Source organism: Salvelinus sp. IW2-2015, unplaced genomic scaffold (genome assembly GCF_002910315.2).
Source record: "Salvelinus sp. IW2-2015 unplaced genomic scaffold, ASM291031v2 Un_scaffold560, whole genome shotgun sequence".
Lineage (NCBI taxonomy): Eukaryota > Metazoa > Chordata > Actinopteri > Salmoniformes > Salmonidae > Salvelinus > Salvelinus sp. IW2-2015.
The window spans coordinates 179,889-250,946 of record NW_019942573.1 but is presented as its reverse complement, the minus strand read 5'-3'; the positions used below and the strand labels follow the sequence as shown (position 1 = coordinate 250,946).

General features: G+C 42.7%; 1 protein-coding gene across 1 annotated transcript; it reads right to left on the bottom strand.

Annotated features, from left to right (window-relative positions):
- Positions 1 to 10,513: 10,513 nt before the first annotated feature.
- LOC112068539 (sal-like protein 3) lies at positions 10,514 to 44,010 on the bottom strand. Its single transcript, XM_024135692.2, is given in 5 exon segments — positions 10,514 to 10,545; positions 10,548 to 10,902; positions 11,092 to 11,435; positions 11,646 to 14,585; positions 43,929 to 44,010. Coding segments are annotated over 5 exon segments (3,753 nt in total).
- Positions 44,011 to 71,058: the final 27,048 nt, after the last annotated feature.

Below are 71,058 nucleotides of genomic sequence, written 5' to 3'. Positions count from 1 at the left end.
CTATTAAATCTGGCATGTAATCTAATGCAGTTCGCACCATGCACTGCACACATTTTCCCCATAATGTCAAGTAAGCAGTAGAGAATTGAATGGTGTTTCTAGGCAGATCTGAGCCATATAAAGCTTGAAACCGGGGGTGCGCTCTTTCAACGTTCTCACATGGCGCAAGACAACCTTCAGCATGGCCATTCTAGAAAAGCTCTCGTTATAGGCCTTATATATACATCCGCTCTGATTTTAGTCGATATAGTGTTAAAGACATCATAGTATGTAGTTATTTTAAATACGAGTGATATCAGTTTATATCAAGTATATCTGCGAATGTTTCGGATATATTCTTTGTGCTGCGTTATGAAGAGTTGGGGCACGTTCTGGCGCCACATAGCTAAGTTCGCTGCTAATTCCTAAGTTGAAGACGACAATCTTACAACCCGAAGCAACGATGATTCGGACAAAAGACACTTTGCACAGCATTCTGATGGAAGCTTCATCAAAAGTAAAGAACTATTTATGATGTTAATTCGTGTTCTGTTGAAAAAAGGGTGTAAAAACTATTATTTCCGTTAGGGTGCGTCGTTAGGTGTCGTCAGGTGCGTCGTTAGGGTGCGTCAGGGTTGCGTCAGGGTGCGTCAGGGTGCGTCGTTAGGGTCGTCAGGGTGCTCTGTGTCGTCAGGCGTGCGTCTGTTAGGGTGCGTCAGGTGCGTCGTTAGGTGCGTCAGGGTTGCTCGCTGTCGTTAGGCGTGCGTTGTCTGGTGCTTAGGGGCAAGCGTCGTCTAGGGTGCGTCAGGTGCGTCGTCTTAGGGTGCGTCAGGGTGCGTCGTATTAGCGTGCGGTCAGGGAGCGTCGTTAGGCGTGCGTCAGGTGCGTCCTGTCGTTAGGTGCGTTGTTAGGAGTGCTGTCAGGGTGCGTCGTTAGGGTGCGTTCAGGCAAATCTCTCCTTTTGGGATCCCGGATCCGGGTTTGTGACTCGTTAGAGGTTTTAACCAACAACAAAAAAAAACGACAAAAAAAGTTAATAATTAAAGAGCATCAGTAAAATAACAATAGTGAGGCTATATACAGGGGATACCGGTACAGAGATTGTGCGGGGGCACCAGTTAGTCGAGTTGATATATACATGTACTGTAGGTAGCGATATTAAAGTGACAATGCATAGATAGAGTAGCAGCAAATAGTCTGGGTAGACATTTGATTAGATGTTCAGTAGTCTTATGGCTTGGGGGTGGAATCTGTTTAGAAGCCTCTTGGACCTAGACTTGGTGCTCTGGTACCGCTTGCCGTGCGGTTGCAGAGAGAAGTGTAGCTGTGGCTCCCAACCTAGGAATGCTGAATCCCACGAAGTGAAAATGAAAACCTTCTCCATGGTTAAAGGGTATGTGTTCGCCCCTGAAAAAAGGGAAGGGGGGACATTAAAGTCCATAAGTAACACTAATTGCAGAACACAATACTCTAAGTGAAATTTAATGGGATTTAATTTATCTATTACATTCTTAGGGGGCCCATGGAAGAATAAGGCTATAAAATGCTGTCCCACAGTTGTGAGAGTGATTAGGTGATATTTTACTGATGTGGGCCATGTTACTTCAATGATCATGGTTTTGCATCTAACCTTCCACCTCCTGAAGCCAGTCCCTCCAGAAACAAATGACTATTTTCTCTATTGCTCTTTGATTGGTACCAGGTGGGTAGCGCTCTGCTTTGAAGAGGGAAGCTATGTCTTTGGCCAAAGAGGATTCTCAGCGTAGATGAAAATCTCTCTGAAGAGGCTTGCGTGTCTATTCATGTAAGGCAGGAGACCTAGACACTCCAGACCCTCTTTGAATCGATAAAGTAAAAAAAGTCAATGATTTTGCCCTGCAGAATTTAACTAAACTTGAGATTCCTTAGATATATGGAAACTCACTGCTCAAGAGCATCCTGTATCCTGCTTTCTAAGTAGAACTTTGCTGCTGACTGGCATCCCTCTCAATGTATGAATGTATTGCACTGGACCCAACATGACCGCTTCCTGTGCCTCGTCAACAGTTTGTGCTAACTGGATCTTAGATTGTTTATTGAACTGTGTTTTGGGACAAATTAGTAAAAAACAATAAACTGATTATCACTACCCTTAAAAAAGATTGACTGCCAACAAAAGGAAACCAAATCCACGTGGAAAAGTATTCATGAACTAACTTACAACCCAATTTTTTTTCAAACTTAGGGCAAATTAACAGTAACATAACATCAATCACAGTATAAAGTTACTTACCATCTCCAACTTCACTCTGAAGTCATATTCCGCAATTTCTTTCAGTTCTGGCACAGGAGCTTGTAGGCCACACACTTGCCTGTATAGCCTCTCTGAAAAGATGTGGCTCTACACCCCCATGTACCAGACAAACAGCAATCATTCGGCCCACCTGCTTGTACAGTCGTGGCCAAAAGTTATGAGAATGACACAAATATTAATTTCCACAAAGTTTGCTGCTTCAGTGTCTTTAGATATTTTTGTCAGATGTTACTATGGAATACTGAAGTATAATTACAAGCATTTCATAAGTGTCAAAGGCTTTTATTGACAATTACATGAAGGTGATGCAAAGAGTCAATATTTGCTGTGTTGACCCTTCTTTTTCAAGGCCTCTGCAATTTGCGCTGGCATGCTGTCAATTAACTTCTGGGCCACATCCTGACTGATGGCAGCCCATTCTTGCATAATCAATGCTTGGAGTTTATCAGAATGTGTGGGGTTTTGTTTGTCCACCCGCCTCTTGAGGATTGACCACACGTTCTCAATGGGATTAAAGTCTGGGGAGTTTCCTGGCCATGGACCCAAAATATCGATGTTTTGTTCCCCGAGCCATTTAGTTATCATTTTTGCCTTATGGCAAGGTGCTCCATCATGCTGGAAAAGGCATTGTTCGTCACCAAACTGTGCCTGGATGGTTGGGAGAAGTTGCTCTCGGAGGATGTGTTGGTACCATTCTTTATTCATGGCTGTGTTCTTCGGCAAAATTGTGAGTGAGCCCACTCCCTTGGCTGAGAAGCAACCCCACACATGAATGGTCTCAGGATGCTTTACTGTTGGCATGACACAGAACTGATGGTAGCTCTCACCTTGTCTTCTCCAGACAAGCTTTTTGCCGGATGCCCCAAACAATCGGAAAGGGGATTCATCAGAGAAAATGACTTTAACCCAGTCCTCAGCAGTCCAATCCCTGTACCTTTTGCAGAATATCAGTCTGTCCCTGATGTTTTTCCTGGAGAGAAGTGGCTTCTTTGCTGCCCTTCTTGACAGCAGGCCATCCTCCCTAAAGTCTTCGCATCACTGTGCATGCAGATGCACTCACACCTGCCTGCTGCCATTCCTGAGCAAGCTCTGTACTGGTGGTGCCCCGATCCCGCAGCTGAATCAACTTTAGGAGACGGTCCTGGCGCTTGCTGGACTTTCTTGTGCGCCCTGAAGCCTTCTTCACAACAATTGAACCGCTCTCCTTAGGTGCAGTCTTACTGGCAGCAATATCCTTGCCTGTGAAGCCCTTTTTGTGCAAAGCAATGATGACGGCACATGTTTCCTTGCAGGCAACCATGGTTGACAGAGGAATACCAATGATTCTAAGCACCACCCTCCTTTTGAAGCTTCCAGTCTGTTATTCGAACTCAATCAGCATGACAGAGTGATCTCCAGCACTGTTCTCGTCAACACTCACACCTGTGTTAACGAAAGAATTACTGACATGATGTCAGCTGGTCCTTTTGTGGCATGGCTGAAATGCAGTGGATATGTTTTTTGGGGATTCAGTTCATTTGCTTTGCAAAGAGGGACTTTGCAATTAATTGCAATTCATCTGATCACTCTTCATAATATTCTGGAGTATATGCAAATTGCCATCATACAAACTGAGGCAGCAGACTTTGTGAAAATAAATATTTGTGTCATTCTCAAAACTTTTGGCCAAGACTGTATACGCCATCATAGAGTGCTGTCACACAGAAGACAAACAGTAAATAAAGGACACATTACATACAAAAATCAAATGTCTTACTCAAGTCATATACTATATTGCCATAAACAAACGTGTCTTTGTTGGTGTAAAAGTGTAACTCACCTTGAGAGTTGCAAGAAAGGCATATTTTTCCAATCAGGTCCCTCAAATATTGCAGAGGAATGGATGGCACTCAACATTCTCTTGAGAGACCACCCTCATCAGCTGCCCCTTTTCCGTCAGCATCCCTAAAAACCATGTCTATTTTTGCCTCCGGATTAAAGCGGGCTCTCTTAAAGCCTCTCATTGCACAATCATAAACGTTTTCCCTCATCACGTTAATTTGGTTGGCATCTCATTAACTTCAGCAGTGTTTGGAGGTCAAAACTAAAAAAAGAGACATTCAGAATAAAAAAGCTCAGATCCTTCCCACAATTCATCTGTAATAACAATACATTGAATTATTTACAGGGATTACTTACTCATTGTCATCACCAACATCAACAGAAGAGTGTGGTGAAGGTGGACGATAAGCCTCAGGGAATGGTGGAGGGGATGCCACAGGAAGTTGTATAGGTGGAGGGGGGGGCACAAGAAGTGGTGCAGAAGATGGGGGGCCACAGGAATAGGTGCTGCCACAAGTGTAGCCTCGTTTGTAAAAGTAGTCTGTAAAAGGTCATTTAAGGGTTATACATTTCAAAAACATGGAGAAGGCAATAAAGCTGTCAAACATAATGTGATTGCGTTCTGAAAATGATTTACAGAAAAAAATGTAGCCGCATGCATCACTCACTATAGAATGTAATCAATGTGTAGGTCAAGTTGACATTTTAAGGATGCATGTAGCTCTTTTTTTATAATATTTTCAATATGTATTACATTCAACAAGCAGACAGTGTTGTTTTTTCCTCCATGGTCTGTCCTAACTGGAGGGAACACCATATCTGGAGACAGCATTCATGAAGCAAACCATTACAGTACTGCAGTGATTGTTGCTGGAAGCACGGAGAAACAACAAGACGGCTGTACCCATCAATGCCACCATGTATGACTATCCTCCACCTAAATCAGAATATACAGCACTGGTTGTTACAAAAGCTGAAGACACATTAAATATACAAACATCACCATCCTCCTTTACCACTTAAATGCTGCATCAGGTTCCTCGACTATATAACAAAGCAGTAGACCAAATATTAAATTAACATCCAAAATGTGGAACAATGTTGATGAACAGTCTACCGCGGATCACAACTATAAGTACTTCCGTTAGCCCTCTAAAGGCTACAACAAGGGTTTGTTCTAGACTGTTTCCTGCAGCGGAAGATGTGTGATCACAATATCTACTTCAATTGGAAAAATAACCACGTTTATCTTGATGAGTCAAGAGGACAGACTCTCCTGTTGTTCACACTTAGGCACAAATACTTTGCTCCGACTGTTTTTGCCTCCGTATGTCCTCAATATAAGCCTGTTTGTTAATTTCATGATGTAGATATTCTATCAATCACAGAAGTAGCAGAAACACAATAAAACAATTATTATCCACATGAGTGACATATGGTATCAAGGGCCATTGCTTACTGAACTGTTAGTTGGTGATGAAAAATGAGATGTGCAATGTACAACTTCTCACCAGTGATATAGACAATTGTGTCTATCACAAAGATACATCTACCTTATCAGTCTGTGGTTTCCATCAAGATGCCATAACGAGTTTGGTCCAGCAACATGGTATGACCTTCRATGCAGCCTCTGCGACATGTCTCTGAGGGCAGGCGCCCTCGGGTTAACACGAAGCATACTGTCCCTCACTCTGCGTCTCTGCACCCAGAGCCCTTAATTGTGATTGAACAGCCTCCAGTCCACGTTTGTCGTTCCCAGCCACCAAGTCCTTAATCTTTTCATCCAGAGCCAAGTCTGACATGTCAGAATATAACTGTGCATGTGACAGATTGAAGTGTCTGAGAAAAAAAGTAACAATGGACAGGGATGAGGTAATGCATATCATCATAATCATTTTAAAGTCTTGTCTAAATTGTTTGATTGGTAAGAAACTGGAAACCATGTGTCTAAAGTTTGTAGTTTATAGCATTACTCCCATGCACAACTGACCTTAAACAACGTTTGACTGTCGATCGGGACACATGTAGAATATCTGCCAAACACTTTTAAATAATAGTAACTGTCACAAATTACGGCCAGGTAATGTTTTTATAATATTGGATTTTAATGCCAAGACATAAATAGAAATGTTGACCAAGAACGAATAGAATGGGCAGCAGGAGAAAAACAAACAACATTAAACCCAACCACACCCAACATCTATCAGCCTCCCGCTAGCCCACTCAAGGCTCCTCTGCATGGTCTCCATTCTGCAAGACGACAGTTTTATAAAAAATAGAGACCATGAATGGGACTGCGATTCCTGTTCAAACAGTGCCATAGTACTAACGTTAACGTTCCTGGTTTATGTCTGAAGTTGTTAATTTCTACATCATAGGCTTAGATGAAATATTCATAGTTCAAAAGTAGTATCTGTGCTGTTGGAAAGCTGATATGTTGTAGATATTAGCTACGTTTTTACAGAGTTGTCCTAGATCAAATGAGCTTTGTGAGCTTAGTCAATGTTTTCATGCTAATCACGAGCTAGCGCGGCTAAGGCTAGGTAGCACTGAAAAGTAAGTAATAACAGTATTTAAAAAGAATCAACCTTGTTAACTATAAGAGATTAGCGTCAATTCAATCTGGTATCAGGACAAAATGTGATTATGAGTCACCGAATATACTTTAAGTATTTTTATTAAACTCAAGCGATAAATGGTAAATGTAATTTTCGTATATATGGGTTCACTGTACCACCACGCAGGGTATAACAGGGAACTGGCAGGATGCAAGTAAACAGCTGTTCTTATACTGTGACAGACGTAGTTCCAACCCGTCTGTTGGCCTATCACAGTAGAGGCTGAGCGTGGTTTAAACTTTGCTCAGCCTATCGCCGGCGCTCAGACTGGTCCCAGCCTCTTGGCGCTCCTTGGTGTCCGGCGCTGTTGCTGTGTAGATTACGCTCCCACACCCCAGAGACTGAGGTCAGATAGCTCTGTAACATTGTCTGAGCTATTTGCACCTGCATACAAAGCATACTGTTCTCGCTCAAGGTTAACCACAGCTTCTCAGCACACTATCTGGGGCACAATGTTACTTTCAGCACACACACACAGACACCCAGGCGCCCAGGCTAACAGTTGCTAATATTATATCACATGTGATATAGCATTGGGTTATAGTGCAATAAACACAAATCCTAACATAACGTGGACTGAAGGGCATCAAGTCCAGGATTATCGGAGAGCAGAAGCTGAGTGCAGCCATTTAGGGTGTGTTTGGAGCGGATATGGAAGTTCCTTCTCGCCATTTTCAATTGTGGTGTTGTTGCATCAAACTGACTGTACACCGATTTAACTTCTTATGGCTGCAGGGGCAGTATTGAGTAGCTTGGATGAAAGGTGCACAGAGGTGCCCAGAGTAAACGGCCTGCTCCTCAGTCATAGTTGCTAATATATGCATATTATTAATAGTATTGGAAAGAAAACACTCTGAAGTTTCTAAAACTGTTTGAAATATGTCTGTGAGTATAACATGACTCATATGGCAGGCAAAAACCTGAGAAGTTCCACTTCCTGTTTGGATTTTTTCTGAGGCTGCTAGATTTTCAACCAAGCTCCCATTGAAATTACAGCGAGATATGGGTGAGTTTTCACTTCCTACGGCTTCCACTKGATGTCAACAGTCAATAGAACTTTGTCTGATGACTCTAATGAGAAGGGGGGCCGAAGGAGACAGGAATGATTCACCACTGCCATGAGGTGACCACGCATTGAACACGCGCGTTCACGTGAGAGGCAGCTCCGTTCCATCGCTCAACTGAAGTCAATGTAATTCTCCGGTTGGAACGTTATTCAAGATGTATGTTAACAACATTCTAAAGATTGATTCAGTACATCGTTTGACATGTTTCTACTGACTGTTACGGAACTTTTGGAAATTTCGTCAAATTATAGTGGACGTGCTTTGTGACTTTGGAATTGTTTACCAAACGCGCTAACCAAAGTAGCTAATTGGACATAAATAACGGACATTATCGAACAAATCAAGCATTTATTGTGGACCTGGGATTCCTAGGACTGCATTCTGAAGAAGTTCATCAAAGGTAAGGAAACATTTATCATGTATTTTCTGGTTTCTGTTGACTCCAACATGGCGGCTAATTTTACTATTGTTCTGAGCTCCGTCTCAGATTATTGCATGGTTTGCTTTTTCCGTAAAGTTTTTTTGAAATGTGACACATTAAGGAGAGGTATATCTATAATTCCATGTGTATAACTTGTATTATCATCTACATTTATGATGAGTATTTCTGTTTAAACGATGTGGCTATGCAAAATCACTTGATGTTTTTGGAACTAGTGAATGTAACGCGCCAATGTAAACTCAGATTTTTTTATATAAATATGAACTTTATCAAACAAAACATACATGTATTGTGTAACATGAAGAGTGTCATCTGATGAAGATCATCAAAGGTTAGTGATTCATTTTATCTCTATTTCTGCTTTTTGTTACTGCTATCTTTCGCTGGAAAAATGGCTGTGCTTATTGTGGTTTGGTGGTGACCTAACATAATCGTTTGTAGTGCTTTCGCTGAAAAGCATATTTGAAATCGGACACTTTGGTGGGATTAACAACAGGATTACCTTTAAAATGATATAAGACACATGTATGTTTGAGGAATTTTAATTATGAGATTTCTGTTGTTTGAATTTGGCTCCCTGCAATTTCATCAAATTCATCAAAATTTTTTCATCAAAAAATCCATGTTTAATTTCTCCTTTAGTGTTCTGGGGTTTATCTCTCAAGGTCGTTTGTTGTGTTCACAGCTCTTACTTATACTCCTGCTGACCAATACCCCGGACATTACTGTTTCATATACAACAGCCAGGCCCTAAGTTCACTAGAACAGGGGCCATACTATGTCAAATGTTCAAACACATTCCACAGTTCAACGAGGTCACTACACATCAATCATCATGACAGCTTTAAGCTTTAACATAAACAGATGCACTATCAGGTTACATAAACACTCACTCGATAGCGTGAGAACGGAAGGACAGGATGTACATATATGGGCATAACCACGTGACCCATAAAATACCTCATCAACCACTTTTTGACGTGTGCCGTCTACTGTATTCTCTCTCTCAGGTTTCATAAATTCACAAATAGCGATTAATTATTCACTTACTTTTAGAAAATCTTCCTCTGATTTGTCATCCAAAGGGTCCCAGATATAACACWAAAACTGATATTTCTTATTCATTTTGGAAGTTACAAGCCTGAAACCCTGAACATAGACTGCTGACACCCTGTGGAAGCCATAGGAGTTGCATACTGTGAGCTAATTTCCAGTATGCCCTTATACTTTCCATTGTAAGACCATGGTCTCTCTCTCTTGGTTTATCTTTGGATTTTCTCCTACCATATCTACCGTGTCATATTCTCCTACATTATTTTAACATTTCTACTAACTTTAAAGTGTTTTCTTTCCAATGGTACCAATTATATTCATATCCTGGCTTCAGGGCCTGAGCAAAAGGCAGTTTACTTTGGGCATGTCATTCAGGAGGAAGAAGTTTAAATTTGAAGTGTGCAGGACCGCTTGCAGCCGTTTATTTAGCACATGTTGGACCGCCTGCAAGCACATTTGCGCGCACTTATTTGACGTGTGTAGGCGTTAATTTAGCGCCTGCACGTGTTAATGTAGCGCCTGCACCTGCTTACTTTACACATGTAGCATTAAAAAGATTGCGTTTTGACCATGTGCTTAAAGACCCAAATGGCATTCCATAGCAACGAACACTGCTTTGTTTGTTGAGAGCAGCGCGAGAGGTAAGAAACGCTTGTTTAGCTTGCGTAACTAGCTCGAACCACCATTATTTCAACATCCCCAAACTATTGAAATGTCTAAAATATCTCAAATGATATCTCCACTTTTTAAACAAAAAAAGTAACTTTGTACATTACCTGGAATGTCTTGCAGTGTTGTAAGAAGCTATTTATTTTGAGTTCTTCTGCACTGGGTTTAGTGGTATACTGTCAGCCATCTTGGCTGGACTGTACACATCATGACGTCGCTGCGAGTCCCACAACGTTGACGCCCCAGAAAAAATTATTGTGCTTTCAATGCCACGTTCAAAACAACTGGGATCTCCGGAATCTGAAATCTCCGACATCCGACTTCAGTGCGTTCAAGACAACAGTGAGCTCCGACTGGGAAAAATCGTTTTGAACGGTCATCCAACTCGGAATTCCAAGTCGGGAACTCTGCCAATTTTTTAAGCTTTGACTTTCCAACCAAAAGATCATGACGTCATGATTTTGTCTTAAATGCAACACTTTTGACTTTTACAAATAAATTAATTCATTATTCTCTACATTGTTTGTATAATATATTTATCTTATTAATCTACCATTAAAGTTATTTCAATTTATCCCTTTTTACTGTCATCAATTAACATAGAAAGTGTCGGTCAATTCTAAGGTCCATGGCTGTCTTTCCCAGACTGGTCATTGGTGGGCTACCTCCAGTGCTGACTCTGTCCATTCCTGCCGTCATGGCATGAAGCTGTGGGATCCACCCATTCTGGATCACTGAGATCTCATTGTTCTTCATGGCCAGGCCATTGGTTATAGCTGCTGCGTAGCGATTCCAGAACCCGGTGTCCATGTGCATGGCCTGTGCCGTCAGGTCCTTCTGAAACATCTCTTCTAACTTCATGGCAGCTTCCCCTCCCAACAAGGCCATGGGGTTCTCCGCCGACAGACGCCTGCCTCTTCTGGCTGGTGCATTGTTCCACATGTGAGTGCCCATGTGTACCTAAAGAGGAATGAGGGAGAGGGGATGGACAAGATGAAACAAAAATCCATTAAAATGACTCATAGCTGATAGAGCGTTTTCATCTATAAGCTGAACATATTCTGAAATTGTTTGAACAACAGGTACAGAGTCTTTAGAGTGTTTGGGTAATAAATACAGTAATTACAATCCAAAAGAAATGTGTAGTACCTTCAGGTTTCCTTTAGTTGTGAATGCCCTGCCACAGATGGAGCAGCCGAAAGGTTTCTCCCCTGTGTGGGTCCGCTCATGGATCTGTAGAGCGCTGGCTGAGGAGAAGTTCTTCCCACACGTGTGGCAGTTATGCTGCTTCGGGGTCTGTCGAGGTTGAGGTGGCCCAAGCAGAGAAGTGATTCCTTGGTTCAGCAGAGATGGAGGACTGGCAGGGACCGGGAGGCCAAATGGATGATGCAACCTTTTGTTGAAATTCATTGGTCGATGGTACCCATTCATTTCAGATTTGATCATCCTTGGCGCAATGCTGGTAACCAGGCCAGGAATGCTTTGGCTGGCACCTAAAACAGCTAGATAAAGGGATGTTTTAGAGTTTTTAATATGTTTTGGGAGTAACTGAGTGAGATCTACATTTGCTAGATAGTGAAGGGGGAAAACAACATTTTCAACCGTTGTATTGATACAGAGCATTTAAAAATGTAACACTGTTTAACATTGTTATTACACTTACTCTATACAGTTGATATTATCAGTTGATATTGTAATCTTACCACATTCTCTACTCAGGAACATCATACTGTAAGGATTCTCCTGTTTCACACACTGCCTGTTAGGTTGCATCCCTCTCAGATCCAGGGCCACTCCGTTTTCCAGTACCGGAGTTAAGGTGGGCGAATCAGATTGCTCACTCTTCACTGAGGTTGTGATCTCTTGGGACTCTCCACTGTGCTTCCCAGACAGGGATTTGCAGAGGTGGACCTCAGAGTTTTGTGCAGGTGACACTGGTACATGTATGGAGGTGGACGTTTCAGACACGTTTGGGTTGCCGGCTGTATTGTGATTCTGTCCTTCTCCCACTATAGAGGAGTGGATAGCAACGCGGCGTTCACTGTCCATAAACCCATTCATCATTGACTTTAGCCCAAAGGAGTGGTTTAGGGTGGAGTCTATGATTTTCAGTTGGTTCTCCAGTGCAGCTATGCTGGAGACAACAGCATCAGAGTTGGGAGGAGAACTAGAGACAGAGCTCAGGGGTTTGAGGGGATCTACACCCACTTCTTCTTCTTCCTCCATGGAGTTGTCATCCATGAGGGCATTGTCATAGTTACTCAGGCTGTCAAAGTTTTTCTCATGGAAGGAGAGATCAGTGTCCAGGTCCTGTAGGCCGTCCATTAAGGGTGAGTTTAAGATCTGACCCCCCATATGCATGTGAAGGTGCTGCTGTAGCACTACAGCTTTGGTGAACTTCTTCTGGCAGATGGGACATGAATGTTGAACCTGGAGAGGAGAGTTTGCTCTGTGGACACCAATGTGTGTCTTCAGGTTTCCTTTGGTGGTGAAAGCCCTGACACACACCTTACATTTAAAGGGCCTCTCCCCAGTGTGGATACAGTAGTGCATCTTCAGCATGCTCTGGCAGCTGAGCACGCGGTGACAGAGGACACACTGGTTGGGGTCTGTAATTTTCTTGTCTATGTTCTCCACCAGCTGCTGGAGCTTTGAGGTCTCTGACGTTTGCATAGAGTCCAGGAGGCCACCGAATGGAAACTTGGCTTTGAACAGGTCAGAGGCCAGGGAAAGTGGTGAGGAGTTAGAAACAGGGGAAGTTGGAGCACTGGGCTCAGGTGTGGATGTGGTCATAGTCATGGCTGTTCTTGTTGCCACAGTAACTGGACTCACCCTGGGTTTAGTCATGCAGTTTTGGGGAAGGTGCATTTCCTCTGCTTCCCCCTCCTCATTAGACTGTGGAGACTTTAAAGCCGTGGGAACACTGGTTTCATTGCCTGTAGTGTTCGGCAACAAAGACACACATTCATCTGAGTCTGGGAAGGGCCTAAAAGGAGATTTGATGGATAGTGTGACACTTAGAGAGTCACTTGAACTTCCCATAGTAGTCAGAGTGGAGGGAAGCTGAAGGCCCATAGAGGTGGGTACCATCGCTAAAACAGGTTTGCGATCCAGCCAAGTGGCTACTGGTTTTTCAGGAAGGAATGACATTCCATAGGGAATACCGGAATAATCCGGAATTGGATAAGCGTTCATCTGAACATGGGGATACTTTTCTTTGTGTCTTTGGAAGTGGACTTTCAGGTTCCCTTTAGTGGAGAAGCGATTGCCACAGATGTTGCACTTGAAGGGCCTCTCCCCAGTGTGAGAGCGCAGGTGGATCTGCAGCGAGCTGTCGCTGCAAAACACTTTGGCGCAGAACCTGCACTTATGCTTGAAAAAGGGCTCCTCAGGGCTGGGCTTGGTATTGAACATGGACACGTTGGGCAGCTTGCCATTCCAGTGGTGCTTCAACAGGGCAGAAAGGGGGTCGAGGGCATTAGTCGTGGCTGCGATGCTGGCCAAGGGGTTGGGGAAGATGACACTACTGGGGGGGCTCTGAGGTTGAAACGGCAGGCTGGATGGTGAGCTGAGGAGACTGTTGCTCTGACCCTGCATGGAAGGTGGGCAGGACAAGGTCAGTGTCTGAGTACAGCTACCGCTTGTATGTGAACCTGTGTAGGGAGGCTGTAAGAAGGAAATAGTGTTGCATGTAGTAGGGGGAGGGAAAGAGTTGTCAGAGGGAGCTGGGGTACATCTAACATCTCTCGTGTGGGCCTGTCCGTATGAAGTTTGTGAGGAGAGTGTGTCGGACCTCTCAATCACAGACACAGACACTTGTCCATTGACGGCCGAGGGTATCGTCCCATACTGTGGTAGGACAGGGGTGGCGATGAGACTTTGGGAGGGGAAAGGGTTCGGTGCCATTGATAAGTCCCTGGAGACTGGGTTTAGTGCTGTTTGTGTGGGCTGTCTGTTCATGAACATCACCTGGCTACGGATCTGCTCAATAAGCTGTAACTGGTGGACCTGTTGCTGTTGCAGAGCCAGCAGGTGCTCCAGGATCACTAGGATGGCCTCTGTGGCCGCCTTCCCTCCTGCCCCACTGCTGTGGAGGCTCTGGGAGAACTGGGCTACAGCCACCTGGATACTGTGGAGGATCTCCAGCGTTACGTTCGTTCTGGGCATGCTGCTGGTCATAGAGGAGGACTGAGATGAAGGGATGGCCAACTCGGTTCTATCTGGGCGATTCTGGGGACCAGATGACTTATGCTTGTTGTGGTGCTGCTGCTCCATCTCCATGGATTCATCTTCCATCTCTCCCATGTTCATCTCCTCTAACATATCTGTGCTGTCATTATCATTATCATTCACAGGCTCCACCAGCTCAAGGCCCCCATCCACTGACTCGATGTCTGCTGAGTCGCTGGGGGCCAGGCTAAGAAGGGCCAGACTGGGGGTTCGGGAGGATCCAGCTTGGGGTACCTCAGGTCCAGGCATCCCCTCATCTTCCTTCACAATGAGGACCTGAGCTGGGTCCTCTGTGGAGCTTCTTGGGTGCTCATACAGATCGGGCCAGGTGAAGAACTCATCACATTTTTCACACACGTGCGTTTCCCCACTGCCACTGCGACGCTCCTCCTCATCCATTCCCTCCAATTGCGCTGCATGGAAAACAGGGAGAGAAGAAAATAATTGTTTGTTAATATAATGAGGAAGACTATAACGCTTCAATTACATTAAGAGTAAACATTTTTAATGATAAACAAAATATATAGTTTTCATTCTAAATCTATTGATTAATTGGATCATAATAGACCCAGTTTCTACTAAATTCTATCTATTTTTATGCAATATCCTTTTATGCAAATGATGTGAGCTATCAATTGTGCATACTGCAACCTAATGACATTCATTGATTATTGATTTCCAACGCATTCATAGAACTCACGTGCCATGTCCGTTGAGTACAAATTGGGTCTTAGACACGCTCATTCCCTATTGTGATCAACCACTAATTTCCGCAGCAGGAATTTCAATGCTATTCCAGAACACTTGACTCTGTCAAACAAACATGTTATCATAGTCTATCAGAGCATGTCTGGATTTTTTTTAAATTATCTTTGTGAAATTGTTTACAAAATTAACTTCTGTAAACAAGTTGAAAACAAGTCTATACAATTGCAATATTTCAAAATAATATTTTACAGTTAATTAAAATTTCTACATTCTGTGAATGATTGTGATATGATATTTATAGTGTAGTAATTTAAGAAACAAAACAAGGAAAACCCTATATTTGTTCTTCATTTACTCAATTCTATAGGAACCTTTTAAATTATTAATATAGAATTCTGCTTCTATTTTGAAAGTAATACTTAGTTTAACATGTTATCAATTCTTGTGGGCTGGCTAAGGAGTATTGGTGTCTCTGAGGGGCCTTTGGCCTGGTTTGCTAACTACCTCTCTCAAAGAGTGCAGTGTATAAAGTCAGAAAATCTGCTGTCTCAGCCACTGCCTGTCATCAAGGGTGTACCCCAAGGCATGATCCTAGGCCCCACGTTCTTCTCAATTTACATCAATAACATAGTTCAGGCAGTAGGAAGCTCTCTCATCCATTTATAGGCAGATGATAGTCTTATACTTAATTGGCCCCTCCCTGGATTTTGTGTTAACTTCTTTGGGGTAGGGGGCAGTATTTTCACGTCTGGATGAAAAGCATGCCCAGAGTAAACGGCCTGCTACAAAGCCATAAAAGCTAGAATATGCATATTATTAGTATATTTGGATAGAAAACACTCTGAAGTTTCTAAAACTTTTTGAATGATGTCTGTGAGTATAACAGAACTCATATGGCAGACAAAAACCAGAGAAAAAATCCAACCAGGAAGTGGGAAATATGAGGTTGGTCGATTTTCAACTCAGCTCCAATTGAAGATACAGTGAGATATTGGTAATGTTGCACTTCCTAAGGCTTCCACTAGATGTCAACAGTCTTTAGAACCGTGTCTGATGCTTCTACTGTGAAGTGGGGCCGAAGGAGAGGGGAATGAGTAAGGTCTATCATGACCTGAACATGCGCTGACCATGCGCGTTCACGTGAGAGCGAGCTCTGTTCCATCGCACTTCTGAAGACAATGGAATTCTCCGGTTGGAACATTATTGAAGATTTATGTTAAAAACATCCTAAAGATTGATACAATACATCGTTTGACATGTTTCTACTGACTGTTACGGAACTTTTTGACAATTTGTCTGCTTTTAGTTCACGCGCTTCGTGACTTTGGATTTGTTTACCAAACGCGCTAACAAAAGTAGCTATTTGGACATAAATGATGGACATTACTGAACAAATCAAACATTTCTTGTGGGAGTCCTGGGACTGCATTACGACTATTCATGACTTTTGTTGACTGCATAATATGACGGATATATTTGTGTCTTGATTGGGCTCTGAGCGCCGACTCAGATTATTGCAGATGGTTTGCTTTTTCCGTAAAGCTTTATTGAAATCTGACACAGCGGTTGCATTAACTTCTTGCAACTATAGGGGGTGCTGTTCCGCATTAGCATTTTTTGGTCTCCAAATTAAACGGCCTATTGCTCAATTCTTGATCGTACAATATGCATATCCTTACTAATATTGGATAGAAAACACTGTCTAGTTTCTAAAACCGTTTGAATTATGTCTGTGGGTGACCCAGAACTCCCTCTACAGCAAAAATCCTGACATGACTTGCGAAGGTCTGAGAATTATCCTCTGATCTGGGTTCAGTTTTAAAGCCTGTGTATATCCTATGGCTGGAATTGAACTGCACCCGCCTTCCCCTGGATGTCAGTAACCAATGAGAAGTGGAATGGTCCTGTCTACGTAGCTGTCCGAGGTTATAAAGCCGGATGGAACGAGAGTACCTTTCTTGTCTCGTTCGTCATGGCGCCTGGCAAGAAGTCAGGATGAAATTTTGGAACGCTCAGTTATCGACCAGAGATGTATCCGTCTGTAATTTAATTAAATATAGGTGTTAGAAACAAATAACGATGTTATTTGAAAGCGATTATATCAGTTTTTTGCGAGTATAGTGCTATTTTTCTGAATTTCCTTTGTATCTAGTTGAGGATTTTGGACATGTTGTGTGCGACATAGCTAATGGTAGCAGCTAGTTCCAAAGGTGAAGAGGACGTTTTACAACAAAGCAACTATTCTTTTGAAGAAAAGACACATTGCCCAAGATACTGATGGAAGCTCGTCCAAAAGTAGGAACTATTTATGATGTTATTACGTATTTATGTGGAAAAATGTCATAGTTTTGCGCGCCACTTTTGCAGGCACTGGTCTGGCTGCAACGCACACTATATGTCTAGTAACGTTAATTTTAAAAATCTAACATAGCGATTGCATTAAGAACTAATTATCTTTCGATTGTTGTCCAACTTATATTTTTTTGTCAAGTTTATGAATAGATTTTTATAAGAATAGGCGCTAATCCAAAATGGCGCCGGCCAGAATACATGCAATGTTTGTAGTGATTACATAGTATAACCACGATTTATGTTGCTAAATATGCACATTTCGAAACAAAAGCTATATGCATTGTGTAATATGATGTTACAGGTCTGTCATCTGATGAAGTATATCAAGGTTAGTCAAATTATATATCTTTTGTTGGTTGTTACGATCGCTAACATTACAGCTGGTAAATGCGGTTGTGATTCTGGCTATTGTGGTACGCTCATATAATGCTATATTGTGTTTTCGCTGTAAAACACTTAGAAAATCTGAAATATTCTCTGGATTCACAAGATCTGTGTCTTTCGATTGCTGTAGGCTGTCATTTTCTGAAGTGTTTTAGGATGATTCTTTTGGTAATTGACGTCGGTCTCTGGGGTCTCTGTAAATTATTCCGGCTGCTTCCAACGCTATTTCAGATTGCAGCTGCAATGTAGAAGACTGTGATTTCTACCTGAAAATATGCACTTTTTTCTAACAAAAACTATCCTATACCATGAATATGTTATCAGACTGTCATCTGAAGAGTTTTTCTTGGTTAGTGTGCTATCAATATCTTAGTTTAGCCGAAATGCGGAATGCACCCTGATGGAGTAAGAAACTGATGGAGTTAGAAAAGTGGTGTATTTTGCTAATGTGTTTAGCTAATAGATTTACATATTTTGGCTTCCCTGTAAAACATTTTAAAAATCTGAAATGTGTGGCTTTATTCACAAGATCTGTATCTTTCATCTGGTGTCTTGGACTTGATTTAATGATATTTAGATGCTACTATCTACTTGGTGAAGCTATGCTAGCTATGCTAATCAGTGTTGGGGGGGGTGGGGGGGTGATCCCGGACCCGGGGTAGAGGCTCGTTAGAGGTTAAGGAGAAGTGCATCTAAAATTCCATGCATAACAGTTGTATCTTTTAGCAATGTTATTATGAGTATTCCTGTAAATTGGCTACTCTGGGCAACAAAGGATGTTTTGGAACTTCTGAACGTAAGGCGCCAATGTAAACTCAGATTTTTGGATATAAATATTACCCGAACAAAACATACATGTATTGTGTAACATGAAGTCCTATGAGTGTCATCTAATGAAGATCATCAAAGGTTAGTGATTAATTTTATCTATATTTCTGCTTTTTGTGAATCCTCTCTTTGGCTGGAAAAATGGCTGTGTTATTCTGTGAATAGGCACTCACCTAACATAATCGTTTGGTTTGCTTTCATCGTAAAGCCTTTTTGAAATCGGACACTGTGGCTGGATTTACAACAAGTGTATCTTTAAAATGGTGTAAAATACATGAATGTTTGAGGAATTTTAATTATGGTATTTCTGTTGTTTTGAATTTGGCGCCCTGCAGTTTCACTGGCTGTTGAAGAGGTGGGACGCTACCGTCTCACGTACCCTAGAGAGGTTAAACGCTCTACATCAAAGCTTTGTTAGTGTCCTACAAGCTTTCTCAAACCTTAACCTTGTTCTGAACACCTCCAAAACAAAGGTCATGTGGTTTGGTAAGAATAATTCCCCTCTCCCCACAGGTGTGATTACTACCTCTGAGGGTTTAGAGCTTGAGGTAGTCACCTCAGACAAGTACTTCGGAGTATGGCTGAACGGTACACTGTCCTTCTCTCAGCACATATCAAAGCTGTAGGCTGAAGTTAAATCTAGACTTGGTTTCCTCTATCGTAATCGCTACTCTTTCACCGCAGCTGCCAAACTAACCCTGATTCAGATGACCATCCTACCCATGCCAGATTATGGAGATGTAATTTATAGATCGGCAGGTAAGGGTGCTCTCGAGCGGCTAGATGTTCTTTACCATTCGTCCATCAGATTTGCCACCAATGCTCCTTACAGGTCACATCACTGTACTCTATATTTTTCTCTACAAACTGGTGATCTCTGTATACCCATCACAAGATCCACTGGTTGTTGCTTATTTATAAAACCCTCTTAGGCGTCACTCCCCCCTATCTGAGATATCTACTGCAGCCCTCATCCTCCACATACAACACCTGTTCTGCCAGTCACATTCTGCCAAAGGTCCCCAAAGCACACACATCCCTGGGTCGCTCATCTTTTCAGTTCGCTGCAGCGAGCTACTGGAACTGGAATTCAAACTGGACCGTTTTATCCCAATCTCTTCTTTCAAAGACTCAATCATGGACACTCTTACTGACAGTTGTGGCTGCTTTGCGTGAGGTATTGTTGTCTTTATAAGAATTTGTTCTTAACTGAGTTACCTAGTTAAATAAAAATACAAATAAAACAGCTATCATTCAAATATGTACTTGTTGGTCTGATGTTGATAATAAATAACTTCACTAATATTTACATAATCTAGCTATAAACATGTGGTGAACAAAATTGTAATTCCTGGCTGCAAATTCCTCCTTTGCACATACAAGAAAATTATATTTTTTCCTTTATATGATATTGATTTTGTACATGCAATAGGTACAGATATATTGATGTCTATTCTATAAGGAAGCATAATGCTGGGAAGTTCCAGCATAAATTAAACTTAAAGTGCATCCAAAATGCCACCCTATATAGTGCACTACATTTGACCAGTGCCCATAGGGTGCCATTTTTAACCTTTATTTTATTACACTAACACCCAAGTTGCTTTTCCTTCTTTTTCCTAAACAGTCTATAAAGTCAGGAAAAAACGGCAAAAGGGATGACTGTGCATGTCTCCTCTTCTATAGAACAAGATAGAATGTAAATATGGCATAAACTTATCTTCGAAACATGAGTGCTGTGATCTGTCCAAGGTTTTGTCTATTCTGTACATCAAATAAATGAAATAAAACAAGTTTTGTTCAAACAAGTAAACATTGTAGCAAATTATTTTTTGGGTACTTAGAACTGTCAAATAAACAATGATAGGCATATTTTTTTTTACTATTTTTGAGTGAATTCATGTAACTGATTGAAAAACTGTGTAACGTCCTGACCAGAGTTCTTATGTGTTTTGCTTGTTTAGTGTTGGTCAGGACGTGAGCTGGGTGGGAATTATATGTTGTGTGTCTAGTTCGTCTGTTTCTGTGTCCAGCCTAATATGGTTCTCAATCAGAGGCAGCTGTCAATCGTTGTCCCTGATTGAGAATCATATATAGGTGMCTTGTTTTGTGTTGGGGATTGTGGGTGGTTGTTTCCTGTCTCTGTGTTTGTGTTCTGCACCAGATAGGACTGTCTCGGTTTTCACGTTTTGTTGTTTTGTATTGTTGTAAGTGTTCACAGTTCGTTATATTAAACATGTTGAACACTAACTGCGCTGCATTTTGGTCCTCTCCTTCATCCCAGGAAGAAAGCCGTTACAAACAGGGCCATTGTGACAGCACATATGCACAGCAGCGTTCACAATGATTGTGTGTGTGTGTGTGTGTGTGTGTGTGTGTGTGTGTGTGTGTGTGTGTGAATGTCTTATACAGTTTTTTTTTTTTTTTTTTTCTTTTTTTTTTTTTTTTTTTTTTTTTTTATTTTTTTTTTTTTTTTTTTTTTTTTTTTTTTTTTTTCGGGCAAAAAAGTATTTAGTCAGCCACCATTATGCAAGTTCTCCCACTTAAAAAGATGAGAGAGGCCTGTAATTTTCATCATAGGTACACTTCAACTATGACAGACAAAATGAGAAAAAAAATCCAGAAAATCACATTGTAGGATCTTTATGAATTTATTTGCAAATTATGGTGGAAAATAAGTATTTGGTCAATAACAAAAGTTTATCTCAATACTTTGTTATATACCCTTTGTTGGCAATGACAGAGGTCCAAACGTTTTCTGTAAGTCTTCACAAGGTTTTCACACACTGTGTGGTGATTTTGCCCATTCCTCCAATGCAGATTCCTCTAGACAGTGATGTTTGGGGCTGTTGGCTGGGCAACACGGACTTTCAACTCCCTCCAAAGATTTTCTATGGGTTGAGATCTGGAGACATGGCTAGGCCACTCCAGGACCTTGAAATGCTTCTTACGAAGCCACTCCTTCGTTGCCCGGCGGTGTGTTGGATCATTGTCATGCTGAAAGACCCAGCCACGTTTCATCTTCAATGCCCTGCTGATGGAAGGAGGTTTTCACTCAAAATCTCACAATACATGGGCCCATTCATTCTTTCCTTTACACGGATCAGTCGTCCTGGTCCCTTTGCAGAAAAACAGCCCCAAAGCATGATATTCCACCCCCATGCTTCACAGTAGGTATGGTGTTCTTTGGATGCAACTCAGCATTCTTTGTCCTCCAAACACGACGAGTTGAGTTTTTACCAAAAAGTTATATTTTGGTTTCATCTGACCATATGACATTCTCCCAATCTTCTTCTGGATCATCCAAATGCTCTCTAGCAAACTTCAGACGGGCCTGGACATGTACTGGCTTAAGCAGGGGGACACGTCTCCCACTGCAGGATTTGAGTCCCTGGCGGCGTATGTGTTTACTGATGGTAGGCTTTGTTACTTTGGTCCCAGCTCTCTGCAGGTCATTCACTAGGTCCCCCCGTGTGGTTCTGGGATTTTTGCTCACCGTTCTTTGTGATCATTTTGACCCCACGGGGTGAGATCTTGCGTGGAGCCCCAGATTGAGGGAGATTATCAGTGGTCTTGTATGTCTTCCATTTCCTAATAATTGCTCCCACAGTTGATTTCTTCAAACCAAGCTGCTTACCTATTGCAGATTCAGTCTTCCCAGCCTGGTGCAGGTCTACAATTTTGTTCTGGTGTCCTTTGACAGCTCTTTGGTCTTGGCCATAGTGGAGTTTGGATGTGACTGTTTGAGGTTGTGGACAGGTGTCTTTTATACTGATAACAAGTTCAAACAGGTGCCATTAATACAGGTAACGAGTGGAGGACAGAGGAGCCTCTTAAAGAAGAAGTTACAGGTCTGTGATAGCCAGAAATCTTGCTTGTTTGTAGGTGACCAAATACTTATTTTCCACCATAATTTGCAAATAAATTCATTAAAAATCCTACAATGTGATTTTCTGGATTTTTTTTTCTCATTTTGTCTGTCATAGTTGAAGTGTACCTATGATGAAAATTACAGGCCTCTCTCATCTTTTTAAGTGGGAGAACTTGCACAATTGGTGGCTGACTAAATACTTTTTTGCCCCACTGTATACTGTGTGGAATTGTCACAACAACTGCCCTAATAATAACCGGTCAACACACTGAGGGCTTTTTTTCCAAGCTTAAAGAGCATACAAAACATTTGAATAGTGTCACGCCCTGACCGTAGAGAGCTTTTTATGTCTCTATTTTGGTTTGGTCAGGGTGTAATTTGGGTGGGCATTCTATGTTCATTTTCTATGTTTTGTATTTCTTTGTGTTTGACCGGGTGTGGTTCTCAATCAGAGGCAGCTGTCTATCGTTGTCACTGATTGAGAACCATACTTAGGTAGCTTTTACATGGTTTTTGTGGGTAGTTATTTTCTGTTTAGTGTTTTGCACCTTACAGGACTGTTTCGGTTTCATTTATTCTCTTGTTATTTTGTTATAGTGTTCTGTTCTAATAAATAAGCATGAACACTTACCACGCTGCGCTTTGGTCCGACTACTCTTCTTTAGACGACGAAAACCGTTACAAGTAGAGAGTCAGTGCCTTCAGAAAGTATTCACACCCCCTGACTTTTTCCACATTTTGTTATGTTACAAAGTGGGATTAAAATGTAATTAATTGTCTTTTATTTTGTCAACAATCTACACACAATATTCTAATGTTAAAGTGGAAAAAAATATAACATTTGTAAAAAAAATATATATGGAAAATAAAACATCTTGATTAGATAAGTATTTAACCCCCTTATCAAATAAAATGTTATGTCACATGCGCTGAATACAACAGTTGTAGACCTTACAGTGAAATGCTTACATATAAGCCCTTAACCAACAATGCTTTAAAAGAAAAATAAGTGAAGCAAAAAATAGATACTTAATTTAAAAAAAAATAAAAGTAACAAATATTTAAACAGTAGCAGTAAATTAACAATAGCGAGGATATATACAGGGGGTACCGGGGTAATTGACGTAATATGTACATGTAGGTAGAGTTAATCACCTTTGGCAGTGATTACAGATGTGAGTCTTTCTGGGTACGTTTCTAAGAGCTTTCCACACCTGGATTGTGCAACATTTACACATTATTATTTTCAAAATTCATCAAGCTTTGTCAAATTGGTTGTTGATCATTGCTAGACATTCACTGTATTCTTGTTATTAAACAACTCCAGTGTAGATTTGGACTTGTGTTTTAGGTTATTGTCCTGCTGAAAGTTGAATTAATCTCCCAGTGTCTGGTGGAAAGCAGACTGAACCAGGTTTTCCTCTAGGATTTTGACTATGCTTAGCTCCATTCGTTTATTTTTTATCATAAAAAATTCTGCAGTCCTTAACTAACTATACCCATAACATGATGCAGCCATGCTTGAAAATATGGACAGTGGTACTCAGTAATGTTAGTTAGTAATGTTAGTTTTCAGGACAAAAAGTTAGTTGCTTTGTCACTTTTCTTCATTATTACTTTAGTGCCTTGTTGCAAACAGGATGCATGTTTTGTAATATTTGTATTCTGTACAGGCTTCCTACTAATAAGGTTTGTATTGTGGAGTAAACACAATGTTGTTGATCCATCCTCAGGTTTCTCCTATCACAMCCGTTAAACTTTTTATCTGTTTTAAAGTCACCATTGGCCTCATAGGGAAATCCCTGAGCGGTTTCCTTCCTCTCCGGCAACTGAGTTCGGAAGGACATCTGTATCTTTGTAGTGACTGTGTGTATTGATTCACCATCCAAAGTGTAATGAATAGCTTCACCGTACTCAAAAATGTTTTACCTATCTACCAATAGGTGCCCTTATTTGTGAGGCATTGGAAAACCTCCCTGTTTTTTCTGGTTGAATCTTTGTTTGAAATTCACTAGTCGACTGAGGGACCTTACAGATAATTGTATGTGTGGGGTACAGAGATGAGGTAGTCATTAAAAAAGCAAATTTTTACTCCTGAAGATATTTAGACTTGCCATGACAAAGAGGTTGACTCAAGACATTTCAGCTTTTCATTTTGTATTAATTTGTAGAAATTTAGAAAAACAATTCCACTTTGACATTATGGGGTATTGTGTGTAGGCCAGTGACAAAAAATCTCAGCTGAATACATTTTAAATTCAGGCAGTAACACAACAAAATGTGGAAGAAGTTAATGGGTGTGAATACTTTCTGAAGGTACTGTAAGTGGTTGGTCTCAAGATCACCAATGTTAAGTCACTTAGCAAACAGAAGTAAGGCCATGATGCCATGACTTGCTGCTAGAGTTAGGTTTTCTTAACAGATTAAAAATAATTTTCTAATTGATAATCCATACACTCATTCTTCATGGTTAAAATAGGGAAAGTTGCTATATCAGAAAGCTACCTCAGCAAGTAAAAAATAAAAATAATTAACAATCGAGGTGGATTTATTATGGGTCTTGTGAGAAATAAATTGTTTGTTTACTGTGGAGCGTAAAATCACTCACAGCAATTGAGATTTTAAAATTAAAACAAACAGTTAGATCAGTGAGGAATCAGTTTATACAGCATTGGTTCCCTCTTGACAATGTGGCGTATATGTTTCAGAGGTCAATGGCACAGATGTACTAATTGCATTAGGATCCTGACATGCAGCATTTGCCCCTTACAGGGTGGACAAAGGTCAAGTCAGCAGACTCAATCAAAGGAAATCTCAGAGCACACCCCCTGCCTGGTGGGGGGAGGTTCACAGAAGAGCCTTGTTGGCACTCATTGCAATCCCACATACAGGTCAAGCACGAAGACCATAGAAAACAATTGCCTGATGAGTAGTTTAAAATTAAATAACTGATAAATCCTATACATTTTTGTTAGACTTTAGTGCAGCTTTTGGCATTATCGATCATAGTCTGCTGCTGGAAAACGTATGTGTTATGGCTTTATACTCCCTGCTAGATTGTGGATAAAGAGTTACCTGTCTAACAGAACACAGAGGGTGTTCTTTAATGGTAGACTCTCCAACATAATCCAGGTAGAAACAGGAATTCCCCAGGGCAGCTGTCTACAGCTACTGAAATGACTGCAATACTTTAACAAAGAGCTCGGACTCCAGAGTGGCGCAGCGGTCTAAGGCACTGCATCTCAGTGCTAGAGGCGTCACTACAGACCCTGGTTTGATTCCAGGCTGTATGACAACCGGCCATGATTGGGAGTCCAAAAGGGCGGCGCACAATTGGCCCAGCGTCGTCAGGGTTTGGCCAGGGTAGGCCATCATTGGAAATAAGAATTTGTTCTTAACTAACTTGCCAAGTTAAATAAAGGTTAAATAAAATAAAAGTTCAATTCAGAATGGGTGGCAAGGAATAAGTTTGTCCTAAATATTTCAGAGACTAAAAGCATTGTATTTGGGAAAAGTCATTCACTAAACCCTAAACCTCAACTAAATCTTGTAATAAATAATGTTGGTTAATTGAGTAAATTGAGGTGACAAAATTGCTTGGAGTAACCCTGGATTGAAAAAGGTGGTCAAAACACATTGATGCAACATTAGCTAAGATGGGGAGAAGTCTGTCCATAATAAAGCGGTCTTCTACCTTCTTAACAGCACTATCAACAAGGTTGTCCAAGTGCTAGTTTTGTAGCACTTGGACAACCATTCAGTCGTGTGGTCAGGTGCCACAAAGAGGGACTTGCAATTGCAATTGGCTCAGAACAGGTCAGCACGGCTGGCCCTTGGATGTACACAGAGAGCAAACATTAATAATAAACATTTCAATCTCTCCTGGCTCAAAGTGGAGGAGAAATTTACTTCATTGCTACACAGCTCAGACACCCATGCATACCCCACAAGACATGCCACCAGAGGTCTCTTCACAGTCCCCAAGTTCAGAACAGACTATGGGAGGCGCACAGTACTACATAGAGCCATTATCACGGATCCCCCGGAACTGTCATTACACACACCTGGCTCCTATTCCCATTGATTAGTAATTGTATAAGTGTGGCCTTTGTTCACCATTGTCCTGTCGATTATTGTTCCAATGTCCGTTGGTAATTTGTAAAATACATTTTAAAAACTATTACGCATTCCTGCGCCTGTCTCCCGACCCCATATTCCAGCGTGACAGCCATGACTACATGTGTAAGGGGTGCGTAACTGGTGGCAGGGAAGTCAGACGCAGGAGAGCAGAACTAGGTAATAGCCGGAGCAGTTTAATTGAAAAAACCAACGGCATTAAGAATAACAAACATGGGTACAAAACCCGTCGCGCACCAGAAAACATGTGCACAAGCACTTACAACAAACAATTTCACACATAGACATGGGGGGACCAGAGGGTTAAATACACAACACTTAATGAGGGAAATGAGAACCAGGTGTGTTGGAAAACAAGACAAAACAAATGGAAAATGAAAAGTGGCTCGACGATGGCTAGAAGACCGGTGATGCCGACCGCCGAACGCCGCCCGAACAAGGAGAGGAACCGACTTCGGTGCAAGTCGTGACAGAACCCTCCCCTTGACGCGCGGCTCCAGCTGCGCGCCGACACCGGCCTATAGGACGACGCGTAGGGCGAGGTGCAGGGCGATCCGGACGGAGACGGTGGAACTCCCGCAGCATTGAAGGGTCTAACACGTCCTTCACCAGAACCCAGCATCTCTCCTCCGGACCGTACCCCTCCAAGTCCACGAGGTACTGAAGGTACCTTGCCCGATGCCTCAAATCCAGTATGAATCAAACGGAGTACGCCGGAGCCCCTCGATGTCCAGAGGGGGCAGAGGAACCTCCCGGACCTCAGACTCCTGGAGCGGGCCAGCCACCACCGGCCTGAAAAGAGACACATGGAATGAGGGGTTAATACGGTAAGCTGTAACCTGTAACTCACCTCATGCAGTCTCCTCAGGACTTTAAATGGCCCCACTGACCCAGCTTCCGGCAGGGCAGGCGGAGGGGCAGGTTTCGGGTCGAGAGCCAGAGCCGGTCCGCCGGTGCAAACACCGGGGCCTCACTGCGGTGATGGTCTGCGCTGGCTTTCTGGCGCAGCACGGCGCGCTGAAGGTGAACATGAACGGCGTCCCATGTCTCCTCCGCGCGCCGGAACCAGTCGTCCACCACAGGAGCCTCGGTCTGACTCTGATGCCAAGGAGCCAGAAGCGGCTGATACCCCAGTACGCACTGGAAGGGGGAGAGGTTAGTGGAGGAGTGGCGGAGCGCCCCCCACTCCCCCGGCCGGTCCTGGAAATAAGACCTCAGAAACCTACCCACATCCTGGTTAACTCTCTCCACCTGCCCATTACTCTCGGGGTGAAAACCCGAGGTAAGGCTGATCGAGCAAGAGGAAACATAAACCCTCACGTCCTTGGCCTAAGTGGGCCACCAGTACTTCCCACTCAGACAGCGCACCGTCCGACCGATGCCTGGATGACCAGAGGAAGGTGACGTGTGGGCCCAAAAGATCAGCCGATCACGGACAGCAGACGGAATGTACAGAAGCCCAGCGAGACACTGGAGGGGAGCGGGCTCTGCACGTAACGCCTGCTCAATGTCCACGTCCAGCTCCCACACTACTGGTGCCACCAGGCCGGGAGTATGGGGGTGGGATCCATGGGCTGCTCCTCTGTGTCATACAACCGGGACAGTGCGTCTGCCTTCACGTTCTGGGAACCTGGTCTTTAAGAAAGGGTGAAAACAAAACGGGTGAAAAACATGGCCCACCTTGCCTGGCGAGGGTTCAGTGTCCTCGCTGCCCAGATGTACTCCAGATTGCGGTGGTCAATCCAGATGAGAAAAGGGTGTTTAGCCCCCTCAAGCCAATGTCACTACGCCTTCAGAGCCTTGACGACAGCCAACAGCTCCTGGTCACCCACTTCATAGTTTCGCTCCGCCGGGCTGAGCTTCCTCGAGAAGAAGGCACAGGGGCGGAGCTTCGGTGGCGTACCCGAGCGCTGAGAGAGCACGGCTCCTATCACAGCCTCGGACACGTCCACCTCCACTATGAACGCCGAAGAGGGATCCGGATGGGACAGCACGGGAGCCGAGGTAAACAGAGCCCTCAGGTGACCAACAGCCCTGTTGCTCAGCCGACCACTGCAAACGTACCGGTCCCCCCTTCAGCAGTGAGGTAATGGGAGCCGCTACCTGACCAAAACCCCGAATAAACCTCCGGTAGTAATTGGCAAACCCTAGAAACCGCTGCACCTCCTTTACCGTGGTGGGAGTTGGCCAATTACGCACGGCTGAAATGCGGTCACTCTCCATCTCCACCCCTGATGTGGATATTCGGTACCCTAGAAAGGAGACGGACTGTTGGAAGAACAGGCATTTCTCAGCCTTGACGTACAGTTCATGCTCCAACGGTCAACCAAGCACCCTGCGCACCAGGGACACATGCTCGGCGCATGTAGCGGAGCATATCAGAATGTCATTAATATACACCACTACACCCGGCCCGTGCAGGTCCCTGAAAATCTGGTCTACAAAGGCTTGGAAGACTGATGGAGCATTCATCAACCCCTACGGCATGACGAGGTACTCATAATGCCCTGAGGTCGTACTGAACACCGTCTTCCACTCGTCTCCCTCCCTGATATGCACCAGGTTGTAAGCGCTCCTGAGATCTAGTTTGGTAAGAGGTAGCGATAAGAGGTAGCGGGTAACTGCACCTCACAGTGATCTGATTTAGGCCTCGGTAGTCAATACACGGGCGCAGACCTCCCTTCTTCTTCTTCACAAAAAATAAACTCGAGGAAGCGGGTGAAGTGGAGGACCGAATGTACCCCTGACGCAGGGATTCGGAGACATATGTTTCCATAGCCGCCGTCTCCGCCTGTGACGGGATACACGTGACTCCTGGGAAGTGCAGAGTCTACCAGGAGATTTATTGCACAATCCCCCCATCGATGGGGTGGTAATTGAGTCGCCTTCTTTTTGGAGAAGGCGAGAGCCAAATCAGAATATTCGGGGGGAATGTGTACGGTGGAGACCTGGTATGGACTTTCCACCGTAGTAGCATCAACGGAAACCCCTAAACACCTCCCTCCCTGAGTACTCTCGCGACCACCCCGTGAGAGCCCTCTGTTGCCATGAAATGGGGGGGGCATGACAAGCTAACCAGGGAATGCCTAGTACCACGGGAAACGCAGGAGAGTCAATGAGGAAGAGACTGATTCTCTCCTCGTGACCCCCCTGCGTCACCATGCCCAGGGGGATGGTAGCTCCCCTAATTAACCCGGACCCTAATGGTCGACTGTCAAGAGCGTGAACTGGGAAAGGCATAACCACTAGAACAATAGGGATCCCTAACCTATGGGCGAATGCTCTGTCGATAAAATTCCCAGCCGCACCTGAATCAACGAGCGCCTTATGCTGGCAATGCGGGGAACACTCAGGAAAGTAAACATGCACAAACAGGTGAACAACAGAGGGCTCTGGATGAGAGTGGTGCATGCTCACCTGGAGCGACGCCAGAGTGCCCGGCCTGCTGCCTCGACCCCTATAGGAACCAACCCGGCACCACCAGCAGCGTGACCTCTGCGGCCACAGATGGTACACGTGAATGCCCCTCCTCCGGCCTCCCTGAGCGTAGCACCTCCCAGCTCCATAGGCACCGGAGCGGGTGACCAGCAGGTTTTCCAACCGAATGGACAGATCCACCAGCTGGTCGAAGGTGAGGGTGGTATCCCTGCAGGCCAACTCCCGACGGACATCCTCGCGCAGGCTGCAACGGTAGTGGTCGATAAGGGCCCTATCGTTCCATCCCGCTCCTGCGGCCAGGGTCTGATATTCCAGGGCGAACTCCTGGGCGCTCCTTGTCCCCTGCCTCAGGTGGAAAAGACGTTCACCCGCCGCTCTACCCTCGGGCGGGTGGTCGAAGACTGCCCATAAGCAGCGGGTGAACTCTGTGAAGTCGTCCAACGCCGTATCTCCTTCTCCCCACACGGCGTTAGCCCACTCCAGAGCTCTCCTTGAGAGACACGAGACGAGGGCGGACACCCTCTCCCTTCCCGAGGGAGCCGGGTAAATGGTGCCCAGGTATAGGTCCAGCTGTAGCAGGAAACCCTGGCACCGTGCTGCCGTCCCATCATACTCCCCGGGAAGGGCGAGACGCATCCCACTGGGACCGGGTACAGGAGGTACGAGTAGTGGTAACCCCTGTTGTGTTGGTGGAGGCGCTGGAGGGACTCTCTGTCTCTCCCAGCGGTCCAATGTCTGAACGACGCGGTCCATCGCATCGCCGAGATGTTGTAGCATCGCCGCGTGATCTCTGATGCGCTCCTCGACTCCTATAACCGGGGTACCTGCTCCTGCTGACTCCATGGTGAGGTGTGGAATTCTGTAAGGGGTGCGTAACTGGTGGCAGGGAAGTCAGATGCAGGAGATCAGGACTAGGTAGCAGTTTAATTGAAAAAAACAATGGCATAAAGAATAACAAACATGGGTACTAAACCCGTCGCGCACCAGAAAAGCACTTACAACAAACAATTCCACACAAAGACATGGGGGGGAACAGAGGGTTAAATACACAACACTTAATAAGGGAAATGAGAACCAGGTGTGTAGTAAAACAAGACAAAACAAATGGAAAATGAAAAGTGGATCGACGATGGCTAGAAGACCGGTGAAGCCGTCCGCCGAACGCCGTCCGAACAAGGAGAGGAACCGACTTCGGTGGAAGTCGTGACAACATGGAACTCTATTCCAAATCAGGTAACTGATGCAAGCAGTAGAATCAGATTTAAAAAACAGATAAAAATACACCTTATGGAACAGTAGGGGACTGTGAAGTAACACAAACATAGACATATCAAATCAAATTGTATTTGTCACTTGCGCCGAATACAACCGTTGTAGACCTTACAGTAAAATGCTTGCTTACAAGCCCTTAACCAACAATGCCGTTTTAAGAAAGTATTTACTAAAATAAACTGAAGTAAAAAAGAAAAAAGAGGAAAATAGAAAAATAACAAATAATTAAAGAGCAACAATAAAATAACAGATACGAGGCCATATACAGGGGATACCGGTACAGAGTTAATGTGCAGGGGCATATGTTAGTCGAGGTAATTAAGGTAAAATGTACATGTAGGTAAAGTGACTATGCCATAGATAATAAACAGAGAATAGCTGCTGTTTTTCCAAATAATTGTGGGGGGGGGGTAATGCAAACAGTACGGGTAGCCTTTTGATTAGCTGTTCAGGAGTCTTATGGCTTGGGGGTAGAAGCTGTTAACAAACACAAGTGAGATCTGGTCGACAGACTCCCTGGATTGTGGTGTTACGGGTATTCATGTGGGCGTATTACTATGCCTCCCGGAGTAGCTCCTACATTTGTGAGACAATACAATTTTCCGCTCGCAGCGTACGCAGCGGTACAAGAGATTATCGACTCCCTATTAGCTAAATGGATAATCAGGGAATGTAACAGTACGTACAGTTTTGAAACCAACGGGTAAATGGTGTCTTAACATTGACTAACTCAACAAGCTGGTTTCGTTGTCTCGTTGGCCAATGACACAGCTCAACCAAGAGTTGCCAAGGTGGCAAATACTTCTCCACCATCGACGTGGTGAATGGTTTCTGGACCATGACAGTCGAGCCTCGTGACCAACACAAGTTGGCTTTCCCTTTCTCGAACAAGCTCTTCACGTTCAATCGTTGCCCGTCCGGGTATGAAAATTCCCCTCAGAGTTCAACATCTTCCTGCACAAGGCGATGCCAGACGCAGACTCTAGGGGTACGTTAATCTACGTGGATGATGTTCTCATGAGAAGTGAGACTAGGTCACATCACCTCCACGAGATGGAGGTGCGGCAGGGGCTAAGTTGGCCATCGTGAAAGGACAATGGTGCAGGACCCAGGTAAACTACGTTGGGCTTCTGGTGGGTGGTGAGGGCATCCTGCCACAGTCTAACAGAATCCAAGCAGTCCACAACATCAAAACACCTACAAACCGTCATAAGGTGTGCAGTTTCTTGGGAGTATGTAATTACTCCCGTCAATTCATCAAAAACTACACTGACTTGTCAAAGCCTTTATCCGCCTTCTTCAGAAAGACATCCTGTTCGTTTGGGATGGCACCCACAACGAATCTGTGACTTCCTTTAAAAGCCTGCTTCGCGAGGCACCCTGCCTGGTATACCCCAACAAAGACAAGATGTTATTTTTGGAAATTGATTTTTCAGAGCACTGCCTTCGGGAATGTACCAAATATGACCAAGACAAGCGTGCTTACGCGAGCAAAACACTCAACCCTGCTGAACACAAGTACTCAGACTGCAAAAAAGCACTGTTGTCTGGGCGGTCAAACACTTCACCAATTATGTCAGCCGACAAAAAGGTGATCCTGGAAACATGTCACTAGCCGGTGACCTTTCTGAAAAGCCAATGAATCCGTGAGGGTGCTGTACACAACCGCAGAATAGCGGCTTGGCTTATGACGCTGCAGAGCCAAGATGTAGTAGTCAACTACGTAAAAAAAATTCAAACCTGCCTTTGAGCGGGGCTTTGGCGGTGGGTCAACGCTGTGGTGACGATGAAACCGACTTCACACCAGACTTCGCCTAGATGCAGAGAACGTGTACCGCCAACACATTCCACCTGCGGTGCATTTGAGTTGGGCCGGGGCTGACTGGACCATCCCAGGCAGTTAAGCACGCCCAGCTACACACTGCCCATATATTGGCCCAACTCCAAAAGTTCACAGTCACCCAGTCAGAACTAGCAGAGCCCATGTGAGAAAATATACACAAGCTAATAGTGTAATTATAGAATGCTAGTAGATGTATATTAAGAAGCAAAGTGACAACTGCATCGTTGTCATCAGCATTGTTGCATATGCTGCATTGACCATGCAGACTGAACGCAAGTGTCTCGTGGTCGAGGCAAAACAAATGCGTTCCTTGAGTGACGGGAGCCGGGGCTAGGTCTGTGTGGAAAGCGGCATTGAGAGAGAGAGTGGCGAGAGTGGAGAGAGATGATTCAAGTAGCGAAGTAAACTATAAAAATGGACGTTACACACTGCGTGTCACATTTAACAAACAAAACATACAAATACTGTTATAGAAGGTAAAGTAAAAACCCAAACCGGTCCGTGCATCAATACAGGTATACCGCCCAGCCCTAAGAATATCTATAGATTGAAAACGGTTCTAAATGTAGGATTTTGGTGCGACAGTACCCATGTGAAAATTGCCACACCACAGCAGGAAAACAATCCAGATTTCTATCTCAACCCTTAGCTGTTAATGTGTACTCTTTCCAAAGACGTTCACTACCTCTTGTTAGGCGTGTATATGGGAGGCGAAGTCAAGTGCAGGAGAGCGGAGTATAATAAACAGGCGCACTTTAATACCGGTCAATAAACGACAGCACATCAAACATACTAGTGCCATAAAAACACGGTCTAATACAAAAGTGCGGCGCCTGACAAAATGTCCACGTAACAATAAACAATTACACACAAAGACGTGATGGGAAACAGAGGACTAAATACATGTAGATTGATTGGGGAATGAAAACCAGGTATGTATGGAACAAGACAAAACAAATGGACATATGAGAAATGGAGCGGCGAATGCCGGTGACGTCAATCGCCGAACGCTGCCCGAACAAGGAGAGGAGCCGACTTCGGAGGAAGTCGTGACACGTCTGTCCTAGCAAATTGTTCGTCAGGGATAACACTGAGCGTATTTGTGGTCTTAAGCCTATCACCAGCGAAGAACGCTGTAGAGCTGAACTAACAATAAGGGATGGGGTCACCACCACACAAGTGGTTGTTGTAGGGAATCGATGGTTGGTTAACACCCCGTTTGCGTCCGCCACTATGACTTATGAACGCCATGACGCGTTTGCTAAGCATTCCCTTGAGCTACCACGAGCCATTCAAAACCAAATCCAGTATGAGGGACCAATGACTGTTGATCTTGGTGTACTGGATGAGGCACTTTTAGTTGATCCGACTGACTACAACCCAAAAGATTGGTCTGTCACCCGCTCTTGGACGGTGCCGGACAGTATCCTGACTGTTACCATGATCCTTAGTCTAATTTCCCTTGGTGTGTGCACCTACTACGTACACATGCGCAATTGAAGACCTAATGAGGTCTTATACTAGGATGACCTGTGGGACGGAAGTGATCCCGATTTTTGGAAAGTTGGCAATAGATCTTGAAACCCGGGGGTCCATCCACAGCAACCCCAGCCTCCTCTCCTGAATTCGCTAGGTCAGCACCGTAATGTCCCCTGTTTCCACGTGCCTTAACCTCTCTTGGGCACGTGAGACGGTAGCGTCCCACCACTTCAACAGCCAGTGAAACTGCTGGGCGCCAAATTCAAATACAGAAATACTCATTATAAAAATTCAGAAAACAAAACATATTTTACATAGGTTTAAAGATTAACTTCTTGTGAATCCAACCACGGTGTCAGATTTAAAAAATGCTTTACGGCGAAAGCATACATTACGATTATGAGAACATAGCCCACAAGACAAATCATTACATACAGTAGCCAGCCAGATAGAACAGTTACACAATTTAGAAATAGAGATAAAATTAATCCCTTACCTTTGATGGTATTCATATGTTTGCACTCAGCAGACATTCATTTACTCAATAAATGTTCCTCTTGTTCGATAAAGTCTCTTTATACCCAAAAACCTCAGTTTTGTTCGCGCGTTTCTTCAGTAATCCACAGGCTGAAACGCAGTCAAAACAGGAAGACAAAAAAATCKAAATTGTATCCGTAAAGTTCATAGAAACATGTCAAACGATGTTTATATTCAAACCTCAGTTTGTTCGATACTATTTCGATACTATTTCAACCGGACAATAACGTCGTCAATATAAAATGTAAACAAGAAACGCACTCTCTCGGTCTTGCGCAGGAAAAAGCTCTGTGAAACTTTAGGGTCCACTCATTCAGACTGCTCTTACTTCCTAATTTTTCGGAATACAAGACTGAAACACATTCTAAAGACTGTTGACATCTAGTGGAAGGCATAGAAACTGCAAGTTGAGTCCTAAGTCAAGGGATACTGTAATGGCATTGAATAGAAAACAACAAACCCCCCCAAAAAAATATTCTCAGGTTTTTGCCTGCCAAATCAGTTCTGTTAAACTCACAGACACTATTTTAACAGTTTTGGAAACTTTAGAGTGTTTTCTATCCAAATCTACCAGTTATATGCATATCATATCTTCTGGGCCCAAGAAACAGGCCGTTTAATTTAGGCATGCATTTCATCCAAAATTCCGAATGCTGCCCCCTACCCTGGAGAAGTTAACTACCCACCTTCAAGTAGGATCCCCCTAAATATGACATTAGAGACAATGCCACGATAGAGTAATTTAGCCAAGACCTTGGACGTATATAGAACATAGTCCAAGTTAGATGATTAAGGTGTCGTAGCTAAATTTTGTATATCTTTTGATTCATTTTTGTTTCATTTCCTTTGACACTTAGGAAGTGAGAGAGCCGTAAACAAGTTCCCCATACAACCACCAGTAAGTAACACAACAACGCTCATTTGGTGAAGAAACGTAATAATGTGTTGCCTGAGTGTTGTGTGTTATTAACCTCTCTGGTTCAAGTGGGACGCTAGCGTTCCACCTCGACAACAGCCAGTGAAATTGCAGGGAGCCAAATTCAAAACAACAGAAATCCCATAATTAAAATTCCTCAAACATACAAGTATTATCCACCATTTTAAAGATAAACTTCTTGTAAATCCAACCACAGTGTCCGATTTCAAAAAGGCTTTACTGCGAAAGCATACCATGCAATTATGTTAGGTCAGCACCTAGTCACAGAACCATACAGCCATTTTTCCAGCCAAAGAGAGGAGTCACAAAAAGCAGAAATAAAGATAAAATGAATCACTAACATTTGATGATCTTCATCAGATGGCACTCATAGGACTTCATGTTACACAATACATGTATGTTTTGTTCGATAAAGTTCATATTTATATCCAAAAATCTCAATTTACATTGGCGCGTTATGGTCAGAAATGCATTGTCTCAAACAAACATCCGGTGAAAGTGCAGAGAGCCACATCAAATTACAGAAATACTCATCATAAACATTGATAAACGATACAAGTGTTATTCATGGAAATAAAGATGAACTTCTCCTTAATGCAACCGCTGTGTCAGATTTCAAAAAGGCTTTACGGTGAAAGAACACTTTGCGATTATGTTAGGTCTGCACCTAGCCACAGAAACCCATACAGCCATTTTCCAGCCAGGAGAGTGTCACAAAAGTACGAAATAGCATTAAAATTAATCACTTACCTTTGATGATCTTCATCTGGTGGCACTCCCAGGTCTCCATGTTAGACAATAATTGTTCGTTTTGTTCGATAATGTCCCTCTTTATGACCAAATACCTCCTTTTTTTCGCACGTTTTGTCCAGTAATCCAGTAATAAAAGGCGCGTGCACTAATTCCAGAGGAAAGTTTTTAAAAAGTACAATAAAAGTTAGTAGAAACATGCCAAACGATGTTTAAAATCAATCCTCCGGTTGTTTTTGTCATAATTTATCAATAATATTTCAACCGGGCAAAAGCTTCGTCAATAGGAAAGGAGAAACAAGAAAAGCGCGTTCCCGATCAGGGCGCATGGCTGATGAATGGAAATTTCCACTGGCCACTGATTGAAAGTTCTGTATCTCCCTCATTTTTCAGAGTAAAAGCCTGAAACAATGCCTAAAGACTGGCCACATGTACAGGAAGACACGGAGCTCGTGAACTGGGTCCTAAGTCTTTGTATGGTGGATAGGCTTACAATGGAAAAACAGCCTTTCAAAATAATAGTACTTCCTGGTTGGATTTTCCTCGGGTTTTCGCCTGCCATATCAGTTCTGTTATACTCACAGACATTATTTTAACAGTTTTGGAAACTTTGGAGTGTTTTCTATCCAAATGTACTAATTATATGCATTTCCTATCTTCTGGGCCTGAGTAGTAGGCAGTTTAATTTGGGCACGCTTTTCATCCAAAATTCCGATTGCTGACCCTACCCTAGTGAAGTTAACGTCTGCCTAAGTTACTGCCTAGATCCACTAGCCAGGACAACCGGACGACGGGCCAGAACGCAGAGCCACAGCCGGACCTCCTCTGTCCATTGTGGTAGTGGTCTGCAGCTTGCAGACATCCTACCAGGTTAAACCACCAAGGGGGGACTGCTACGATGATCCACAGGGTACCCTTGTGACCCGAGGGTATAAAACATGTGAGTGAAGAATTTACATATCAGACTAAGTTTACTACACGCTGCAGCAAAGGTTTATGACTAGTTGTGACCCCGAAACGCAACACGAAGTTGAAGACAAAGTAAAATCTCTGAACATTCAAGTTTATGGTGGAGTACCTATTCTAAGTACTGTATCTAGGAAGGTGAACAGGACCCTCTGGCTATTATTTTCAAGTCACCGGGTGTCTACACGGCCCTCCTACCCATGCTGGTCGACACGGCTGATTAGCCGTCCTGTGAAGACCACTCACAGAACGAGTGCAAGGAAACAGACGACTAAGAGAAAGGACATTGTGACATCGTGTGGACAATCAGAGACTTACACCTGAAGATGAAAGAACAAGGCGTCGGCCAAACCTTTCCCACTAAGCAGAACCCTCGGCCCACGAATAGATATCCAATGGAGACCTTCAACACGTAAATACATGCATTACACTTCTTACCCATAGGAGCGGCAGTTCGGGGGCAAGGTCTTAGGGCTATAACTAAACATAGTTTACAAATGTATCCAAGTGTTGAATCTCTTTAAATCTCCATCTTGTGTAACACGTGTCATATTGTGTTGGTTCACTAGGTATCTGTTGTCATTGTATTAAATTCTAATCAATAGCCTAGACTGTTTGTGTATGTGTATCTTATGTTATTATTTGGCTTGTTAGTAAATAAATCATCAACTCAATTTGTGTGGTATGGAATGATTAGTGAGACCCGGGTTTGTGCAGATTTACGAATTGCGCGACGTTCAGAATGAGACTAATGAGGAAATTAATAAATGAGTGAGTGCTATGAAATCAATATTCTGATATACTTTGAGTTAAATCGGGAAACGGTAACTCATTCAACAAACTTTTCCCATGGTGCCTCAGGTTACCGAGTTAATGGTTACCTGATAAATTTAATCACGTAATTATAAACATAGTTAATTATTCGATAAATAGCATGTCATCACATTAATGATAATACGTCACGACACTTGGCACACCTGTATTTGGGGAGGTTCTCCCATTTTTCTCTGCAGATCCTCTCAAGCGCTGTCAGGTTGGATAGGGAGCATCGCTGCACAGGTATTTTCAGGTCTCTCCAGAGATGTTCGATCAGGTTCAAGTCTGGGCTCTGGCTGGACCACTCAAGGACATTCAGAGACTTGCCCCAGTCTAAGGTCCTGAGTGCTCTGGAGCAGGTTTTCATCAAGGATCTCTTTGTACTTTGCTCCGTTCATCTTTCCCTCGATCCTGAGTAGTCTCCCAGTCCCTGCCGCTGCAAAACATCCCCACAGCATGATGCTGCCACCARCATGCTTCACCATGGGGATGGTGCCAGGTTTCCTCCAGGCCAGAGAATCTCGTTTCTCATAGTCTGAGAGTCCTTTAGGTGGCTCCAAGCGGGCTGTCCAAGCGGTCTGTCATGTGCCTTTTACTGAGGAGTGGCTTCCGTCTGGCCATTCTATCATAAAGGCCTGATTGGTTGAGTGCTGCAGAGATGGTTGTCCTACTGAAAGGTTCTCCCATCTCCAGAGAGGAATTCTGGAGCTCTGTCAGAGTGACCGTCGGGTCTTGGTCACCTCCCTGACCAAGATCCTTATCCCTCGATTGCTCAGTTTGCATAAATGCTACCCTTCCCCAGATCTGTGCGTCTACACAATCCTGTCTCGGGAGCTCTACAGACAATTCCTTCGACCTCCTGGCTTGGTTCTTGCATTGTCAACTGTGGGACCTCATATAGATAGGTATGTGCCTTCCATGTCCAATCAATTGAATTTACCACAGGTGGACTTCATTCAAGTTGTAGAAACATCTCAAGGATGATCAATGGAAATGATGCACCTGAGCTCAATTTCAAATCTCATAGCAAAGGGTCTGAATACTTATATACACTGCTCAAAAAAATAAAGGGAACAGTTAAACAACACAATGTAACTCCAAGTCAATCACACTTCTGTGAAATCAAACTGTCCACTTAGGAAGCAACACTGATTGACAATAAATTTCACATGCTGTTGTGCAAATGGAATAGACAACAGGTGGAAATTATAGGCAATTAGCAAGACACCCCCAATAATGGAGTGGTTCTGCAGGTGGTGACCACAGACCACTTCTCAGTTCCTATGCTTCCTGGCTGATCTTTTGGTCACTTTTGAATGCTGGCGGTGCTTTCACTCTAGTGGTAGCATGAGACAGAGTCTACAACCCACACAAGTGGCTCAGGTAGTGCAGCTCATCCAGGATGGCACATCAATGCGAGCTGTGGCAAGAAGGTTTGCTGTGTCTGTCAGCGTAGTGTCCAGAGCATGGAGGCGCTACCAGGAGACAGGCCAGTACATCAGGAGACGTGGAGGAGGCCGTAGGAGGGCAACAACCCAGCAGCAGGACCGCTACCTCCGCCTTTGTGCAAGGAGGAGCACTGCCAGAGCCCTGCAAAATGACCTCCAGCAGGCCACAAATGTGCATGTGTCTGCTCAAACAGTCAGAAACAGACTCCATGAGGGTGGTATGAGGGCCCGACGTCCACAGGTGGGGGTTGTGCTTACAGCCCAACACCGTGCAGGACGTTTGGCATTTGCCAGAGAACACCAAGATTGGCAAATTCGCCACTGGCGCCCTGTGCTCTTCACAGATGAAAGCAGGTTCACACTGAGCACATGTGACAGACGTGACAGAGTCTGGAGACGCCGTGGAGAACGTTCTGCTGCCTGCAACATCCTCCAGCATGACCGGTTTGGCGGTGGGTCAGTCATGGTGTGGGGTGGCATTTCTTTGGGGGGGCCGCACAGCCCTCCATGTGCTCGCCAGAGGTAGCCTGACTGCCATTAGGTACCGAGATGAGATCCTCAGACCCCTTGTGAGACCATATGCTGGTGCGGTTGACCCTGGGTTCCTCCTAATGCAAGACAATGCTAGACCTCATGTGGCTGGAGTGTGTCAGCAGTTCCTGCAAGAGGAAGGCATTGATGCTATGGACTGGCCCGCCCGTTCCCCAGACCTGAATCCAATTGAGCACATCTGGGACATCATGTCCACCAACGCCACGTTGCACCACAGACTGTCCAGGAGTTGGCGGATGCTTTAGTCCAGGTCTGGGAGGAGATCCCTCAGGAGACAATCCGCCACCTCATCAGGAGCATGCCCAGGCGTTGTAGGGAGGTCATACAGGCACGTGGAGGCCACACACACTACTGAGCCTCATTTTGACTTGTTTTAAGGACATTACATCAAAGTTGGATCAGCCTGTAGTGTGGTTTTCCACTTTAATTTTGAGTGTGACTCCAAATCCAGACCTCCATGGGTTGATAAATTTGATTTCCATTGATAATTTTTGTGTGATTTTGTTGTCAGCACATTCAACTATGTAAAGAAAAAAGTATTTAATAAGAATATTTCATTCATTCAGATCTAGGATGTGTTATTTTAGTGTTCCCTTTATTTTTTTGAGCAGTGTATATATAAGGTATTTCTGTTTTTGTGTTTTGATACATTTGCAAACATTTCTAAAAACCTGTTTTCACTTTGTCATTTTGGGGTATTGTGTGTAGATTGATGAGGAAAACAATTTACTTAATCCATTATAGAATAAGACTGGAACATAACAAAATGTGGAAAAAGGGGTCTGAATATTTTCCACATGCACTGTATCTAATCAGATAAACTCTTTCAGACAAGTAGCCTCCCACTGGATACACCAAGTCCTTTCAATTTGGGTAATTTTMAAATATTTGGTTGAGAATTTGATCAATGATATTACAACCTATATACCCCCACTCAAAAAGACAGCCAAAAGTTTGTTGAATTTCCAATGTGCTATCACTATGCTTTCATCCATCTGAAAGCACAACCCAATTTTTGGTTTAGTTGTCCCCCAAATGTCTATCACTGCGCTTGCAACTATTTAAAATCACAGCAAAGTTCAAATGGGACTACAATGTCCGATATTTTGCTTATTTATACAACAGATTAATGTGGTATTACTGTGCTTCATCTAATAGCAGAACCAAATGGCCTGGATTGCAGTTCAGATTACATTAAAATTAGGCAACATGGTGGAAGTGATCAATGCCGTTGGAGATTCTGCACAGATTATTACAACAATTGTGAAGATCTCCACAGACCTGTAATTACCTATGCATGATATGTTGAACACGCAAGCTTTATTAAGATTATACAAGAAGACATTTATACACAACCAAATATCAACATTTGAAGGACATTTATATTTAGTTTGGATAGTTCCATCTGTGTCACTGACCCAGTCTGGCTTTAATTCCAGTTTGTCTACAAATTAGTAATTGATCTGTTGGATTCACGTCTATATCTCAACCCCAAATCTACATTAAATTATAGGAGTAAATCAAATCAAACTTTAAAAATTCACTTTAAATAAAGTTTGATTTGATTTAGTCACATTGTTTAACTTACATTTTTGGTTGAAATGGAGATGTGAATCTAACATATCAATTATTAATTTGTAAAAAAACTGGAATTAGGTCAGTGGCACAGATGGAACTATCCAAGTAGAAGATGCATCGCCTTCAAATGTTGATATTTGGTTGGGTTGACAACCAAACACAATTCAATATCATTACATTTGAATTCAATCAGAGCTTGAAACCCTAGGCCTATGTATTATCTATTTTTAGTTGAGTCCAGGGATGAATTGAAACAATAGATGTTGACTATGAAAAAGATATATAGGCCTAAATAGCATCATTGACGCTATGAGTGATAAAGTATGGTCTCATTTCATTTGCTCTGTTAAACCAACCCTTTGGAATTACTTTGATGATAGCACATTGGTAATAGTCAGTGAGAAATATCATACGCGGGGCTGGGCTTGTTTAAAACCCTGGATGGGAGACCAAAGGGTAGCTGTAGTTAAATTCATTTTCCAGTAGGAGGTGCTGCCCTGCCTATATTTTTGTTTTCTGATAGTGGAAATAAAGTTGAAGATCTGATATTGTTTTAAAGGTACAAATTCAACATATTTTATACAAGGTTTGTCTATGTTAATATTTGGTTACCATGATGACATAATCCTGTGGTTGAAATTTCACCCTCAAAACAACAGTTTATTTTGATTTACTTTTTTCAAATTGAATGCATTTTCCATGTAGATTCAATATGTCAATACTTTGCTTTGACAAATTATGTTGGAACAATGTTGATTTAACCAGTTTGTGACCAGTGGGCTAAGCATTTCAATAGCAGTAGAATATGAACTAACAAAAAAATTTCAATGACCCAACATGTTTCTTTTCAAAAACCTGAGGAACAATATACTCTAATAAAAAAGTAAAATCTTTCCCATTAGGCATCCTCTTTTACCCCCAGACCTACATAGCCTACCTCTTGTAAAAAACGAATTAGTAGGGGTATCCTTATTATCATGAACACTTCCTTAATCCAAAACTGAACATTCTAGACCTATAGGCCATTATGTAAATCATATTTCAATAGTAACCATAGATGCCTACCATATAGTTTTTCATTAACATTATACAGTTACACTAGAAGTAGGAAATATTAGAGAGGAGTTGATATGGGTCCTATGTGAAACTATTACATTTTTTATATATTTGTCAAAATGATGTCAGGAAATTATTTGATGACAAATGTAATAACAAAAATAATAATAATTATGTAGCCAGTGATGTAGTGGTAAAAAAAACATGTAGGTAAACTGATCGCAGGTTGAGGTGAAAAAAGTAAAGCTTCCTACACTTTCAATGCATTTTACGCTAAATGTGGGTAAACTGCATTTACCCTCCACTACACAGCTGCATGTAACTGTTTTCAATATTAATTCACACTGAAAGGATATAGCCTACTGAGCTACACATTTCTCAATACTAATTTATACCATTAGGCCTGCCAATGGGAAAAATTGCATGCATAACTCATGAAAGTGTGCTTGGAAATCGATCAGACAATAGCCTATCCAGAATGATCTTATCATATCCGAGGGGAATTGAATTTATTTGTGCCAATTTATATTATTTACCTAGGCTATAGGCTACCATTTATTTATTCTACTTTCTAGGATTGTATAAGAAGTATCACACTGGTGTACAGGATAAAGAACGTTGAAAATATGCTCCCATTCACCATAATACAATATGAAAGGTTATGAAGAACTAAAATACGTTATGAATTAATAACTATTAAAGCAAAATAGGCCTGTAGCCTATTATAGTCTGGTAATCAAATGTCTACGATAAAAAAATATTTATATGCTTGTTTGCATAAAAGTGTGTGTGAATCTCACGTACCATGTTGTGATGGGACGTCAGTTTGCAACTCTTCTTCGTCCGACTTGAGATGTTGTGGTTTCGCTTGCTTGCGGCGGGACATGTTGTCAGTTATCATCTAGTTGCGTTGCTGCATTTGCCGATACATTGGCAGCAAACAAATAGAACCCGTCAGAGAAAGTTGGGCCAGTGAAATAAGGTATAGCATATTAGCTGACTTGACCCATGTGCAGATTGCGCATGTCGGTGTAATTATGATGGAGGATAATGCTTAACCACTCTTGGTAGCTTTCGATTGGCTAAGGTCCAACAGACCCACACTAGATATGGAAATGAGGGATGTGTCTCATAATTACACTATACTCTGCTTCTTATTCATCTGTCTTTCCACACGGTCCACCCTACAACAGTGATGGACATTAGGCTAGGTGTGAACAGTTCTCCAACAGTTGGTTTTGTGTTTACTTTTGTAAATACATTTTTTCCATCAGTTTTTACTGTAGCCTACATTTTCCCCCAAGGCTTATTTTAGTTTAAGTACGTCACATCGTTATCACAAGCCCTTTCTTTTGATTTTCTCCACTTCCATTCCTGTTTTTTTCTTCACATTTGACAAATTATTTTGGAAATCTACACATGGACAAGAAAGTCCTAGCCGGAAAAGTCTTGCCCAGTGCCTTTATCCTCCTGGTCTTCTACTTATCATGAAGCTGAGCAAAAGAGGAGGACAGTTTTTTTTTAAATATGAAGAAAGCAAGAGTCCGGTTCAGCTGCCCAACAGATGCCACGGGCCATGGTCAAATACTTACCTTTGTTTTTGTGCGTAAAATTCCAAGTTCTTGCGTAAGAGTAATGTTCCAATTCACAGACCGACTGCGAATCTCAAAGCAATTGTATTTCCGAGGAGCGGGTTCTTGGTTTTGCTTGCCTGCAGGTGCACTTTAGAAGCCCCCGCCTCTAGTCCATTATGAGAAGCCCTCTAGCCAAATGTTATAGGCTAGAGGGATGCCACAGAAGGTGTTGGGACCGTTTCTTCAGTCCCAGCAACCGCCCACAGCTGATGTTTCAGTTGGCTTATGGAGCCATTTTACTGGGTTGATAAGTTGTTTTCTCAAACAATCAAAGTGAGTGTAACTAAAAATAGCCTATATATAATGAAATTACATTTTGAGGTTTGATGTCTTATGAAGAATACACTGTATTAAGAGTTGTGTGGATATAATTCACAAATCATGCCCTCTCTGAGATAACAAATGTATCAAAATGGGTCTCGTTGTCCATGGCTGTGGCCCTCTAATCAGCTATTGTTCAAAAGGCTGTAATTATGGTATTAAAAGATGTGGCCTGCCTGGAAATGGCAGAATCAGCTGTTAATAATTGCAAGTAGGCCTACTACACAACAGGCTTGTAATGCTTGCCTTGTCTCCCATTCCCCTAGTATAGATTCCCCACTCCATGAGGAATGTAATTTATTTTTGACCCATCAGCTTTCTACAGACTTATGATGAAAAGCCAGAGTGGTTGAGAGCTCTCTTATATCACAACTTTGATGTAATATTGATTATTTATCACTAGCTTAGCACACAAAACGAACTACTTGACCACTATCATGTACAACCACAATGCTGGAACACTGATCTCCTGCTTCTGCAAAGAAAATTATGTTTTGAAACCGTTTATATGATTTAATATCAGTACTGTACACATACCAAAGAGAAGCACAATAACTTACAGTGCAGACACAGGTCAGGCTACTTACGCTGAATGTATGAACCTACTTATCATAAGTAAGTAATTCAATCCAATAGGATAGTACATGCATGCTATAACGCCAAAGTGCATGAGCTCCAATAGACGGAGGGGTTTAGGGAATTGTTTCTCTCCCAGGTACCAGTGAGATTTGTGTTCCATTCTCCCTTCAGATTTTTTTGGGGAAACAATATCAGTTACTATAGATTGTTTTAACACCACAGAGCACAGTCTGACTCTCAATCCTGGTAAGTGCATGCAGAAAACATACATTTTCCAAAAGATGTTGTGATAGATTCAACAATCAAATCCAATTGTATTTGTCACTGTAAAGGTTTTCTTCCTGGGGTGAAGGAGAGGACCAAAATGCAGCGTAGCCAGTGCTCAACATGTTTAATTATAAGAACAAGTGAACACTACAAACAACTTACAAAATAACAAACGTGCAAAACCGATACAGACCTATCTGGTGCAGAACACAAACACAGAGACAGGTAACAACCACCCACAACGAACACAGTGAAACAACCTACCTAAATATGACTCTTAATTAGAGGAACGCAAAACACCTGCCTCTAATTAAGAGCCATACCAGGCAACCCTAAACCAACATAGAAACACACACATAGAATGCCCACCCAAAACTCACGCCCTGACCATCACACACATACAAAACAACAGAAAACAGGTCAGGAACGTGACAGAACCCCCCCCTCAAGGTGCGAACGCCGGGCGCACCAGCACAAAGTCCAGGGGAGGGTCTGGGTGGGCATCTGACCACGGTGGTGGCTCAGGCTCCGGACGCTGTCCCCACACCACCATAGTCACTCCCCGCTTCTGTATCCCCCTCCCAATGATCACCTCCAACTAAAACCACCTAAATGAAGGGGCAGAACCGGGATAAGGGCAGCACCGGGATAAGGGGCAGCACCGGGATAAGGGGCGGCAGGTCCTGGCTGAGGAACTCTGGCAGGTCCTGGCTGAGGGACTCTGGCAGGTCCTGGCTGAGGGACTCTGGCAGGTCCTGGCTGAGGGACTCTGGCAGGTCCTGGTGAGGGACTCTGGCAGGTCCTGGGCTGAGGGACTCTGGCAGGTACGGGCTGAGGGACTCTGGCAGGTACGGGCTGAGGACTCTGGCAGGTCCGGGCTGAGGGACTCTGGCAGGTCCGGGCTGAGGGACTCTGGCAGGTCCGGGCTGAGGGACTCTGGCAGGTCCGGATGAGGGACTCTGGCAGGTCCGGGCTGAGGGACTCTGGCAGGTCCGGGCTGACGGAAGGCTCTGGCTGACCGGTCTGGCGAAGGCTCTGGCTGATCCGGTCTGGCGGAAGGCTCTGGCTGATCGTCGAGGCCTGCTGGCGGAAGGCTCTGGCTGATCGGTCTGGCGGAAGGCTCTGGCTGATCCGGTCTGGCGGAAGGCTCTGGCTGATCCGGTCTGGCGGAAGGCTCTAGCGGCTCCTGTCTGGCGGACGGCTCTAGCGGCTCCGTCGGCGGACGGCTCTAGCGCTCCTGTTGGCGGACGGCTCTGTAGGCTCATGGCAGACGGGCGGCTTTGCAGGCTCATGGCAGACGGGCGGCTTTGCAGGCTCATGGCAGACGGACAGTTCAGACGGCGTAGGGCAGACGGGCAGTTCAGACGCCGCTGGGCAGACGGGCAGTTCAGGCGCCGCTGGCAGACGGGCAGTTCAGGCGCCGCTGGGCAGACGGCAGTTCAGGCGCCGCTGGGCAGACGGGCAGTTCAGGCGCCGCTGGCAGACGGCAGACTCTGGCCGGCTGAGACGCACTGTAGGCCTGGTGCGTGGTACCGGAACTGGAGGTACCGGCAAGGACACGCACCTTCAGCTAGTGCGGGGAACAACAACAGGGCACACTGGACTCTCGTGGCGCACTCTAGGCCTGGTGCGTGGTACCGGAACTGGAGGTACCGGCTGAGGGCACGCACCTCAGGCGAGTGCGGGAGAAGGACAAGTGCGTACAGGGCTCTGGAGACGCACAGGAGGCTTGGTGCGTGGTGCCGGAACTGGAGGCACTGGGCTGGAGACACGCACCATAGGGAGAGTGCGTGGAGGAGGAACAGGGCTCTGGAGATGCACTGGAAGCCTGGTGCGTGGTGTAGCACTGGTGGTACTGAGCTGGGGTGGGAAGGTGGCGCCGGATATACCGGACCGTGAAGGAGGACACGTGCTCTTGAGCACCGAGCCTCCCCAACCTTACCAGGTTGAATGGTCCCCGTAGCCCTGCCAGTGCGGCGAGGTGGAATAGCCCGCACTGTGCTATGCAGGCGAACCGGGGACACCGTGCGCTTTACCGCATAACACGGTGTCTGACCAGTACGACGCTCTCTCACTCCACGGCAAGCCCGGGAGTTGGCTCAGGTATCCAACCCGGCTTCGCCACACTCCCCTTTAGCCCCCCCCCCCAAGAAATTTTTGGGTGAGCCTCTCGGGCTTCCAGCCTCTCTTACGTGGCTGCTCCTCAATCCACGCTCCTGCGGCTGTGGCTGCTCCTCTCACCTCCCGAGGCGGCGATTCTCTCAACCCTTCCCAGGGTCCTTTTCCGTCCATGATCTCCCAGACCATTCCTCTGTGTCCAGTAGTCCTGTGTACTGGGCGCTGCTGCTCCCCGTTGCTACGCTGCTTGGTCCTGGTTTGGTGGGTGTGTCTGAAAGGTTTTCTTCCTGGGTGAAGGAGAGGACCAAAATGCAGCGTAGCCAGTGCTCAACATGTTTAATTATAACAACAAGTGAACACTACAAACAACTTACAAAATAACAAACGTGCAAAACCGATACAGACCTATCTGGTGCAGACACAAACACAGAGACAGGTAACAACCACCCACACGAACACAGTGAACAACCTACCCTAATATAGACTCTTAATAGAGGAACGCAAAACACCTGCCTCTAATTAAGAGCCATACCAGGCAACCCTAAACCAACATAGAAACACACAACATAGAATGCCCACCCAAAACTCACGCCCTGACCATCACACACATACAAAACAACAGAAAACAGGTCAGGAACGTGACAGTCACATTCGCCCGAATTCAACAGGTGTAGACCTTACAGTGAAATGCTTACTTACAAGCCCTTAACCAACAATGCAGTTTTAATAAAAACAAGTGTTAAGTAAAACATAGATAAGTAAAAAATAAAAAATAATAGTAACAAATAATGCAAACAGTCCGGGTAGCTGTTCAGGAGTCTTATGGCTTGGGGGGTAGAAGCTGTTAAGAAGTCTTTTGGACCTAGACTTGGCGCTCCGGTACCACTTGCGGTAGCTGAGAAAACAGTCTATGATTAGGGTGTCTGGAATCATGGTAAAGTATGTGTATAGAAAACATGTTTACTGCATTTTGTCTGTGCCACTAAAGTCTCAATGAAAAAATAAGCTTGTTTCAAGGTAAACAACATATTGGAGGCCAGTGCACAAGTGTGCATATTGAAGTACTTCAAGTGGCATGCTTTTGTGTGCATTGATTACAGTACAGTGTGATTTAATACTGGCCAAATGGATGAGCAGATTTTGCCCCCTCCTGTCAGGATATGTCAGCTGAGGAATGTGTGTACTACGTGGGGTTTGGTGACTTATAATGAAGATATGACATCCTGTTACACCTGACCCTGTCCGTGCTCAAAGACAGCAACAGCAAAATCCTAAGATTTGCATTTTGGGTTAGATGACAAATGACTGAGGCCAGCAGGTCTGGTGGGGGCTGTACAAGGAAGAAAAGTGCCTGAAATGATTTTAGGACACTTTTAACTCCATTTTTAGAGACAGCCCCATTACTCTGCCGTTGAGTAACATCCTAGATGTTTTGCAATTTAACACATAAGGAACACCTTACATTAACTGGCGCCTGTATAGTAACTGTGTAATTACTATTGCAACAACATTACATAAACATGTTACATGTCAAATTGCTACTATTAACAGTAAGATTATTTGAAAATATAATTCTACCAAAGGGTTTCTCATAGGTGCACTATGTTTGGTAACATTCTTTGCAGTCTGCCGGCACACTACACCATTACAAAATAGATAAAAAATGATTAAACACGTACTAACACGGAACCCAAACCGGCTGTGCGCGTGCGCCATTGTGCGCCATCTGGCATAAATATATTTTGTTCTCCTACACCAAACGCGATCATGACACGCAGGTTAAAATATCAAAACATTACATTAATTTGGGAACAGGTCGAAAAGCATTAAACATTTATGCAATTTAGCTAGTTAGCTTGCAATAGCTAGCTAATGTGTCCTATTTAGCTAGCTTGCTGTTGCTAGCTAATTTGTTCTGGGATTCAAACATTGAGTTATTTTACCTGAAATTCACAAGGTCCTCTACTCCGACAATTAATCCACGCATAAAACGGTCAACCGAATCGTTTCTAGTCATCTCTCCTCCTTCCAGGCTTTTTCATCTTTGAACTTATATGGTGATTTGCATCTAAACTTTCATTGTATCACTACACCGACCGGCAACTCAGTTCGTCTTTCAATCACCCATGTGGGTATAACCAATGAGTAGATGGCACGTGGGTACCTGCTTCTATAAACCAATGAGGAGATGAGAGAGGCAGGACTTACAGCGCGATCTGCGTCAGAAATAGAAAGGAGTTATATTTTAGCCCTTGGCAACGCAGACGCTCGTTGACGCGCGCAAGCAGTGTGGGTGCAATATTTGAATAACATAGATTTCTAAATTTATTTTGCAACGCAAGCGGTGTGGTCAGCCTATAAGGGTCTGTTTCCTCGTATAATCACACAAAGTTTTTGTTTTTTGAAAATGTTTATAAATCACAGCCTGGATCAATACAGTGGGGCTTGGCTGCAGTGATTGATTTGAATTAATACATGACATAGAGTCAGCTCTTACACAATGACATATGGTCTCACTCCTGTTCCTTCAGTGCACCAAATACAGTACCAGTCAAAAGTTTGGACACACCTACTCATTCAAGTGTATTTCTTTATTTTACTATTTTCTTTATTTTTTACTATTTTCTACAATGTACTATGAACTATAAAATGACATACGGAATCATGAAGTAACCAAAAAAGTGTTATTTAGCTCAAATATATTTTATTTTTCCTTCACTCCGCAGTTCAACTCATCCCAAACCATTTCAAATGGGTTGAGGTCGAGTGATTGTGGAGGCCAGGTCATCTGATGCAGCACTCCATCACTCTCCTTCTTGGTCAAATAGCCCTTACACAGCCTGGAGGTGTGTTGGGTCGTTGTCCTGTTGAAAAACAAATGATAGTCCCACTAAGCGCAAACCAGATGGGAAGGCATATCACTGCTGAATGTTGTGGTAGCCATGCTGGTTAAGTGTGCCTTGAATTCTAAATAAATCACAGACAGTGTCACCAGCAAAGCACCCCCACACCAACACACCTCCTCCTCCATGCTTCACTTCCTCCTCCAACACACCTCCTCCACACACCCCCACACTAACACACCTCCTTCTCCATGATCTCCATACATGCGGAGATCATCTGTTAACCAACTCTGCGTCTCACAAAGACACGAGGTTAGAACCAAAAATGTCAAATTTGGACTCATCAGACCAAAGGACAGACTTCACCGGTCTAATGTCCCTTGCTTGTGTTTCTGCATTGTTTGTTATATGTCCGTGTTACCCGTGTGCTGATGCTGTTCCTGTCTTGTTCTATGTCTGTTCCCAAATACTCCCCGTACCTGCTTCACCTGTCCGGCGTCGGCCCTGACACTATTATTATACAATGTAGAAAATAGTAAAATTAAGAAAAACCCTTGAATGAGTAGGTGTGTCCAAACTTTTGACTGGTACTGTATGTCCTCAATATCTGAAAGGTTCATCAGATGTAGTTGGGATCAGGAACCTATAGGTATAAGAAGTGTGTGAAACAAGAGTTGGTATAGTGTGGGTGTGCTTCTCCAGCTCTGCCTTCTGTACATCATACATGTGTGTGAGGAAAGAAGGGTTTTGTTTTTGTCCACACATCCGTTGACATGAATGTTATTTCACCCTGTAAGGAACATTATTTGAGAGTTTATTTTATTTTTACAGGTACAGTGCACATTAATCAACGCTTCACCAAAAACGCCTGTTTTAGCCAGCCGGCAAATTTTCAACCGCAGTCCCTGGGCAGGTTATTAACAACAATTACAATAACAATACAGACAATCAATGAGCAGTGAGCACATGCAGAGCAACATAGGACAAGCCACATGTAGCAAGCAGACAGAGCAATAGCACAAAAAGCAACAAAACAAAATACATAAAAGCAACAAAGTGTTTCAGACAACAGACAACAGATAACATGGAAAGCGACAATACACAGCTATGTTCACAAGTTTGATTGGCCTTTAGCCATGGCTTCATGTTTTTTGTGAAGGTGCTATAGGTGGTGCAGGTGTGTGTGTGTCTGATGACAGTGTGTTCCAGACATGGGAAGCTCTCACAGAGAAAGCAGATTGACTAAAGGTCCTTTTCCTTAAGGGAACTGTACATTCACCGCTCATGGCAGACGTTGTGGTATGCAAGAATGGGAGCCATTATCATTATGCCTAATCCTATGTAAAAAAATATATATACATGAGCATACCTTTTCACCTGTTCAATTTTCTGTTGTAAATCACACATCTCAATATACTGCACTAGCATGCCTAGGATATTACATCCAAATTACAACACAGTACATGGGATCATAACACACATCATCAATACAGGAACATATCATGGCATCATAGTTAAGGTGCCAGATTACATTTAAACCAAGTATTTTTCTGCATATCTAAGCACATCTCTTGAGCTGTCTGTAGAACCTGGTTCTTTTTTTAAAGATATGAAATATAATAAATCTGTGTAAAAGATTGAAAGGAATGTGAGTCTTATTCAGTACATTTACAATGAACAAAAATAAAAACGAAACATTTTCAAAGATTTTACTCAGAGGTCATTAGGCCCTAATCTATTGATTTTACATGACTGGGATTACAGATAGGCATCTATTGGTCACAGATACCTTAAAAAAGGTAGGGGCGTGGATCAGAAAACCAGTCAGTATCTGATGTGACCATCATTTTCCTCATGCACCACGACACATCTCCTTTGCATAGTGTTGATCAGGCTGTTGATTGTGGCCTGTGGAATGTTGTCCCACTCCACGTCAATGGCTGTGCGAAGTTGCTGGATATTGTCGGGAACTGGAACACGCTGTTGTACACCTCGATCCCGAACATCCCAAACATGCTCAATTGGTGACATGTCTTTTGAGTATTTAGGCCATGGAAGAACTAGGACATTTTAACCTACAGGAATTGTGTACAGATGCTTCCGAGGGATGATGGCGGATGAATGGCACGACAATGGGCCTCAGGATCTCATCACGGTATCTCTGTGCATTCAAAATGCCATCGATAAAATGCAATTGTGTTCATTGTCCATAGCTTATGCCTGCCCATACCATAACTCCACTGCCACCATGAGGCACTCCGCTTGCCCACACGATGCTGTCTGCCATCTGCCTGGTACAGTTGATACCAGGATTCATTCGTGAAGAGTACACTTCTCCAGCGTGCCAGTGGCCATCGAAAGTGAGCATTTGCCCACTGAAGTCGGTTACAACGCCGAACTGCAATCAGGTCAAGACCCTGGTGAGGGAGACGGGCACACAGATGAGCTTCCCTGATATGTTTCTGACAGTTTGTGCAGAAATTCTTCAGTTACATCAGCTGTCCGGGTCGCTGGTTTCAGACGATCCTGCAGGTGAAGAAGCCGGATGTGGAGGTCCTGTGCTGGCAAGGTTACATGTGGTCTGCGGTTGTGAGTCTGGTTGGATGAACTGCCAAATTCTCTAAAATGACATTGGAGGGGGCTTATGGTAGAGAAATTAATATTCAATTCTCCGGCAACAGCTTTGGTGGACATTCCTGCAGTCAGCACGCCAACTACATGCTCCCTCAAAAAGTCAGACATCTGTGTTGTGTGACAAAACTGCTCATTTTAGAATGGCCTTTTATTGTTTTTATTGAATTTTAAAACATACAATCTATCTGCAGTGAAGCCACTCAATATTTGCATTACATTTTGTCATCTAGCAGACACTCCCATCCATAGCGACCCACAGGTGGAACCAGAGTCAAGCGCCTCGCCCAAGAGCACATCGACTAATCTCCCACCAAGTCGAATCGAGGACCTCAACCAGAGAACTCTCGGCCACCGGCCCAAGATCCCAACCGCCAASCCACCAACCATCCAAGATCCTCCCCAGTCCCAACCGCCAAGCCACCAACCATCCAAGATCCTCCCCAGAGTTCCACCTGAGAGCTGCCCCTCAACCATCTTAAACCTCCCCCTGGTGCAAATGTATGCTCAGATATGTCACCTTCATGTAAAGATGCACAAAGAGTTTTGGTGCCTAAACAGGTAAAATCATTTGGGTGCTGGACATTGACCATGAATTGGATTAGCCCAATTTCCATGCCCACGCTTCAATCTATATTGTAACAAAAATATAAACGTAACCGATGTGAAATGGCTAGCTAGGTAGCAGTGGTGGGCGCTAGCAGCCTTTCAGTCGGTGACGTCACTTGCTCTGAGACTTGAAGTAGTGGTTCTCCTTGCTCTGCAAGGTCCGCAGCTTTTGTGGAGCGATGGGTAACGATGCTTCGTGGGTGACTGTTGTTGATGTGTGCAGAAGGTCCCTGGTTCGCGCCCGGGTATGGCTATGGACCGCCATAAAATTATACGTTATACATAAACCACAACATGTAAAGTTTGGATCCCATGTTTTATGAGCTGAAACAAAAAGATCTCAGAAATGTTCCATTGTGCACAAAATTTGTTTACATCTCCTGTTAGTGAGCATTCTCATTCCAAGAATAAGCCATCGCCCTGACAGGTGTGGCATATCAAGTAGCTCTTTAAACAGCATGATCATTACACTGGTGCACCTTACGCTGGGACAATAATTAGGCATTCTAAAAATATAGGCAATGCTACCAATACTAACTGAGTGTCTGTATGTAAACTTGTGACCCACTGGCAATGTGATGAAAGAAAAAATCATAAATAAATCCTTCTCTCAACTATTATTCTGACATTTCAAATTCTTTAATAAAGTGGTGATACTAACTGACCTAAGACAGGGAATTTTAACTAGGATTAAATTACAGGAATTGTAAAAAACTGAGATTAAATGTATTTGGCTAAAGTGCATGTAAACTTCCGTCTTCAACTGTATAACATTCTATGGTTGCAAGATTTTGTATTATAATTTAAATAGAAAAACTATGTTTTAAAGCCAGCATTGTTGTGTGTATCAGTTCATAAACAGTTCATTTATTTATTTTTATTCACCTTTATTTACCAGGTAGGCTAGTTGAGAACAAGTTCTCATTTGCAACTGCGACCTGGCCAAGATAAAGCATAGCAGTGTGAACAGACAACACAGAGTTACACATGGAGTAAACAATTAACAAGTCAATAACATGGTAGAAAAAAAAGAGAATCTAATACAATGTGGTGCAAAAGGCATGAGGTAGGCAATAAATCGAATAATTACAATTTAGCAGATTAACACTGGAGTGAAAATCATCAGATGATCATGTGCAAGAAGAGATACTGGTGTGCAAAAGAGCAAAAAGTAAATAAATAAAAGCAGTATGGGTGAGGTAGGTAAATTGGGTGGGTAGTTTACAGATGGACTATGTACAGCTGCAGCGATCGGTTAGCTGCTCGGATAGCAGAATTTTTAAAGTTGTTGAGGGAAAAAAGTCTCCAACTTCAGAGATTTTTGCAATTCGTTCCAGTCGCAGGCAGCAGAGAACTGGAAGGAAAGGCGTCCAAGTGAGGTTTTGGCTTTAGGGATGATCAGTGAGATACACTGCTGGAGCGCGTGTTGCGGGTGGGTGTACATCGTGACCAGTGAACTAGATAAGGCGGCACATTACCTAGCATAGCCTTGTAGATGACCTGGAGCCAGTGGGTCTGACGACGAACATGTAGCGAGGGCCAGCCGACTAGGGCATACAGGTCGCAGTGGTGGGTCGTATAAAGTGCTTTAGTAACAAAACGAATGCACTGTGATAAACTGCATCCAGTTTGCTGAGTAGAGTATTGGAACTATTTGTAGATGACATCGCCGAAGTCGAGGATCGGTAGGATAGTCAGTTTTACTAGGGTAAGTTTGGCGGCGTGAGTGAAGAGGCTTTGTTGCGGAATAGAAAGCCGATTCTTGCTTGATTTTGGATTGGAGATTTTGATATGAGTCTGGAAGGAGATTTTGCAGTCTAGCCAACACCTAGGTACTTATAGATGTCACATATTCTAGGTCGGAACCGTCCAGGGTGGTGATGCTAGTGCCGTCCGGGGGCAGCAGCGAACGGTTGAAAAGCATGCATTTGGTTTTACTAGCGTTAAGAGCAGTTGGAGGCCACGGAAGGAGTGTTGTATGGCATTGAAGCTCGTTTGGAGGTTAGATGCACAGTGTCCAAGGAAGCGGAAGTATATAGAATGGTGTCGTCTGCGTAGAGGTGGATCAGGAATCCCGCAGCAAGAGCAACATCATTGATGTATACAGAGAAAAGAGTCGGCCCGAGAATTGAACCCTGTGGTACCCCGCAGAGACTGCCAGAGGACCGGACAACATGCCCTCCGATTTGACACACTGAACTCTGTCTGCAAAGTAGTTGGTGAACCATCAAGGCAGTCATTAGAAAAACCGAGGCTACTGAGTCTGCCGATAAGAATATGGTGATTGACAGAGTCGAAAGCCTTGGCCAGGTCGATGAAGACGCGCACAGTAATGTCTTTTATCGATGGCGGTTATGATATCGTTTAGTACCTTGAGCGTGGCTGAGGTGCACCCATGACCGGCTCGGAAACCGGATTGCACAGCGGAGAAGGTACGGTGGGATTCGAGATGGTCAGTGATCTGTTTGTTGACTTGGCTTTCGAAGACCTTAGATAGGCAGGGCAGGATGGATATAGGTCTGTAACAGTTTGGGTCCAGGGTGTCTCCCCCTTTGAAGAGGGTCATAAAGGGTCGGCAGGTAGCCTAGTGGTTAGAGCATTGGGCCAGTAACAGAAAGGTTGCTCGATCGAATCCCCGACCTGACAAGGTACAACTCTGTCGTTCTGCCCCTGAACAAGGCAGTTAACCCACTGTTCCCCAGTAGGCTGTCATTGTAAGTAAGAATTAGTTCTTAACTGACTTGCCTAGTTAAATGAAGGTTAAGAAAATAATTCAAAAATAAACCATGTGCCTTGGAATTGGTACAATAAATCTCTTACCAAATATTTAGCAATTTGTATGGCACAGCTGTCAATTTGTTGGTCCTTAAATGAAACGAGTATACTTTTTATTTATCACAATTTTCTTTAGCCAATTTTGGTCTTTCATGCAAGTTCCTTACTTTCTCTCCCTTCCACTTGCCTCTTCCACTTTTGCGGTAATACTGCAATTAGTTGGTTGTAGTTTTGAGTAGAGCAGGCATTTCCATATATTTTTGTTAGCTACATGTGTGACATAACTCTCCCGTCCTATTTATGATATAATTTAGAAAGATTGTACCTTTTTTTTTTTTTTTCAAAAATAAACTGACATTTTCAACCAACATTCTATGGCATGTTTTAAAAATAGCTATATTTTGGAGATGATTTCATTTCCAAATAACTGAAAGTGAGAGGTTGTAATCTGAATAAAGGAAAAATAGCCATTCTTGAACATGGGGTGAGACATTCTTATAAATCTGCTAGAGAACCAGTTCGGACTTAAGTACAACTTTTGTATGACAGAAGCATTATGTGAGAGGTCTAATGCTTTAATATTTAATCATTTCTGCCCTCCGAATTCATATCTATTATATAAATAGACCCATTTAATTTTGTCTGGCTTGCCGTTCCAAATAAAATGGAAAATGTTTTGCTCATATAATTTAAAAAACAAGTCACAACTATAGGTGTAGGCAAGGCCATAAGCAAATAGGTAAACTGGGACATGACTAAAGAGTTAATCAGTGTAATTTTTCCACAAATAGATAGGTATTTTCCTTTCCACGGTAGCAAAATCATATCTATTTTTTGCCAACATTCTATTAAAATGTATTGTAATGAGAATTTCTTTCTTTTGGATATGAATACTGAGTATTTCCACTTCACCGTCAGACTATTTTATTGGTAAACTACACGGTAATGTAAAAGTCGTTTTTTTTGGTGATCCAATACGTAATATTGTACACTTAATAATTTGGTTGTAATCCAGAGAGGTTAGATATAGTATCTAGATCATCTATGAGGCTGTGGAAGGATCCAAATTATGGATTTAAAAGAAAACATGAATCATCAGCGTACAATGACACTTTTGTTTAAGCCCTAGATGTCTTATTTTAATAGCAAACATTTCGATGGCCATAATAAATAGATATGCTGAGATGGGGGAGACTGAAATGAAAACATATGCTTAAAGTACTTTGCTTCCTCTTTCAAAATATTGTTTGGTGAATCATGGGCAACCGTCATTTGTAACAAGTTTCAGTAAATTATTTTTGGTAGCATTTCTATGTTGAAGATTAAAAAAGAATTTGGTGCATTTTCCCACCTATTCCATCCAGTTCTCTTTATTTTTTATAATATATTACACTTGATCTATCTTGAATAAGTTTCTCCATTTATTTAATTTTTTCCTCTAATGTATTCTGTGTATCTATGGTACTGTTTTTATTGCTATCCTTCTGTACTGTTAGCCGCTCTATTTCCTTCTTAGACTTTTGCTGGCAACGAGAATGACATAAGAAAGTAGTCAAGACAACTAGCTTGATTGAGCATCAGCCATACATATCTCACCAGGTCATGATATTTAAGCCTCTATATATCCGGATGCGGAGGGTTTAGTTGGCGCACCACATTTTGATTTCTAGTCTAATTTCCATGATTTTGTTTTGCTCCACATTTGGTATTGTTTTTTCTTTTGTTTGCCTCTTAGTGTGCAAATATTTGTGGGACCTCATGGTGGGTGTCTTTTTTAAATTTCAGTTGTTGTTGCTATGCAACTTTCAGCGGACACCCCCATGAGTGTATTTTAGAACCCCTCCTAAAACCCCACCTGTTTTGTTTTGGTTGTTGTTGGTGACTCTTTGTTAGTTCCCCCCTTCTGTTTGAGTGACTTTTTTTGTTGCTGGGGAACATAACAATTCTAAAATGTATTGACTCAGGGGGTTGAATACTTATCTAATCAAGATATGTGTTTTTATTTTTTGCAAATGTTAGAATGTTTCCACTTTGACAGAGTATTTTGTATAGATTGTTGACAAAAATGACAAAATATTTGTTTTATCCCACTTTGTAACACAACAAAAAGAAAAAAGTTTCTGAAGGCACTGTATATAAAACACAGGTAAATCGCGTTTTTGACTGCACTGGGCCTTTAAGTGTGGTCGCCGTGAGTCAAGATAATTTTTCATTTTGACAAATGAATGTCAGAGGTCAATTGCTCTCAGATAGCATCTGGGTGAGTTCCTACCGAAACTAACAGCAAAAAGCAAGGACAATGCCTGCAGCACTCTGTGTCCTTTAATTCCCATTTACATACTAGGCTAATCATTAATTTTCTTACATCCCCGATTATCCACCATCCCCACTTTCCATGTTAACATCAATGTCACAGATCTGGTGTGGATTAAATGTATCTCAACAAGCTGATTTTGCAAAGGTTTTCCATTTATCTACAGTATATCTACGCAGTATTGAAGAAAAATTATAATTGGCACACTTTATTCAGCATAATTCCTTGGAAAAACTAATGTTGTCAAATTCCAATGTTTCTTATTAACAGTGTTTCTCTGACACTGAGATCTAGGTATGAGTAGGTGTAATGGAAGAACCTGTTGCCTTCAGAAAGAAAAACTCACAACCCTTGACTTTTTCCAGATTTTGTTGTGTTACAGCCTGAATCTATTGGTAGATGAGCAAAAATAAAAGTAGACATTGAATATCCCTTTGAGAATGGTTAAGTTATTAATTAAACTTTGGATGGTGTATCAATACACTCAGTCACCACAAGATACAGGCAACTCAGGAAGATAGGTAGGAAACTCAAGGATTTCACCATGAGGCCAATTGTGACTTTAGAACCGTAACAGAGTTTAATGGCTGTGATAGGAGAAAACTGAGGATGGATCAACAACATTGTGGTTACTCCACAATACTAACCTAATTGGCAGAGTGAAAAGAAGGAAGCCTGTACAGAATAAAAATATTCAAAAAGATGCATCCTGAAGTGTGTGTGTGTGTGTGGGTGGGGGGTGTAGCCCTATACAGCCAATAAGGCACTAAAGTAAAACTGCAAAAAATATGGCAAGAAATTAACTTTTTGTCCTGAATACAAAGCGTTATGTTTGGTGCAAATTCAACACAAAACATCACTGAGTACTACTATTCATATTTTCAAGCATGGTGGTGGCAGCATCATGTTATTGGAAGTTTTTTAAAAATGCAACAGAACTAAGCACAGGCAAAATCCTAGAGGAAAACCTGGTTCAGTCTGCTCTCCAACAGACACTGGGAGACAAATTCACCTTTCAGCAGGACAATAACCTAAAATGCATGGCCAAATATACATTGGAGTTGCTTACCAAGATGACATTGAATGTTCCTGAGTGGCAACTTACAGTTTAAAATTAAATCAGCTTGAAAGTATATGGCAAGACTGGAAAATGGCTCTCTAGCAATGATCAACAACCAACTTGACAGAGCTTGAATTTTTTTTTAAAGAATAATGTGCAAATATTGTACAATCCAGGTGTGCAAAGCTCAAAAAGACTCACAGCTGAAATCCCTTGTAAAGGTGATTCTAAAATGTATTGACTCAAGGTTGTGAATACTTATGTAAATTGGTATTTCATTTTCAATAAATTTGCTAAAATTTCGAATCAAAGTGAAAACATGTTTTTACTTTGCCATTATGGGGTACTGTGTGTAGATGGATGAGGACAAAAATGTATCTAATCAATTTTGAATTCAGGCAGTAACACAACAAAATGTGGAAGAAGTTAAGGGGTGTGGATACTTTCTGAAAGCACTGTATCTGTCATCTGGATCCAATAAGAATGTTACTTGTGTGGAGAAGTCAAGCTAATGACTTTCACGGTCAGTCAGGTCCTCACTCTAAAGACTGAGAGCCGTAGAATATGGCTATGGCTATTTGTATGTCAGATTACAGTTTTTTCCAACTGCTTACACACAAAATCTTTTCATGTCACACCTCTCACTCAAAGTGCAAAACTACACACCAAATATCCAAAACCATAAGCTATTTCTCAGCCTTTGACTCAGTTCACAATTGCATAAAACACTTTTTTCAAAACACTACACACAATTCTCTATCTAAAACACAAAAAATCTAACAGGAAGTGACTTGCTTTCCTTTTCCAAACACAACCAATCAAAATGCTACACTTATTCACCAGGTCACACACACTCCTCACATGTGCAAACACATATAGCTTAACTGATCACTAACCAATCACTGCTTTACTGTAGTATAGGCCTATAAATAGGTCAAAAGTCAGATTACCTGTTTTGAACAATGGATGCCAACAATGGACAGAGAGCAAGAGGAGTAGGAGGGAGAGGAAGAAGAGGACGAGGGCAAAGAAGAGAAGGAAGGAGAGCCATTTCTGATGAGATTAGGGCAACACTTGTTGATCATGTGATCAACCACGGTTTGACCACGAGAGAGGCTGGACTGAGAGTCCAGCCCAACTTGAGTCGATTTACAGTGGCGTCCATAATTCGAACCTTCAGAAATGAGAACAGGTATGCAACTATCTAATGACTATTTTAGCATTACAGTAATGTACTGTAAAATAGGTATGACTGCATAGTATTGCATAAACATTTGTAACTCTAAGCCATCCATTTACTGCACTGCATTGAATGAATGAGGTTGGTTATCATGCTGTACTACATTTTTTTGTACATTGTTTACAGTTCCTATGCTGAACACATACTGTGTTTGAATTCTGTYCAGAGTGGAAAGGCAAAGACATCATGGAGGACGAGGACGCTTGTTTACAGATGTACAAGAGACTGCAARTATAAATATGGTTTTGGCCAACAATGCAATTAGGATTCGAGAGATAAGAGAGCATATCTTGAATAATGACACCATATTTAACAACATCAATGCTGTAAGCCTGTCGACCATACAACGCATCCTCCAACGGCACCGAGTGACGATGAAACAACTTTACTAGGTGCCATTTGAGAGAAACTCTGACAGAGTCAAGAATATGCGACATGACTTTGTAGAGGTAGAGGCTCCAACACTACTTCCAGTACTTCAGACATACCATATTTACTCATCTGTATATCATTTTGTCTGTTACAGAGAGTATTGGAGCTGGATGCCCATGTAATTCACCATTAATTTATTTATGTGGATGAGGTTGACTTCAACCTCACCAAAACCAGGCGCGGCGGAAGAAATGTAATAGGACAGAGGGCAATTACCAATGTCCCTGGACAGCGTGGGGGTAATATAACTATGTGTGCTGCCATCACTCAAAACGGGGTCCTCCATCACAATGCCACACTGGGCCCGTACAACACCGGCCATATGCTCACTTTTCTGGAGGCAATTTACACAATGCTTGTCCCTGATCCAGATCAGGAGCCTGCTAGATTTGTGGTTTTATGGGACAATGTTAGTTTTCACCGGGCTGTTCTGGTCCAAAACTGGTTTGCCACCCATCTACAATTTGTAGTTTTGTACCTACCCCCATATTCACCTTTTCTAAATCCCATAGAGTAATTCTTCTCAGCCTGGCGCTGGAAAGTGTATGATTGCCAACCCTATGCCTGCATGCCACTTCTCCAGGCTTTGGAGGACGTATGTGGGGACATAGAGGTTGCCTCTGTCCAAGATTGGATACGCCATGCTAGGAGATACTTCCCTCGATGTTTGGCAAGAGAAAACGTATCTTGTGATGTGGACGAAGTATTGTGGCCAGACCCAGGCCGGAGAAGAGATAAAGCGTAGCTTAGCACTGGTGACTGCCCCCCCACCCCCCTACCAATTCCTGGATTGCCCCCCTGGGACCCCACACACACAATTGTGTTCTTTACTGTATTCTAAAGAATATACTTTTGGTTTACATATGTTTATGGTTTTGTTGTATGCTACTGTATACAACAGTAATGTTTGGCCTAATAAATATTTTCTGTTTCTACATTGCATTGGTGTTTACAGTGTACTTGTTACCCCTCTCAGCAGATTACTTTCACTGTAGAACATTGTATTGAAATGTAGATATAAGCCTATGAAAGACCAAAGAGCTTTAGATTTAGAACAACAGTGTTTACATGGTATATCCCAAAATGTACTATTATGAAAGCAGTGTTTGCCATTTGATGCAAATGCTTCATTCTGACATGTGTTTATGGCATTTTGAATGCAGTGTTACATTTGAAGGAGATGTGAGGCATTTTGCATTTTGTGTGTGCAGTTTTGGGAGTTGTGTGTAGAGTTTTGAAAAAAGGAGACAGTTTTGAAAACGTGTGTAAGCAGTTGGAAAAAACTGTAACTGTTAGGTTAGGGGCTCAAAGAACAGGCTGACCTGGTTGATTCTGCCCTTGTAGCACTACCACAGTGTAATAATGACAAAGCAGGGATGTTTACTAATGATAGCAGAAATGCTTTCGGTTAATTAGCAAGAGCTACGTTTATTGTTTCATTTGCACATTTTGGTGTTGGGGGGACTAATCATTATTAATTAGGGTCATTGTTGTGACGGGGATGAAGTGTGTGTGTGTGTGTGTGTGTGTGTGTGTGTGTGTGTGTGGTGTGTGTGGTGTGTGTGTGTCGTGTGTGTGGTGTGGTGTTGTGTGTGGTGTGTGTGTGTGTGTGTGTGTGTGTGTGTGTGTGTGTGTGTAGCCCTACAGCCATATTCATCAGGCTGCGACAAAGCTCCATTGCCTTGTCTGATGGCATTGGCCTGTGATCTCTTAGCATAATCTAAAAGCTTAATTAGAATGAAGAGAGGACCCTCATAAACACTGCACTTTGATTAGGCCTTCAAGTGGATCATTGGTTTTACATGTCACCTCTATCTGGCTTATGGTGCCCACAAGACACCACTCAAATGACAGTGAGTTAGGTGTAGCAGTAGAGCAAGGAGATCAGTAGAGGTCTCTCATTCTTATATAGTCATACAGGTAAATTATAACGTAAAATAAATCATAGCTAGGTGTGTACTTATTCAACATGCATTTCCAATGAACATCAATTGGACGATCTAGGCACATTTCTAGTAATGTTTATGTAATTAATGTATCTGTTATTATGAACCTAATTCATTTCATGTATTTGATGTCAAGTTGTATCCGGAGATTGTTTTGGTTATATCCGAGTTGTATATGGCTCTTGATTATATCATTGCTTTTCCTGTCCTCATCATGGAAGACGTTAATATTATGATGTAATGACAACTTAATAAAATCACAGGTAAGGTGCCAGGTCAGGAGGGGGTAGTGAGATACATCTTTGTCCTCAAAGACAATAATTCATGAATTTAGTTACCAGCCCATCCTATAAATTATATGTTTCTGAGTGGAACCTAGCCTGGACGAATATTAATCATATTAGATATTCTCCCTGAGACTGTAATAAATCAAATGCTTCAAAGCTTGTATTGCTAATAACAAGATGTTAGGATCTGAAGGGCAGGGAGTAAATCATTTTTTTTCATTAGCTTTGGACCCATACATGTAAATGAGACTACCTACTGCGTGAGTCTTGATGTGACGTGTTATTAAGAGAGCAACCGTCAACACAAGGAAATCAATGGAATGATTTAGAAAAACGAAATATACAGTTGTCAGAAGTTTACATGCACCGTAGCCAAATACATTTAAAGCCAGTTTTTCACAATTCCTGACATTTAATCCTAGTAAAAATTCCCTGTCTTAGGTCAGTTAGGATCACCACTATTTAAAGAATGTGAAATGTCAGAATAATACTGGAGAGAATGATTTATTTCAGCTTTTATTTCTTTCATCACATTCCCAGTGGGTTAGAAGTTTACATACACTCAATTAGTATTTGGTAGCATTGCCTTTAAATTGTTTAACTTCGGTCGGTCAAACACTTCGGGTAGCCTTCCACAAGCTTTCCACAATATGTTGGGTGAATTTTGGCCCATTTCTCCAGACAGAGCTGGTGTAACTGAATCAGGTTTGTAGGCCTTCTTGCTCGCACACGCTTTTCAGTTCTGCCCACACATTTTCTATAGGATTGAGGTCAGGGCTTTTTGATGGCCACTCCAATACCTTGACTTTGTTGTCCTTAAGGCATTTTGCCACAACGTTGGAAGTATTCTTGGGGTCATTGTCCATTTGGAAGACCCATTTGTGACCAAGCTTTAACTTCCTGAATGATGTTGCTTCAATATATCCACATAATTTTCCTCCCTCATGATGCCATCTATTTTGTGAAGTGCACCAGTCCCTCATGCAGCAAAGCACCCCCACAACATGATGCTTCACGGTTGGGATGGTGTTTTTCGGCTTGCAAGCGTCCCCCGTTTTCCTCCAAATATAACGATGGTCATTATGGCAGGCCTTAAAATACATCCACAGGTACACCTCCAATTGACTCAAATTATGTCAATTAGCCTATCAGAAGCTTCTAAAGCCATGACATAATTTCTGGTATTTTCCAAATTAAAGGCACAGTCAACTTAGTGTATGTAAACTTCTGACCCACTGGAATTGTGATACAGTGAAATAATCTGTCTGTAAACAATTGTTGGAAAAATGACTTGTGTCATGCACAAAGTAGATGTCCTAACCGACATGCCAAAATTAAAACATTAAATGACATTAAAACTCCACAAACTTATTTAGGCTTGCCTTAAAAACTTCTTAAGGCTAGGGGGCAGTATTTTCGTTTTTTTGGCTAAAAAACGTACCCATTTGAAACTGCCTATTTCTCAGCCCCCGAAACTAGAATATGCATATAATTGTCAGATTATGATAGAAAACACTCTYAAGTTTCCAAAACTGTCAAKATTTTGMCTGTGAGTTAAACAGAACTGATATTGCAGGCTAAAACCTGAGGAAAATCCAATCAGGAAGTGCCCCTGTTTTTGAAACCTCTCTGTTCCTATGCATCCCTATTGCCCATTTAAAGGGATATCAACCAGACTCCTTTTTCTATGGCTTCCCTAAGGTGTCAACAGCCTTTAGACATAGTTTCAGGCTTTTATTTTGAAGAATGAGCGTGAACGACCACATTGCGTAAGTGGATAGGTGGGGGCTCTCAGAGTGAGTTGTGCGCAAAGAGAAAGGCAGCCATTGTTACTCCCGTTCCTAGTGAAAAGCCAACTGTCCCGGTTGATATATTATCGAATAGATATTTGAAAAACACCCTGAGGATGGATTATAAAAAACGTTTAACATGTTTCTGTGGACATTATGGATATAATTTGGAATTTTTGTCTGCGTTGTCGTGACCGCTCTTTCCGGTGGATTCCTGGGCATAACGCACCAAACTAACTGAGGTATTTGGATATAAAAAATATCTTTATGGAACAAAAGGAACATTTGTTGTCTAACTGGGAGTCTCGTGAGTAAAAACATCCGAAGATCATCAAAGGTATACGATTAATTTGATAGCTTTTCTGATTTTCGTGACCAAGTTACCTGATGCTAAGTGTACTTATTGTTTTGTCGAGCGATCGATAAACTTACACAAACGCTTGTATTGCTTTCGCTGTAAAGCATAATTTCAAAATCTGAGACGACAGGTGGATTAACAAAAGGCTAAGCTGTGTTTTGCAATATTGCACTTGTGATTTCATGAATATGAATATTTTCTAGTAATATTATTTACCTGTGGCGCTATGCTACGCTATGCTATTCAGCGTTGCTGATGACAATTATCCCGGATCCGGGATGGGTGGTTCAGAAAGGTTAACAAAGGGTTTGAAAACTTACTGACTCAAGATATTTCAGCTTTTCGTTTGAATGAATTTGCCATAAAATTTCAAAAACATAATACCATTTTGAAATTATAGGGTTTTGTGTGTATGCCAGTGACCCAGAAATCTCATTATAATCTATTTTAAATGCAGGTTGTAACACAACAAAATGTGAAAAAAGTCAAGGCATGTGAATCCTTTCTGAAGACACTGTATATTTCCACACTATAAGCTTGCAATAATATTGTGAAAATTATTACAATGCCCTTTTAGCGTAATAGCTGTTTGAGAAAATCGCTTGAAATTGTTGCCTTTTTTGGTGGGATGGAGTTTTGGCCTGCCCGGTGACATCACCAAATTAGCTAATAGACTAATAAGAAAGAGATTCAAATCTCTCTGCCAATAACAGACAGTTTTCAGTTCCCCCCCTCCCAACTCAGACCACTCCCAGACAGTCTGAGCAAAATTCTTGCTTGAGAATTTGCTCTTTGCTAAGAAGTAATTTGCTTTGTTTTCAATTAAAATGGTCAAAATAAATCCAAACACAGCAAAGGACTTAATTGTTACCCAGAAATGATTTCATATTTCGATAAATGCGGGCTGCATTGAACCTTAAATCAATTTAGAGTAATGGAAAAAGTTACATTTTCATGAAGTGTAAATGTTTTTTTTTTAAACCCCCTCTCCTAAATCTGTACACAAACACACACATGCAAGCATGTATACACACACACACACACACAACACACCAACACACACAACAACACACACACACACACACACACACACACACACACACACACACACACACACACACACACACACACACAGCTAAATGATAAAACACCCAAAACAATAGATACTAATTCCTGGACACAACTTTTGAGCCTAGTTGGAATATAACAATGACAAATACAGGCAATAGTCCAAAGAATGCTGTGACATACAGTTGAAAATTAGCATCATTAATTAGCACCACAGTGTGGCTATGGGGGCAAGAAGAAGGGGCTAAATGTTTAACAATTTACAGCAATGTTCATACGTAAGTCAAACAGTTTTATTGCAATTTAGCAAGCAGATATTTTATACATCATAACCTAATCTTTAATTTGAAAAGAAACAGCCCATTGTTAGTAATTCAACTCATGAACTCAGCAAACAGGGAGAGGACACACAAATCTTAGCACCATCTCTTCATAGTAGAGCGAGCCATTTTGCACCTGATTTGCATCATAGGGGGGTACTGCCATCTAGCGAGAATGTCTAATCTGTGTGAAATTAAACAGGTACCTATGGTGCGGCATGGTTTATTTGATCAAAAGAGACTGTATTAATTAATTTTTCACAATAAATATTTGCATTGATACAGTTGTTTAGGTTTAATTCTAAATATTTAATCCAATAACATCAACTTAAGAAGTGGGTGTCTAAACACAATTCACAGTAAGACAAACAATTAAAACAAATACAGTAGATGTAGACCGTAATTCAGTCAAGCTCATTCATATGCTATTAAGTATTTCTTGAAGATGAAATATGATCTTTACAGAGCTCTCTTCCTCGAAACATCACCATTCTTCTTCTCCCAGTCTCTCAGCCCCCCTCAGACTTTTCAAAGGACCCATGAATGAATCCCAAATAGCATCCTATTCCCTATAGTGCTAGTGCACAACTTTTGACCATGGCCAATACGACTCTGGTCAAATGTAGTGCACTATGTACGAAATAGGATGCCATTTGGGATGTACCCTCAGTTTGTTGTTCAGCTCTGACAAGCTGTTCATCACAACTCTGAGAGAGACAGTGAAAAGAAGAGTGATAACATCATACAGGTTTGTGAAAGGATTGTGTTTCACTGACAAACCCTTGTTAGAGGCCTCATCCAATTTGCTTCAGCTTTGAGATGGCTTCGGAAAGGAGAAAAATGGCATCCCCGGGGTGAGACAGGAAAGATGCATAGCTTTGTTCCCACCAATTCTGCCCCAGTGCTAGCCAAAAATTAAGTGGCCTGAGTTGGAGTGAAACCCGCAGACGTTCTCTGATCTCTGCCGGGAAAAGAGACGTGATCTAGACTCGGAGTCACAGTTCATTTCATTTTTCACATTCGATGAGATCTCAGCTGATTAAATTGAACAACCATTAGTAAGCACAGGCGAATAAAGCACTCTTGACTGCTAATTAACAGAAATCCCATACTTTGTCAGCAGTTTTGAATGAATCGGCCCAGAGCAAGAATGACAGTTTGTGGAATGGTTATGTTCATATTTGTATGAACATAACAAGATTCAACACCTGAGACATAAACTGAACAAGTACCACAGACATGTGACTAAAAGAAAGGGAATAATGTGTCCGTGAACAAAGGTGGGATCAAAAGTAACAGTCAGTATCTGGTGTGGCCAGCAGCTGCATTAAGTACTGCAGTGCATCTCCTCCTCATGGACTGCCCCAGATTTGCCAGTTCTTGCTGTGAGATGTTACCCCACTCTTCCACCAATTCTTCCACCAAGTAAGTTCCCAGACATTTCTGTGGGGAATGGCCCTAGCCCTCACCCTCCGATCCAACAGTTCCCAGACATGCTCAATGGGATTGAGATTCGGGATCTTCGCTGGCCAGGCAGGAAATCACGCACAGAATGAGCAGTATGGCTGGTGGCATTGTCATGCTGGAGGGTCATGTCAGGATGATCCTGCAGGAAGGGGGATGAAGGAGGAGGATGTCTTCCAATGCACGGCATTGAGATTGCCTGCAAGGACAACAAACTTAGTCCGATGATGCTGTGACACATTGCCCCAGATCATGACAGACCCTCCACCTCCAAATCGATCCCGCTCCAGAGTACAGGCCTCGGTGTAACGCTCATTCCTTCGACGATAAACGCAAATCCGACCATCAGCCCTGGTGAGACAAAACCGTGTCTCGCCCGCGAAGAGCAGTTTTTCCCAGCCCCGTCTGGTCCAGCGACGGTGGGTTTGTGCCCATAGGCAACGTTGTTACCGGTGATGTCTGGTGAGGACCTGCCTTACAACAGGCCTACAAGCCCTCAGTCCATTCTCTCTCAGCCTATTGCGGACAGTCTGAGCACTGATGGAGGGATTGTGTGTTCCTGGTGTAACTTGGGCAGTTGTTGTTGCCATCCTGTACCTGTCCCGCAGGTGTGATGTTCAGATGTACGGATCCTGTGCAGGTGTTGTTACACGTGGTCTGCCACTTTGAGGACGATCCTCTGTCCGTCCTGTCTCCCCGTAGTGCTGTTTTGGGCATCTCACAGTACGGACATTGCAATTTATTGCCCTGGCTACATCTGCAGGGCAATATTGCCTCTGCCTCCTTGCAGCATGCCTAAGGCACGTTCCCGCAAATGAGCAGGGACCCTGGGCATCTTTCTTTTGGTGTTATTCAGAGTCAGTAGAAAGTCCTCTTTACTGTCCTACCGTCTGTAAGCTGTTAGTGTCTTAATAACGACCGTTCCACAGGTGCATGTTCATTAATTGTTTATGGTTCATTGAACAAGCATGGGAAACCATGTTTAAACCCTTTACAAGGAAGATCTGGGAAGTTATTTGGATTTTTATGAATTATCTTTGAAAGACAGGGTCCTGAAAAGGGGACATTTCTTTCTTTGCTGAGTTTATATATCACAAACATCAATAGGAAATAATGAATATTTACACAGAATATATACAGTTGAAGTCGGAAGTTTACATACACTTAGGTTGGAGTCATTAAAACTCGTTTTTCCACCACTCCACAAATTTCTTGTAAACAAACTATAGTTTTGCCAAGTCGGTTAGGATATCTACTTTATGCATGACACAAATGGGACCACGTAGCCATCATACCGCTCAAGAAGGAGATGCGTTCTGTCTCCTAGAGATGGACATACTTTGGTGCGAAAAGTGCAAATCAATCCCAGAACAACAGTAAAGGACTGGAGGAATCAGGTACAAAAGTATCTATATTCACATTAAAACGAGTCCTATGTCGACAAAACCTGAAAGGCCGCTCAGCAAGGAAGAAGCCACTGCTCCAAAATCACCATAACAATGCTAGACTACGGTTTGCAACTGCTCTAGGGACTAATATCATACTTTTTGGAGAAATGTTCTCTGGTCTGATGAAACAAAAATAGAACTGTTTGGCCATAATGAACATCGTTATAGTTGGAGGTAAAAGGGGGAGGCTTGCAAGCTGAAGAACACCATCCCAACCGTGAAGCACGGGGGTGGCAGCATCATGTTGTGGGGGTGCTTCACTGCAGGAGGGACTGGTGCACTTCACAAAATAGATGGCATCATGAGGGAGGAAAATGATGTGGATATATTGAAGCAACATCTCAAGACATCAGTCATGGTCTTCCAGTCGCAAATGGGTCTTCCAAATGGAAAATTAACCCAAGCATACTTCCAACGTTGTGGCAAAATG